The 72,089-nt window shown below is 39.3% G+C and overlaps 1 protein-coding gene across 2 annotated transcripts; it reads left to right on the top strand.

Moving 5' to 3' along the window:
• The first annotated feature begins 28,015 nt into the window (after positions 1-28,015).
• Positions 28,016-64,943, top strand: SLC25A36 (solute carrier family 25 member 36). 2 transcript variants are annotated; one of them, XM_074911706.1, is made up of 8 exons: positions 28,016-28,160; positions 37,876-38,046; positions 46,752-46,829; positions 49,544-49,644; positions 56,249-56,299; positions 57,125-57,191; positions 59,644-59,933; positions 60,643-64,943. In XM_074911706.1, exons 1-8 carry the CDS (start codon positions 28,120-28,122, stop codon positions 60,834-60,836), a joined length of 993 nt encoding a protein of 330 aa, XP_074767807.1. In that variant the 5' UTR covers positions 28,016-28,119; the 3' UTR covers positions 60,837-64,943. The 2 variants fall into 2 exon arrangements, with proteins under 2 accessions (XP_074767807.1, XP_074767809.1); XM_074911708.1 differs by lacking the exon at positions 56,249-56,299.
• Positions 64,944-72,089: the final 7,146 nt, after the last annotated feature.

Raw genomic sequence — 72,089 nt, 5'->3', positions numbered from 1 at the left:
TGTTAATGAAAGGTATGTTCTTGTGCACATCTTTCTTGGGTTTTTAAAGGGCCCATTCTGTCATGGAATTTCTACTGCTGTAAGAGGAAGAAAGGAACTGAAACCACTAAAATAACAGTTTAAAATAATATTGAAAATCAGAATTATAGAGTCTGGTGCTGATGATTAAAACCTAGATAAACTCATTCATGTTCCAAATCCAGTTTTCAGGAGACAAATTGCCTCCACTGTAATTAGCATTAATATGTGGTGTTTTAGCAGTATCCAAAGGTGGACAAATACTTGAGTAAGAGATGTGAGGTCACCTATATTTTCACCTCAAAAAGAGCTCTCCCCAGATGAAGATAGGTGAATAAATATTTATGGATAGAAGTAGTGAGAAATCAGTGATACAGTTGGTAATTCAATACATATCACCTGTCCTGGAAATATTTCCTCCAGTGCTATGTGAAAATATTTTTCATGATCTTAAGGTTTGAGTCCTCACTGAGTAGTTTCTTCATTCCTTTCCCATAACAAATGTAAAAAAAAAAAAATACAGGTATTTCAGTCATTAGTCTGAATTTCCATTCTTAAACTTTTAGTTTCTCTGTGTCTATACGTAAAGTTCTACACAGACCTTGAACATACAAAAGTAAATCCTGAGCTGCAGATAAACTGCAATCTTTCCTCTTCATCTTAAAAACTGGAAAAAAGACAGCAGGAAGTATTTTAACATAAATAAATGTATAGCATCTGAAAAAATAATAGAAGAATTGTAAATACATAACAGTAAAAAAACCTGTGTATAGTAGTCATTGGAATGACCAATGGAGGAACTTAGAGCCAAAGATAAAGAAGTATCTATCAATTTTTACTTAAAGTGTACCATCAGTTTTTGAAGCAAAACTTCCAATACCCTTTCAGAGGAAACATTGCTGCAGAAAACTCTCTCTCAGTACTGGTCTGTAAATGTGGAATCCTTATCAGAATCTGTATTAGGCAGAGTGGAGTTGTAGCTCAAACCCTGAAAGATTAAGTTAGCCATGATTTATGTCATTATATGGAACAAGTATCTTTGCAAAGTAGGAAGGGAAGCAATGATTGATCTTCCAGATTTGCATCAAGCGTTAGGACACGAAGCAAGACTTTATTTATCACTGCTTAATGGAAAGTGGCCTGGAACTGATATAGATGCTCCCTCATGTCTTCACTGGGCAGTCAGCTTGTGTAAAAAAGTAAGTTAGAACGATGAGTTAGGGTGAAATTTTAGGTGTGGGCAATATAGGTAGGAGGAGGACTGGACTGAGATGAAGTCTTATTTAGTCCAACAGTAAAGTTTTCCATTTAAATTGTTTTCCTGTGGTAATGGTAAAGGAAAAATAAAACACACCTGTGACAGTAGGATAGATACATGTTACTCCCATGAATGCGTCAGTTTTCAGAAGTTGCTAAACAACAGGCCCTGCTTTGATAAGAACAAATGGGATTTCTTTCTCTTTACAAAACTGTTGCTAGAATAATTCCCCTACTAATGCTTTTGTGAGTGGTGCTCTGAACAAACTGGTCTTAACGGGTTCTTGCTCGTACAGATGGCCTACTCTGAGCTTCTCTGGTCATGAGATTGAATGAATCTTTTAATTAAACACTTGTTTTTATAATTCACTGGCAGATTTCTCAGGAACTGCTGGTACTAAGCTCCTTCCTAGTGTATTATTTATACCTAGATCAGAGAGATAATTGATCCACAACTCCATTAAGACAGTCTGTGCAAACAGAGATGACTTGCAGCTTTAGTTGTCCAGGGTCCAGTTCTTTACACTAAGAGTGCTGGATGCTACTTCAACATCACAAAACAGCCATAAACTTAGACACAACAATGCAGCCACTTCATCTCCTCCTACCAAATACTGATGTAAGGACCTGCAATACATGAGGCATAACTGCTGCCTAGTTCAATCTGAGAAAATCTTTAGGTGGTTTTTTGCTTCCTGTATCTGAATCAGAGGAAAAAAAGCTTTGTAAAGAATCACTTTTCTAGGACACTGATTTCTGAGCGGTATATAGACAAATAAGGTGCAAAATATTTTGTTTTTAAAAAAACCCCACAACATTTAGGAATTATCATTTTGCTGCGGTATAAATCCTTGCTTTGCCCACACCTTAAGCATAGCATGCAGTTATCATCTCTGCATCCCAAAGACACAGATGAATTAAGAGAAGGTAAATAAAAGGGAAACTAAACATATGAGAAGGATGTGCAGTACTGTTTCCTAGATGTGCATAATTTCCCAGAGCTACATTGTTCATGTACAGGTTTTACAACCAGTACCAGAGCCCTCTGTTCTTTAACAAGGCAGGGAGGGTTTTTACTAATTTACTTGATAAAAGGAAAGTATTCCCATGAACATGATTGACTTCATATTTTAAATTCAGTAATTCCTTCCTTTTCTCTGTCCCATGTGTTTTTATGTGGTTTTCCTAATATAGCACATCTCCAAGAAAGGTGACTGAAAAATGTCTGCCTATGAGCAACTCAAACGTGTATGGTTGCTTCATGAAAATTACATCTTATTATCTTAAATCAATTTAAAAGAGCAGGGTGTTCTAGAACTCTTACCATTCAGTCTCCCTGAGGGTGTTTTCTCTTCTGGAGAAGTTGAGGAGCACATGCCTCAAACTTTACTCCCTCCATGTTTCTTTGTGGAGAGAAATCTAAGCAAAATGAATGGAAGTTGTCTATACACAATTCTTTGAAACATGAAAAATAAACAGAAATCTTTGATTGATTGTTCTAATCCATATAATCTACTCTACCTTCGTAGAGGGGTAACAAAAATGTCAAGGTGATTTTTTTTTCCCCCCGAACTAACACTGTCCCTTCTCTTTCTATTTCCAAATAAATTACAGTATTTAATAGTAATGACTGAGATCAAAAAAGGACAGAGGAATACAACTGGTTGGACTGAGAGCGACTCCCATGGAAGTGACACTGAATGTCACTGATTTTGAATAGACTTGCTCTCACTTTCTCTAGAACATGCATTTTGTATGTTTCCTCATATTTGAGGAAATATGACTCTGATTTCAAGAAGCCAGATATAAGAAATCAAAGATTCACCTGCACAGAAGTGAATACTCTCTAAATAAGCTTGAGATCCAGTTCCAAGTCTTTCTCAAAGCCCTGCACTTGCAGCACTACCAGCTGCAGTTTCCATTCTTCCACACTGCACCCAAGTGTATGACTTTCCACAGAGCTGGAATGAACCCTTCACTGATTAATGCTTTTCATAGAAGGAACTGTTTTGCCAAAGTTATAACCTTTCTTAAAGACACATCTATTTTACTTTAAGAAAAAAAAAAAAAAACAACCAGAAAGTTTCTGAGATCCAAGATAGGCCTGATTACTTCTGAAGGTCACGTAACTAATTTTCTTGAGCCAAAAGTGGTGGCTACAATAAATTAAAATACCCGTAAAGTTTTAGGGTCTGTATCAATGAAGCAGGAAAACAAAATGCTGGAAAGCTGTCAAGTGAATTGTGCATAGATTCTTCAGCCAGGACTGGATTTATGAACACTAGAGGAAATTCTGCTGTCCCTTAGGCAATAGCTCAGGTGCAAGAAGTGAAGCATGAAATCTAATTACCCTGAGCTTGCAGGGCCCATAGTATCAGTCATAAAATTATCCTGCCTTTTTGAATATTCATCCTCCTAACTGGATTGACTAATTCCAGTGACTTCATTTTTAAGCCACCCTTCAACAGTGCCCAAATTCATATGCACAACTATGTGTTATACAAGTAGGTCAAATTCGCCACTGCAAACTGGGCATAATGTCCAACGCTAGTAGAGATCTGCAAAAGGTGAAAATGTGGATCACTATCTGTCCTCCATTAATTTCAAGTAGTGTTAAAAAACACATATAACAATATTGGAAAAGGAACTTCATTTTGGTGGTTTGCTTGGTTTGTGGGTTTTTTTCCTAATGTATTAGCTTTCTCTGCCTCATAGGAAGAAGATCAACACCAGTCCTACTCTGAGATGAAAGTGTTTGACACAAAGAGCTGGGCATCACACCTGAATCAAGCAAGTCACTTAAATAAGCATCACTGCACAGAGTGCAAAAGGCACAGTGTTTACTGTGCTGTGTATTGCAACTGCGGGGTCTATTAAACAGTAGCTGAACATCACAACCTCAGCATCTGGGGACACTGGAAACTATTGCAAAGGAAGTTAGGAAGGTTCAGGAGTTGCACAGACACCTTGATTATTTCAAAGTCCAAAGTTTGGTAGTTGTTTTTATTAGTACCATTTATGCCACTGTATATATTCTGGAATGAAACTTGTTGATCAGAGCAAGTTAAAAGAGAACCTGTCTCAAAATTAAACATACTTCCTGATTTTTAGCAGAACATAGCAGGGAATTAGAGTAGCAAAAATGTAACTGACATTATACCATTCCTCCCGTATCTACTTTCTATCAAGTATTGCTTTCTTCCCCAATCTGGAGGGCAGGTAATGCCACCACAGCAACACATTTTGTGCGAAAAGTACCTTTGTGATGTAAATAAAACCAGGTATCAGTGAGTAGATTATACCAGAAAGCAGAACTGCTGTTGTCAGAGCAACTTCAGTGTGCCCTTGGGATCAGTGAAGCATGGATCTTATTTTGTTAACACTTTGAGAACCAGCTACACTATTACATTTCCTTCCCTTCTTGGTCAGCAAACACCGCCACCACATACACTGCCTACATATGCCATTACCAACCTATTCCTCTATGCCTATTCCCCAGAGAACTGAAGGGAAATAGCACAAATCTTTGAATCACCAAAATGAATCTTTTTCCTTTCCTTGGTATTAACTCATTCCAAGAACTGAACAAGTCAGGCAGATCACAGGCTGAGTCAAGAGAAAGTTTTCAATAAGCAGTTGCATCTACCTTAGTTTATAAGCCTCTGGTTAGACACCTGCAACAACACCTGTCTTGTAAATGCTGGTGTTAATCCAGTGAAGGCAAACAATTTATGTCATTTTGCTTTATGTTTTTAGACATGTGAAGACCCATGCTGTGAGGCATGTTTTGAGTCACAAATTGGTCAGTGTAAGCTCTGTGAATATGGATGCTGCATTTCAAATGTTTCTCTAGACCATCCTGTTTTGCAGAAAGGGGAGGGTCAAAGCTAAATTGTGAGCAGCTGAAAGCAATTCCATTTATACACTTGCAAATATTTATTCATCCTCCATGACAGGATAAATAAATAGGTTGAGCCTACTTAGTCTTACCAATTACATTTGTTCTAAGGTATTCTTGGTCCATTTAACTGTGACCATGGCTGATCTGCTTAGATATAGTATCGAATAAAGTAGCGTAAAGCTGCACCATGAGATTGCCCAGAATATGGGCACACATATTTCTCACATACACAGTGTATGCAGCACTCTCTGGTGATGGAGCCTCATAAGCTTCAATCCTATCTCCTGCTGAGGTGCAGCAAACATTTACATTAATGTCAGCATTCTCTTAAATGCTGGCAGAGTGATTTTTGCTCAGTCTACTCTGTCCAGAGACTAGAGACTTTTCTGAATCCCAATTTCTATTGTGAAATGATTCTGTTCTCCATGACCAGTGTAATCCTCTTTTAAAACAGTTCATGAACTTCCATCTCTGATGCAAATGTTTCATGTTTGATGTTGACAACCCTTGAACAGCACTTTTAGATGCACTTTTAACTATTGCAGCTAACTGGAAGGCTCTCGTGGCCAACTGTGCACTACTGCATTGGGATCTGAATGCAAGACCTAGCCCATCCCAGCTGTTTTACATTCAGACAGGTTTGTTCATTTGTCCCATCTCTCTGAGGAAGTAGAATCCTTCCCTGTCTGCAGAGTTATCCTACAGACTTTTCAGACAGGATGAGGTGGTAAAGGAAGTGATCAGAATAGCCACTGAACTTACCCCCAGCATTACCAATCAACTTCTGCCTGCATGCCCCATGTAACCAGGGGATACCTGAGACATTTCACCTGTGGAGGAAAAGAACCAGGCAAACAGGAAGCCTTGTACACACCTAGCATAAAAATCTTTATTTGTCTGAAGTGTTGCTAGCTTATGAATTGTCTTTGTGTTTTCCTTCCTAATGACTCAAATAAGCTTGGTCAGCAGAAATGATATGGTCCTTTTTTCCTGTGCTGTCATGCACATTTTTAACTCTTCCATTTGAGAAGCACTTGAGAAATCGAGCTCTGGGGTTTAATTAAACAGAATGTGAGTGACTACAAGTGCTTGGGTGTGTGTAGACTTGGCACCCTGGCAGACAGTGTTACAGACATCTACCCCAGACATCTGTGCCAACACACCTCAATATGAGAATGCAGTAATGCTGCTGCTGTTGTCCTGCTCACTGCTGTGATGGGGCAAAGACAAGCCAAAGAGTGCAATAGTTGGTTGGGACTAGAGTAGGTGAAGCGCTTCAACCCCTGGGAATACAAACCAGGCCTAGGCTTCAGAAAACCATCCATAAAGCTGCACATCAGACCTTTTATTTTTTCTTGTTAAAAGATAAGTTTAATCTCATCCGAGCTACTACTAAATCTATTTGATGTTTGAAGCTCTATGTGACATCTGATTATTCTGATATTAAGTTTACATTGTTTGAGCCAAAAACTGCAGAAAAAAACATGGGTTGCATATGAATGGAAGCTTTCTAAGTAGCCATTATTTGGAAAATTACAACTCTGATCCAGATTTCTTTATGACTCCCACAAGAGGGGTTACTAATACTAGAAATGAACTGTGGGATTATTTTTTTTTAAATGCCTGTTTCCATCTTTACATAAACAATAATCTGTCAGACTAACAGAGGGAGTATATTTTTTCCAATTCCTCATAGAGTTAATTCTGTGCCTAATGCTTATGAAATATTCAAATTCTATTTCATATATACTGTTATATCAAAGCTCCATGAAGTTAGCAGAAACAATCCTGTTGACTACATGGGCTCCAGAGGGACTTGAGACCACAGCTTTCAAGCCCTTTCAAAGGGATTTTTGCTGGAGCAAAGAAGAAATATAGATGAAACTAGTGTTTTTCCACATTATAATGTGCATTATGTCTCAGATTTCATAAAATATGCTGTCAATTAGCTTACACCTATCCAGATATTTAGTCATCAGCAGAAACAAGTAGCAACTTTCCAAAAGCTACACTTTTGTTAGGCCCTCAAGATTTTCTTAGTGGTGGTCATGGTAGCAATAGTATAATAGTAGTAAATTTTTAGTTACCCGATACATATTTAGTAGCTAGAAGGCACTTTTACAATGCTTTTGTAGCTATCTGTCCAATATGTGCCTTACCAGTCTCAGGGGTGGTGATGTTTCTGGTTGTTTTACTCATGCCAGTGTTGAGGAGCCTTGAAACGTACCATCTTGTGATTCCACAGTGCCTTCCCCAGCTCTGCTGCTAATAACAGAACTGGCTGTTTAAAGCATTTATAAAAAACCATAATTGTATTACTGCTTTTAAAAGGGCTACAGTTTTCAGCTCTGCCTTGCTGGAAGGCAGCATGAAAGCCTAACGCTTAATAAAGCATGTCCTTGTTTGCTTCTAGTCAAACACATCTCTGCTACAACAAATTAGTTTTAGGCCCTTTCTACCACAGGTTGGGCCTGCTTCCAGCTGAAGGTGGGTTCAAAGGGAGTTGGTAAGCACAATTCAAAGCTTGGCAGATAGTAACTTGAAAGCAAGATGGAAGACAAGGAAGTGAAACAGGTGGAAGGGGGGAAATGCACATTACAATGAAATAACAGCTATCATCAGCCAAAGTGATTATGTGGGTGTCTCTATGCTGGTTGTTTTTTAAACATTCAGGATCAACTACCATGTCCAATACTTGTTGTTGTGGATTTGCTTGTTTTGACGGGAAGCTGCAAGGACTTTGATAACTGACTGAGAATGTTTCCAGTACAAGTTCTGCTTTCCCTTATCATGAGTTGTCGACACAGAGCTGTTGCATGTCGGATAGAAGGCAGAACACAAAGGCCAAATCCAAATCCGGCCATGTGTTATAAGTAAGGGAAGCCTACATCATGGCTTTAATATTATTTCTGGCCTAAATGCAGACTTCTGGATTTCCATTTTACAATTTTTGAAGAACTGATTATTCCCCATAACCTCTATGTGCTTCTCCTAGATAAGCTCAAAGATCTATCTCCTGATGAGAAACGTACAATCCAACTTCAGAATGAAATACAAACTTTACATAAAGATGCAGTCAAACTCCTGAGGGAACCCATCACACCACAGGACAATCAAATTTAAGTGCTCAATTTTGATCTTAACTTCATCCATATCAGATTCAGAACACTGCGTCCTTCATCTCTGTTATTTTTCTATGCAGACCATACAACAACTCTTTCTCTCTCCTCTTTTATTCACCCCAGTCATATTTTCAGCAGAGCTTTTGCCAATGCAAATGAAAGCACTGGGCTTGTTTTGCACTGCTACCAAGGATTTTCCTCTCAAGGATATCAGCAGGCTGCTAGTATTAGCAAATCCAAAACTCAGACAACTATCTCCATAGCATTATAGTTCTCCATAAATTCCTTTTTATTCTTGAAAATCAAACAGCTAACCAAAGCAAGGCCTCTAGCCACTCATTGCATTGAAGGGTTCTCCATATTCTCTGAGTTTCTCTTGTTTTCAGCATTTTCAGCTAAGCGAAACACTTCAATATATAATCTCTCATATTGGCCACCGCTCCATAAAACAAGTCTTTGTTTTAAAATTTTTAAGTTCTTCCACTGTTTTCCATTTTTTAAAAAATCTCACATAAAAAGCAAACAATTCAAGAATCACTTGCCAACAAAAAATAAACCACTGAAAGAAAGTGAAAGTACTCAATGCTCATGAAAAAAGAACCTAATCAATAACACAGTGTTTTGGGATTCAAGATATCTGACTTTCTGTCCCTCCACTACTTGATATTTTCTCTCTCCCTGCTTATGTTATAAAGGTTATAACCAGAGGCTACCGAAATTTAGCCAGGCTAGCCTCTTCATTGTCACAGGGTCTGGCAATTCTGTCACTTAGAAATGATTACAGACTATAAAGGCTTAGGGTTCTCAGCAGAGGTAGCACTTGCAGAGAAAAACTAACTTTTAGAAAAGTGTTGCAGCACAGACAGTACATAACAAATACTCTGTGACATCATGGCAATGACTGTGAGGTTAGGAAAAAGGGTGGGGAAAAAAATCTGGAAGAGCAAAGCAATCTTTTATCAATGTCCTGCTGAAAAACCTAACAAGTTTGGTACCTTCTTTACCTGAATTATTACAGGACTGAAATGTAACTACTCCACCTGTCCAGCAGAACCCCGCAGTGACTGTTCCCATGTTGCTGTGCACTCTTACCCCAAAGCAAGGAAGAAATGGACTGGCGAGTGTAGGCACAGAGTCTCCAGCCACCCACCTTCCTCTTCTCACTTCCAGGACAGATGCTCCCCATGCGGAATGGCTGGTGAGTCATACCACAGCCAGGCAGGAGCCAAGGAGGAGAACAAAAAGACAGGGAGGGGAGAAGTCTTAGCTCATCTGTCTTATCTTCTTGGAAGTACAACCTGGGTCCCTGTGTTTAATAGTGTTTTAAATATTCCTTGGGAAAGCAGAACATTTTAACTGAACTTAAACCTTATGGATTTTGCTGATAAAAATAGTTTTTCACATTCTTAATTCTTCAAAGTATATCTCAACATAACTAATGGTACAGCACTAATCCTCCTCTCCCTACCCATCAGAGACTTGTTGACAGTGTATTTACATTCAGTACTGCACAACAACTTAGCCAAACTCGAACTTAACGCTTTATATTCCTTACTATTCTGTAAAAACTATAATAAGAATATCTGCTTTTAGATTTAAATTTCCAAATATCAGACTGGCAGTTTTAATAGCACAAATACAGATCACTAAGGCTTTGTTAAGCTAGATTTATATATATCATAAATTCAGGCGTACCAGATGCAAATGCAAGCCTGCAAAAATAAAAGTTTAGCTTTTCAACTAGGTTGTGATAATCTTGGATATGTTGACAAAAGTTTGGAGACATACCTTTATGATCAGTGTGCAAGTCTAATTGTGTAAGTGCTCATAGTATGTCCCATTCAAAATGCATGTTTTATAGAACTTCATAAAAAGGGCATCACGCGATAGAAGCAAAGGTAGAAACTGGCTGCCTTTGCTCTGAACCTTCTGGAATAACTCACCAAGCCTTCTCCAAAAGCATCTGCATAGTTACGGCTTTGGTGACAGCAGGTGTGTTTGAACCACTTTCTTAACACTCACCAGTAGGAAAATTTTAAAAAGGAAAATGGGAAAAATATCCTACACACTGAGCTAATCTCTTCCAATATAGTCACACATTGATACTGCTTTTGCAATACACAGGTATCTACTTCCACTACAGGCAATAACTTCAGTAAATTAATATTACAGTAAAAACAAAAGTTCATGCAGTTATTGAACTGTAACTGCAGAGAACAGCCACTTCACAGTTTCACTGCAGTTTTCTCCATGGTCTGGAGTGTCCTTAGCATAGAGTTAAAATAAGGAGTAGGGACAGAGCTCCAGGCACTAGAAATCCAGTTTATATTGCTAATTCATTTGGAGACTCCACAGGAACAGTTCTATCTTCTGCTATAATATGTTAATGTAAATGAATATGTCAGACATTAAACATAATCTGTGCACTTGCTATAGGCAGTTCCACTTGTGGGGCTCTAACAGAAATGTTATTACAACAGGATTCCATTTGCTCCAAACTTTGCCTCCATCACTGACTAGATACAGGAACAAGAAGCTTTCTTGCTTTGCATACTTGTGAGTTTAGAGGAAGGGACAGACAGGAAGAGAAGAAACATCAGTGCAGATGTAGGAAGGCTTTTATCGGCTTAGCATTTACGAAAAAGCAGTCTGTCTCTCTGCTCATGTCAGGAGGCTGGAACAAGCACTCCTGCCAATCTCTGTACAATCAGTAAGTTTCCACTCTCTAGCAGCATGAACATGCATTTTTGCCTCCAGGAAGAACGTGAGAGCATCATATGAATAGGAGTGGTGCAGAGTCCAAAGGGCTCCAGCAGACAGCCACTGATATTGATGAGAGAAACACACCTAGATAAGTTGAAAACATCATTGAAAGGAAAAGGATTTTGCTTACCAAGGCAAATATGAGAAAGCGAACCATTGTCAATTATAACTGTTCCAGTTCCAGGTCATGAAAGCACTCAGCACTGAACGATTTTTTTTTTACTCCAGCTGGTTTTATCTGAGAGTAAATGCCAAGCAAGGAGGACACGGCAGCGTGTCAGGCCTGAGCTTAGCTGTCCCACTTCTCTTTGAATTTTCTATAAATTTAGAAGTTCTTAAAAGACCTAGTAACTTCTTTGCTCTTTGTATGGCAAAACCACAAGTTAACTGGTTAACATCTGCATAACATCTAATTCTCAGTATCATGTTCTCATCTTTTTTATGTTACAGCTTCTGAAAATGATAGGATATGGTTATGGCAGCCACTGCAGTCTGTCTGTCTTTGACCAGCTATAGATTTTTAGTTTCCTGCACTGTCATTCCAGCAGAAGCAAGAAGTTTTCAGCAGTACCAGACACAAAGTCTTGTCCAGCAGAATTGGTCTTAGGGTGGATGGCTCAGCTAAACTACACTATGGCATCGTTAGTATTTCACATGCTTTGCCAAATGTATATTTTATATACAAATGCTTTTTTGGGTGTTTTAATTATTCTAAAGTTTATCACTTGTTTTCTTCTGATGTTCATCTTAAATATTTGACAGGATTAGCAATATCCTTTCAACCTGCTAATCTGAAGCACTGCTAGTGGAAGGAAGCTTTACCTCTATAGGCATTCCCTGATGCCCACAATGAGCTGCTACCATAGTATTGTACAGAGGTTGCTTTGGCCTTGTTTCTTGAATAACCCCTCAGTAACTAAAGATTAATAACTGGGAATTCTGATGGTGATTTGAGAGCCTTTCATCAGCCTTGAATACTTCACCCCTAATGGTATAACTGACTTGACTAATTGTGGTGAATGTCATCACACTTGACCGCAGACACTCCTGCTTTTAAAGATCCTGGGGTTAAGCTGCTGAGCAAGACTTTTATGGCAATGCCAACAGTTTCATGTAGGTCCCTCTAACTCAGTAAGATGGTTTAGCATCTCACCAGCACATTAGGAACAGGCAGAAAAGTAGCTAAGGTTCAGCTCAATTGAGAAGCAGCAGCATTTTTCGGTATAATGAAAGCTCTAACATGAATCACAGCGGTGTTCCCTCAGCTACCAGAGTTTACTAACTATCCACAGTACATCTTTCCATCTGTACATAACATGAAGACTGCGTAGGCTTGTTTCTGTTCTGGGCCTTGCCCTAGTTAGCTGTGATTAAAAACTGAAGAGCTACCTCACACTTTATGTGGGGTGATAGTGCATATATTGGAAACTGGGTGGCAACAAACTAAGCAGCCAGTCTATGGAGAAGTGTTATGCAGGAGTATGCTACACTGGTGTTACTGGAGTTCTCTGCTGTCAACATCTGCACACTCACAAAAGGACGGAGTAATTTCCGAAGTAAAGAGTTAGTTTCTCCCACTGCCTCTACAAAGTTTGATCACTTAATTAGCCTTCAGAGTATAGTTCTGTCGAACATATTTCTGTTAAGCATTCAGAGAGTACTGCAGATGACATAGCTGTTGACTGCGAGTCTCCAAGCTGCTTGAATTCAACTACATGCTTAAGCACAATTAAAAACTCCCATTACATTGTGGCAAATCTGTTGCAATACATTTAGGCTGAAATATATTGCTCAGTATTTTGAAGATGTTTCTTACTCTGCATCTAGTAGCTCTGCTTTTCTTCTTCTGGGGAGGCTCCAAGCAGGGGGACTTGCTGCTAGTGCAACAGCTACTCACCTTGGCTACCAGGAAGGCCAGGTGGGAACAAATATGACAGCTCTTCTAGCCCCTACTGTTACCGCAGGACCACAGAAGTAACAAAAAGGCAGCCAAAACATTAGAAAGCAAGAATAGAGATAGGTGCCAAAATATCAGGTGTTCAAATCCCTATTTTTCTGTTACAGGCTGGAGTAAAGGGAATCATATCTTTTGGGTAAGTACCTTTCTACGAGCTCTTCCTGAAGTAGGCAGTACTTCGTGTATCTAGAAAACTTAAAGTGTCTCTCTAATATTAGGCAATTTAAACAGTGCTCAACACATACTGATAAAAGTCAGGTGAGCTAATCTACCACAGGGGTAATGCCGCATTATATATGGTCATTTATTCTCAGAAGTACTTAATAAATTATGTTACAAGGATACAGTGAAAAAAATCTAGCTGGCTGGTTCTTTAGGACAACACTGCAATAGAAGTCTAATCATCTAACACACCCAGTGTGTAATGTCTCATAGCAGAATCTGTATTCACATATTTGTTCATTGGTTGTTATTTCTAGTAGGGCTGTGGCTGGAAAGAAGTACACAGCTAAACTGGAACACCATTACCTAGTTCATCTTCCCGAATTGTGCCTCTACTTTTCAACAGCTCACTAGAAGGCTAGGTATGCTAATATTTGCAGCCCGTCTCAAATCATTTTCAACCTCTTATCTGGCCAGTAAATTTTCTTGAAGATCTTTCACAATACAAGCAGAATCCCTCATCCTATAGGATCCCTACTTTCAAGAATTACTTTTGTTGATGGCATTAATATCTTTCCCTTGCAGAGTAGTCTTAGCCAAGACAATAGGGCCTGCTTTTTAGCAGTGCTAGTTATCTGTAGTTTTTCAATTTCAGATTGAAGATATTTTAGTATTTCTAAAAATGAACATCTATTCAAGGAAATGCATGTGATACATAATAGAAAAATAAAACCAAGTCATAGATCATATACATGTCAGCTGTTCTAAGATGAAGTAGAACAGATATAAAACATCTGTCCTCAGATGTTACATTCTTTTCAAAAGTAACTCTGGAAATAAATAAATAGCCTAGGAATGGAAGTTTTACAATTATGATTACTGACAACATTTGGCTTTCTAAACTTTACTGTCTTCTCCCTCATCTGAAATTTTCTGTGCTTGCTTTAATCCCAGCAGTGATTTTTCTTAGTTACAATAGGAAGATACAGTAGTCTGGTACCTTAGGCTGGCTGTAACAGGGGAGGGGGATTTGTTAGGAAGATTCAGGTACCTATCTGCAAATTACCTTTGGTGCATTCACTCAGCCCTTGACAGTCCCTAGCTGTATGCACTCTGGGAAAACTGTTCCAATTTTATGTTGGCTTAAGAGGCTGTTAATAAGGCTGAAACATGGAAAAATCTTTTTAGTCCCATTGTCTCCAAAAGGCAAAAGATTCAAGGAGGAAGTTATAAACAGAATAATGATCTGAATACTTACTTTTAAAAAAAAAATCTCCTTTAACTCACACTGAAGACAGCACTCCTTTCACACATGTTAGTTATGAGACGGCATGTACTCTAACTGTCCTGGGTAATAGGCATCCCCTGATCTCCCTGTTTATAGCCCTGACCAGTGCCCAGGGATACTGCTGGCTGGAATCAGATCACTGTTGAATAAAACGTATTCCCTCTACTTGAGGCTACAGCAAGCAAACAGGAGCCTGTCTGGTGACTGTTCTCTGCTTTCCTGCCTCTGCAACTCTTCTCTGCTCTCTCAAGGGGAGAAGAGGAGGCCTCACAAATAAACAATGAATTCATCCTCACATTCAGCCAATCCTGAAGGCTCAGCACAGCACCAGGTCTCATTTTACAGTGCTTCTCAGTGCTGCAGCAAGAGGAAAAGAACACGGCACCTCTTCACACTAGACTTTTCTAGGTGGTGGTGGCGGCGGCGGCAAGGTGCTATTGGTTTGGGGGAGAAGGACCCCAGTGTACGAAAGAGACCACATGCACAAGTCATACAATATTCTTGAATTCAGACTGCTGGCCAGAAAAATCTCCAAGTACTTCTTCACTATTTACTACTTCATAGATTTCAATACAAGAAAACCTCTATTATAGCCAGAAAGCTAACACAAATCCAACCAATCACCCATACAATCCAAGTGAATTTATCTACAAATCCAGACATCGCTGTATGAATAACCTTTGGTATCATTCACTCAGCCTTATTCCTGACTGTAGGTCTGTACACAAACCTCTCTCTTGGGTGTGGAAACATATGTGGTTCCATCTGTCTCACAGCTGGCCATGCCCTCCTGCATAATAATTGAGCAGTATCAAAAACAATGTCAGAAATCATCATCAACTACCAGAGAGTGTTGCACTGGGCTCACTTTTCTAATGAGATGCCTGTAATTTTTCTTAGCTATGGACAAATGACTGCATCTGTCATGGAGCAAACACAACCCCATAAAGTCCCTCCTATACTTCTCTCCCCTCCACAAGCCCAAAACTACAGACTGTTAGAATCAGAGCAGCCAACCTACTTTCTAGATTTGAGGACAAACTCACTGCCAAACCACTTCTCAATGGACATTCTGATTCAGCATACATTTCATCTGTTCAACAACAGCCTCAGTGATAGCACCTCTGACTACCGGAGGCATCATTGTTTGGGGCCTAGAAAACAAGGCTGTGAACCAAAATATCCCCTTTCCTCTGAAAAAACCCGATACATACAACAAAACCACATCCAAGGAAGATGAAACCATGGTATTTACCAAATCTGTTGGATTACAAAGCAGTAGAGGAGAAAAAGGATATTTACATGAAACAGCCTGGATAATAAAGTTCAATGGATAAATATTGTCACTTCACCCCATAGAAGAAATTATCATTGCTGAAAAAGACATTTAGGAGATAGCACACTTTGGTTCCATTTAGAGCCTGAGGAACTGGAAGTGGCATATTGTTTGTGGTTTGCTCAGTTTTAATCACATTGAAGCGTTTCCTTCACACATACATGCATCACAAACAACTTTCATTCTAAATGTTGAAGTCATGCTGATATAATTGGAACAAATGCTGGAAAGTGAATGAGGTTAAAAAACCCACTGCTTTCTCTACAACAGGTTTGAACATTGATGCTTTAACTCAAAATGTACACTCTGCTTTCTAAAAAACAAGTCTGAACACTTAAGTTTTCACTGGCCATGTCTGATATATTGTATATAAACATAACTAATGATTTGGCAGCTTGCTCTAAAGCTAAATTCACACTCCCATTTAAGAAAGGAAAAGACTATTGCACTGGAAGAAACCTGATGTTTATCTTGCCTTTAATTGATGTCTCCATTATCTGACCTCTCAAAAAGACTACAAAAACAAACATCACAGTACATGTTTCTGACTTGCCTAATCTCTCCCTGTCCAGGCTGATTTATTGATTTCAGTTGAAGATTAGCCAGCACTGAACTGTAACTGATTACTTGCAGTGTGAATTAGGTCCTATGCAGAGTCTGAGGAATTGGAAGTGTCACGTTGTTTGAGGACTACTCAGTTTTATTCAAACTGAAGTATTTCCCTCACATACGCATGCATCACCTCTAATGCAGTGTGAGAAGTCATCTAGCATAGCCAAAATCTGTGATGTTTAGTGCTTGCCCAAAGATTATAAAGTCAATTAAGTCAAGCCTCTATTAAGACTGCAACTTAAATTCCATCTATTGAAGTTCTTGGAAGTCATAGTCAAAACAGTGGATATGCTTATCTGACATGGTGAAACATAAGCCTGTCTTCTGATCACCTAAAAGCTTTTTTTACAGATTGCTGCCTAATTGTATATTGTTGACATCATAGTACATGCTCCTTAGCAGCATTATACACTGGTATTGTTTAAAGATATATGAGCAACATACTGATCAAGCAATAATTTTGTTTCTTCTAAGCAGTGACAAAAATGAAGAGAAAATTTGATCTAAGTAATTCTTCTATTTATCTCCAGAACTAGGCTGAGATTGAAAATAAACTTCCACAGCAACCCATTCTGATATCACAAGTAAAACTAAGTATGTTTCTAAAATGACATCAGTAGCTGGCAGTGCTGGAAAATTCTTTGTATATAAAGGTTTCAGGATATATTTGTCATCGATTTTGAAAACACAGTTCCTCCTTTTAGAAAATCTCACTAATAACTACAAGCAGGAGCATGCAAAAAGTGCAGAATAGAAGAGTTTTCAATGAGTATATGTTAATATTTGCCATGATGTACCAACAACCCTTTGTTAATTCTTCTATATGCCATCTTTTAAAAGAAATAGAAAAATCATGTTTATCATCTTCATACACTGGCATTCCAGCAGTTTTCATCAGTTATTTTCTATGGTTTTTCATTATGTTTATAGAAGAAAGTTGCCCATGCATAGCACAAATTATTTGCTGTTCTGTAAAATTCTTAAAGGAAAATTATTAGTATATCCTCAAATCTCTAGTCCTTTCTAATATGTGACTAAGTCACAGAAAAAAAAAATAAAGTGTCTTAGACTTGCTCTAGGATGGAATTCTTAAAGGCAACTCACAGAATTAGGAAACAAAAATCCCATCTGTTCACACTAAATATAAGTTAGATGAAATTGAAAGTTTCACTTTAACATTTAACATATGTTCAGCTCTCAGGATTCCCACCCTCCACCCCCCCAAACAATTTAAATTTATCACTGCAATTAGTTTCAGTAAGTCTCTTGCATAATATGGAATGACTGTTTCCTGTATGCCGCACACATTTTTTCTTGTAATGCTCACGGGTATATTTTGAATTGCTTTTCACACATATATTTCGAAGGCGATTTGAACCTACACTTTATAAGGGTTACATCAGTAGCTTTTTATAGGGTCTGAGTCTGATAATTGTAGGGGAGTTGGATTATAACCTAGAGGGTTTGTTTCTATGGGTTTTTTTAAAGAACAGGTAATTAGTGTTATTGTGATAAATTCCTTGTTACTTGCCAGGCTCTGAGAACAATACATTCTTAAAGTGTATGTTTACCTTAAGGAAGCCAACATAATCTTAGATCCAATTCACCATTAGCTTACTGTTCTGGGAATAATTGTTGCAGAATGGACAATAACTTTTCATCTAAACACTATGAATTCAGTTTTGAAAGAAGAAAATCAACTACCTGGGTATTGTCATTCAGTGATTGTTCCTTAAAAAAACTAACTAGAAGATCAAGCCGTTCAAAAAAGATCTTTACACACTGTTAAAATACAAACTGTCATTTTATTATTAACATTTATCTCAGAGTGTCAAAATGAGAATTCACTGTTAAAGTCTCCAGCACCATCCAGCAGATACAGGGTCTACACACAAATTTGACAGCTACCTGAACAAAGTTGTATGCTTCCCCCCTCCATCCTCTACACATCAGAACAGGCCATATCCATTTCTGAAGATGATCCTAACATCCAGAACGATGACTTTCATGGAGTATTCTTATTATTGACACCATAAAAATCAGTAAAAGACTGTGAAGGACAGCAGGATGGAGCAGTAGGAGCTGGGCTGCTCCCTAAGGGGAGGCTAGGCAGAGCCAAGGATGGCTACAACACCAGCTGGGCAGTGACCTCGCCCACAGGGCACAGTCCCACAGCACCCAGGGTGGATGATGACAACAGGTCCTGTCAACAATCCAGTGATCATCAGGCAAAAGCAAGGTAACAAGTCAGATCCAAGGTCAAACTGGGAAATACAAACAATAATTCTTGAACAGGACCAGGTACATCTGTGATATAGCTCAGGCCAGGATTGAAGGCCCAGATCTAAGCTTAGATAAGGCTTTTGGACCCATGGGTGGGTGGTGGGTATTTCCTACAGCTGGATCCATGCCATCTCTTCTATGACCTACTGCTGAAAACTCAAACTCATACTAGCTTCTCCAAACTTCAGTCTTTTCTCTCTGACATTCTTTCCCACCTCTAAAGGAAGCTCATCTCACCCACTCTCTTCATTAAGTCTGTGCCATTATTACAGCGGGGCTGTCCCTTCCTTTCTTTGCAGGTGGTGGCTAGTAATTAGAGCTTGATTTATAGTAACTGTTAGTAACTTATAAAAAAAAATTCAAAACATCTACTCTAACGGAAGAAAGACATAAGCCTCAAGTTACACAGCAACCCCCCCATCAAACTCCATTTCATATAAAAATGTGGCCCAGCATCTCAGAATTTCGACCTTGTCTGTTACTTGTTTTATCCAGACTAGAGCACAAGTAAACCAGCTTCTACTGATCTGTACTCAGAACTTGAAGGACAACAAGAAACAAAGTCAGTACTGTACTACACAGCTGGATTTAGGAACTTTTAAATTCTGTTTAGAGATACTTGAAGCACATGTGTATTACATAATCACACACAGACTTGGCTTTGTGAACATGTAATAGATGGCTGCTTTCCTCACATGGCAAACTAAGATTAGATAAGACTCAAATATAACTGGAAGAACATTGTGAGAAAGAATAAGGAGTACATTCTTAGCCAGAAATTCTTGTCTTTTGAGAGATGGAAATTTAAAAGATTATTTTTAAAAACAGAGAGATGGAAAATTTCATAGTATGATTAAAAACAGGGGGTTTGGAATGTAGATCACCAATCACACTAGGTTATACAGAATTTCTACTTCATTTATGGGGAGAAATACATCCTGTTAGACATATGTTTTATCATGAAATCAAGATAAGCACTGAAATTTCCTCATCACTTTATGTCATAAATAAAAAATAAATATCGTTCTTCCAACCAGTCACTAACAACCTAACTCTAAATCAGCCAAGACCTGAAAGATGAATTTGTCAAAACCATCTTCATCAGGTCTCACTGGTATCACATCACAAAAACCACTTTTGTTTCCACCAGGCTGATAAGACCAAATTCATCCAAGCTGCAATTTCACCAAATCTAAGGGCCATACAACATAATAGGAGTGAAACTACTTGAGGCTCATTGTGTCTAAACATACAAAAAGTGTGCAAAAGATTTTTCAGAATGTTTTTAAGGAACTAGGGGAAGATCATTCATTTTATTAGATTGTGTTTGATTAGAGAACAGGTTAAAAAAAAAAAAAAAGTGGGTTTGTGCTCCACAGGAGAGGAAGTAGCAGCTCTGAGAAAGGAAGAGTTATTTGGGCTTTGTGTCTGGGGCTGTGCTGTATCCCCAAAACTTGCATGAGCCTATGTGCGCTACATAAACTCCAGAAAAAGTGAAGATTTAATCTGTTTGACCCTATGCCTTATCCCAAAGCTACCATTAATTGCTCATCATAATCGTGTTAAGATGTTCTCAAAAGTCAAGAAAATCAGTATTCCACGAAGTCTTGAATAAAATAGATCAACTTGTAAATTTCCTTTTCTGCACTGTTAAACATCTTTTAAACTGCCATTGCTTACACTGCAGGTAGATCCTCTTCATTTTGTGTGTCTTTTCTAGGCAAAGGAATCACTCCCACAGGTTGTTCATGGGCAGAAAATCAATTACAACCTGATAACCTATCAACCTTAAAAAAAAAAAAAATAATCAGGAAATAAATTAAGACACTGTCAGAAGAATCTGGAACATGACAGTTTCCATAACCTACAGAAAATAATGAAGACTTCATATATTGAAAATAAAATTTGAAACAGTATTTGCCTCATGAAGATAAACAAGCTATTAAAAATGCTCAACATCATTTGCAGCAGCAGCTAATCTAACAGTTTTCATTTTAGTTATGGCTGCTACACTTCAAAATTGAAGCTCTAACAGAGCTTTGTGTCACATGCATAATATCCAGGGTACAACCCAGGAAACAAAAACTATACTGTGCAGTTACGTACCAAAACTCCAAATGTATTATCTCTTGAAAAAAGCAAAGTCTCCTTACAATACTTCCTTAATTGGTTCATTAGCAATAATGAAGCTTAGCTCCCTAATGTACACCTGAGTCAGCAAATTCCTTTTCCACGCTCAGACAAGCTAGAGAAGTAACATCTCCAGATGGAAATTAATTATTAAGCCACATTTGTCAAGTGAGAGCAGCAAGGTGGCCGAGTCCCTAGGCAACTGCTAGTGGCCTAAAAACACTTCTATAGCCTTCATGCACATCTAAGATGGTTGGATTTGCTCAGTCATCCAGATCAGGCTGCTTACATTAAACCCACAGAAGTCAGCACACCACAGAGACCAACATGTGCTGCTGTGATTCTCCTCTCCACTTACACCCAGCCTCTTCCAACAAACACAACAGTGAGCTGCAGTTACTAATCACACTATTACTAAGCTCCCTGGTTTTGCCTACTCCAACTATGTGAAACCTATGCGGTCACACATCCACCTTTTCTAAATGAGTTGTTCTTCCTCCTGCCTTTCAACGAAAACTGCAGAGGTTCTGCATCATCCTATTTAAGAGTTAGTACATTTCTCAAATCTCTGAAAATTTTCACATCAGGAAACTAATTTCCAATCCATGGGACATTGTTTACACACTGCTCTCAAATTAGGCTAAGGACAGAAGTCCATGCTTTAGAAATGGGCTGAAACAGAACTGCATGATGAATTCACATCTTTCAAAAGAGGGATGCCTTAACAGGGTAACCTACCCATCTTCTCACAACTTGAGAATAGGGTGCATACAGTACTTCAGATCTTCCATGCTAGGCTTCAGGTGCTGCAGAAAACCACATCACTGACTCTCACTACTTCTCAACCTGAATTTACTCATGACCTCTGGTAGCCCTGCTAATATTTACTTTTATTTATGTAGTATTTTCCTTTTCTGGTCCCTGTACTTTATTCCCTTGATGTATTTATAGGCAGCAATCATATCTTGTCTTAGATTTTATTTACCCAGTCTAAACAAACCAAGTCTTTTAAGTGTTCTCTGATATGATAAGCCATCCATTTTCCAGATAACCTGAATAGCTCTTCTGTACACCTGATTCAGTTTGAATACACCTGTCTTAAAACCCTATGGCCTAAGTCATGCAAAGTGTTCTCCACAGGTCTTACAAGGGCCAAGTACAATAGAATGAACTACTTCCTTGTATCTCCAGTAAGTATCTAGATGGCCCAATTCTAGAATCCTATTTTCAACACAGGGCTTATACCCTCCCTAAGAAGTACCTCCAGCTATTGATATGACCTATCCTGTCTTCACTCTTTGTTTGTACATCATCCTGCTTTCTCTTCTCAGCCTTACATATACCACTCTCCCAGTCCTCATTTTCATATTATTGATATCCCCACCCCTTTTTTAAAGATCAGCTGCTCCTCTCTTCTTTCCCTATTTATTTTTCTTTTTCCCTGTCCCCTCCTGCTTTATCTTCTGGATATTTCCAAAGAGATTCTGTAAGCTACAAACTTCAGATAAACAAGCCACTGAGCAATAGACATACAAATGTAGGTGTCGAAGGAACAAAGGTTGCTCCATTCTCAAGAAAAAGAAGGCCTACACAAAGTATAGAGAAATTTGTTTATCACAGTCTCCCTGCTGGCTTTCTTGATCAAAAGGTTATTTCTAAATCCATCGGTGATCTATCCAATGGTTTCAGTTAAACATCTGACTTGTCTCATTCTGCTTATTTGTGAAATAGAGTTAAAAATATATTCATATACAGATTGATTGAAGAGTATTAATAAAATCACAACACTTTAATTTCTCAGCATTAAGTGATCAGTTTTCGCTAGTATGGAGTATACATCCTCCAGCTATTGTACGTTACACCATTACACAAACTCACTTCTACTTCAAAAAAGAGAGGCACAAACACATGCATTGCGTACACTTTCAGAATCAATACACCCTATGAGCTAAAAAACATTCCTTTGAATGCCTTGCCATGATTCCAGATTGACAACTTAAAATATGCCCAACTTCTGGCAACAAGAAACATAACCTCATCATTTATGCTGATGGTATTTATCACTCCAGTCTAAGTCTCACAAGTCAGAAAATGAGTTATTTATAGGACAAACTTAAGATTTTGTGGTTTATATGTTTAAAGTTCTTTTCCCTTCATTGAAAAGCTCTCTGAACACATTAGCAGAGAGAAAAAGAACACTGTATGTGAAAGCACAACCATCACATCCCCCCATTTTGAACAGTTTATGGAAACACACTGGATGAAACATCAGGAAAACGGTATGTAAAAGAGAAAGACAAACTCTCAATTTCACATACCACATACTAAAGAAACCCATACAGTTTCTGCCCAGAGGCTTACTTTACATCTAAATCTAACCCTTCTATCCATGTCTTCATTATCTGTAATGAAGCGGTTCAATTTCTTAGCGTCATTAATAAATACCAGGTCAAGCCTCATTTCTCAGCCAGACATATATGGAAACTAATGCTGGCTGTTTAATGAGCTCTACTTCGTTCACAAGTGTTAAATCAAATAACTTTTAAAAACACACTTCATAGAACACAGAAAAGGATACGAAAACAGGAAGCCTTAGTTGCCCACTGCTCCTTTTCCAAACACAAAAGTTGTAATCTAAAAATCACATTTCTGACTTCCTTGTGTCACCTGTTAATAGAGACCAGCCCACTACTCTCCCCCTTAGAATAACACCCCACTCACACTTTGCCGCTGCCAAGTCCTCAGGCTTAGTGTACTTGTAAGAAGGCCTCATCTGAGCTGCACCTGACCTTGCAGTACCAGGTACCTTTAGCCGTTCCCACTTTTGTTTCCCCTACCAGCTTCCTCATTAGGGTCTTAACTAACTTCTGCTGTTTAGTATTTTACCACACAGAACCATCTATAGTCTGAAACCTTACTTGCTAAACAGTCTCCTGCAACTCTCTCTTCTCTTTGATCACACTCTAAAGGCTCCAAGTTTACACTTAGCTTAGGGTGGACCCTTCTTCCACAAAGGAATTAGTCAAAATTTAAGTTCTGATACAAAACTGATAAATCCTTTGTGGTTGACGAAAACATGCCTACTGCTCAAAAAAAACTCAGTGGAAAACTCTTGAAACAATTCTTGTCTTTCATTTTCGTGTAATTAATCTATTTTGCAATCCTTACCTTGTGCTTTGCAATCTTCACAGCTGACTACTATTCACTGGAAATGAATTGACACTAAAACAGAAAGGTAGCTGTCAAACATGCAGGTGATAAACATGAAGAGACCCCATCTGCTCAAGGGACCACTGGAAACTCATCTGGTTGAAAAATCCATTCCTAACTTGCACAAACGCTGTCCAAGATGACAAATTCTCTGTTATTTTCACCAACGAGGCAGTGAAAATAGACTTGAACAGGTATGACCCTTCAAGCCCATCTTAGTTCTCACTCATACATACTCTCATTCTACAAGATGCATTTTGCTTTGCCTAGCTGATTTAAAGAGTAGTTGGAGGAGGCAAGTAGCTAAGAAAGGTGCTGGGGAATACCTTTGGACGTGCCTGCTATGTATGTTATAGTGAAAAGAAGGAGAATAACTCTGGGCCCAGAAATGCTATACATGACTGACTGAAATTTAAATCTGTTATATTCAGATGAAGAATAAATACATCAGAAATAACATTCCTAATAATATTACTGCTGAAAGCAGTGGACACTTCAGTCACAGCCTCCTTCTCTAATGTCGTCCGTGAGAGGAGGACATTACAAAAGTTCAGATGGGAGGGTTCCCTAATGGGAAGTTGGTTTATTCCAGCTCACTACTCAGCACCTCAGGGCCAGCAAGTTGATAACAGCAAGTTGTGCTTCATGAGGCCTTCAAAGTGTCGCTGGCCTCTGGCTCTCAGGAGCAGCAGAGCCCATACACAGCATGCTTTATTCACATGGTATTCCCTGAGCCAGGGCCTTAGGTGAGCTATGTGTCACTCTCTTCTGTTCCTCAACCTCAGTTCTCCACTCATCAACATGAAAGGGTTTTTTTGGGGTTTTTTCCCATTCACACCAACTTGAGGAATTTGTCAGAAACTGAAGGATCCTACCTACTTTTTGAGCCCTCCTGGGATACAAATTTCCCTCTCTCCACATAAGCATGTAATACATATATCCATTACAACATAATATCAATAAATAATTTTATTCCACAGCAGAAGAATTTAATAAAAAGTGAATTAAAATGGCTAAGAATCAAAATTCCCAACCAAATAAACCTTGTTTTCACATTTCTTGAAGGGAGAAAATATATTTCTGTGAGTTTGGTCAGGAAAGGGAATAATGTATCAGATAAACAGATCATCGAAGAATGTTAAGTATCTTAAAACAGATTGCTTAGTGCAAATATTTCACAGGGGAATTGTTTTCAATTGTTTTATGAGGGTTAACCTTGGCACTGGCAAAAGATAGCAAGTGCCTGTTTAAAGAACACTAAAGGGTAAACAAGGCCATGACTACACTAAATCTGTGTTTCAAATGTGGAGTTAGTATCTCATTTCCTGCGTATTTTAAACTTAAGTAATGCAATCATAAAAATATTAGAAAAATAGAGAGTCATTATAGCTCTAATAGTAAGAGCAATAATCCAACATGGTAGTTCCAAATAGAAAGGCAAATACAATTTTTAGAAACCTAATTGAAAAATAGCAGCAGAAATTCTGCTGCATGGGCAAAATACATTATCCCACTTTAAGCTCCAATAAAAGAGCTGGGAAAAAAAAAAAAAAAAAAAAAAGCTGTATCAGGAAAGGTAGGGTAGCATTTCTATTGTTCTTTTCTACACAGAAAGCCATTGACAAAATTTAAGAAAGGATGTTTTCTGTTCAAAGACTACAAGAGAAAAAGTGCCGCACATGCTATGTGGTTGGTATCCTAAGAAAAATTCAGAACTAGAAAACATAGAAATGAGGGCTTAATTTGTCACACTTTTTCTCCTTATTTCAACTTTGTTGAGTCCTATTACACACCTTAGTTGCACTGAGCAGACAAAAAAAGTAAGTCCAAAATCCAGTAGAACGTTTTAAAAAAATTTTATTTCTAAACAATCAAGAAGTAAAAATGACAGAGTATTCAGTAGAAGAGTTACTCAGGTTTTGCAATAAAATTATGGAAGAATCTTACAAAGACTCAGATAAGTAAGATCTTTTGAAAATGGGACCTCATGCAATTTGGATGCTTTAATTTATGCTCTGGGCTCTCAAGTGTGATCCCAGGTGGCATTTCCTCTCCGCACTTACCTCTCACTGATGGATAAAAGGGGAAATGCACTGTAGCATTCCATATCCATCAAACATTATGGGATATGCAGTCCAGCCTAGCAAGGAGAATAGAAGAAAAAGTAGTGTTAGAGACAGGTCTCAAGAAAGGATGCAAAATCAGAGTGCTTCAGACACCAAGTAAAAATGAAAAATATTTCAGTTCAGGCCTTTTAAATGTTTCAATGGAACATCTAGAGTTTCTTTAAAAATGTATCTTTTTTTTTAAAATGACAAAGTACCTAAAAATGTAAATAAAATGTTTCAATAGCTCTACTTATTCTTACTATTCAATTAGTGTTCATAAAAATCATCACATTACAGTTTTTCATTTGCCACAGTGCAAGCCATAAGTGCCCGTTAATAGCTCCCAGATTTGGAGTTCACCTATACAGAGACAGAATAAAGCAGAGTCTTTGTCTGGTATTTAATCTTCTTTTGAGTTTACTGGGACATGCGCTCACTGGATGGCATCACATGGCCTGCAGAAAACCCATCTTCTGTTCCCTCGTAAGCTACTAAGGGAATTGGAAAAAATTTGGACTCATGACCTCAAACTAAGTATTTGGCATATGAACTTTCATCTTTCATGCAGTATTTAATTAAATCACCAGTAGGGTTTTGCAGTACTCTCAAAATAATTTATCTGTTTTAACTAATCTGAATATATTTACTCTTTCCTGTCTGACATCTTGTGGCAAGCTACACAATTCTTTCTCACTTTTTGAATGTTAAGTTTAACATGCCTCATGTAACATGTCTTATCTATGTATACTACAGGCTTCTGCAGCACTGCTCACTCATTTGTTCACTAGTTTCAACTACATGCTGTGTAGAGCAGCAATGCAAAACACCAGCTGCAAAACCATTCTCCTAATTTTACTTGTTTTAGTTCAATGTAACCACTTTTTCCTCCAGCATATCCACACCTCGCATTTCCCTAAGCCTTCTCCCACCCAACATCCTCCTCAACTCTTAACCACTCTTGAAAAATTTCACATTACTTTTCTAGCTTATTTGTGTCTTCCGCATCAGCTCGCCTTCTCAGAGGAGGTGGTTTTGTTTTAAGAAATGACTGCTTCAAAACGCATGCTTGCTTTGTTAAAGATATTAGAAATCATTGTGTTATTATAAAATGGCTCCTCCTCTTTTGGAAGAATTTTGCATTTATTATGTGGACGTTCACAAAGAGCTTAGCTAGTAATTTACTTGCCTTTAGGTGCTTGGATTTTCAAAGTGATAACTTAGACAACAGTTTTATACCTGGAATTGAGAATTTTATTGGATAATATTATTTACTGTCCCTTACCCATGTATTTTGGAAGAAAATGAAGAGTGATCCAATGAGTCATAATACTTCAGAAACACTCCCGAGGAACCAGCATTTGGGTGCCTCTTCTGGGAGATGCATTGCTTCAGTAGCTGACGGTATGACTGCTAACACACGGCCAAGCGGAAACCAAAGCCAAGGCCACTACCCGCCTTGCTAACGCCGCCGCTTTGGGGCGCCGAGAGCACGGGGTCCTTTTTCACCTCCCTCTTCCCCTATTTTCGGAGGCCGTGGGGTGTCACCTTCCCTCGGGTGCGGCCAGGCGCTGCGAGGCTGAGGGAGCCGCGCACCCAGCCCGCTAGAAGGGGGATCGCGCCTCCTCGGAGGCGCTGACGGCTCGGGCGCGCCCGCAAGGCGGCCAGCAGCGGCCCCCCCGCACAGCTTATGAGGCGGAGCGCGGCGGTGACGTCGCCCCCCAGCCAATGGCGGCCTCTGTTTACTTGGGGGCTCGTTAATATTCATGAGGAGGGCCCGGCGCTCGCCGCAGCGGCTCCGAGCGGGAGGCGGGGCGAAGCTGGGCCCGCCCCGCCCCGGCCCGCCCCCCGCCGCAGGACGCCGCGCGGCCGCGGTGCGTATTTATGCGGAGCGCTGGGAGCAGCGGCCCGGCCGAGCGCGGGGCGGCGGCGCCCGGCAGCCTCTCCTCCCGCCCCCCGGCTGCAGGCGGCGAGAATGAGCCAGAGAGACACCCTGGTGCACCTCTTCGCCGGCGGGTAGGTGAAGCCGCCGTCCGGCGGGGGAGCGGCCCCGGCCGCTCCGTGCGGGCTGTCAGGTGGGGCCGCCCTCCCGCCCTTCCTTGCCCGCAGGCCCCGCCGGCCTGGCGCGGCGGGACGCGCTGCGGGTGCCGCCCTGCAGCTGCCCCCGCCCTTGTCGCTGTAGCCCCGGAAATGGCTCCCTGGGGCTCTCCCGCCCCCCTCCTCGGCGCTGCGGGGGTCCTGCCCCGCTGCTGAGCCCCCCGCGGCCGGGCCGAGCCGGGGAGGGGGCGGTCGCGCGTGGTGCGGGAGCTGGGGGCCGGGCCGCGGCCTGGAGCGGCTGCCTGGGGCGGTCGCGGGGGCCCCGCCGGGGCGGGAAGGGCCGCACGGGGGCCCCCGCAGCGTTGCGGGGCGCTGCCGCCCCCGCTTCGTGCCTGAGCGGGTCCCCGCGAGGGGCCGCTTCCCGCCCGGCGCCCTGAGGCCCATCCGGGCCCGCCCCGGGCCGGGTGCGCGCGTTTGGGCCCAGCCCGGGGGGGCTCTGGCCGGCTGGGCAGGGCGCCCGGGCCCTCGCCGGCAGCCTGGGCACGCCACGGGCGTGCGGGGCCAGTCAGGCCCGGCTCCCGGTGTTGCGCTTTGGCACGGGCAAGGTGCGGGTAGTACGGGGGCCTTGGGGGAAGCGGGGGTGGAAGTTTCCGTTAAAAATAGCCTATTCCCTCTGATCGCTGTTCCAGGAGTTTGTCCTTTATCTGGCATTTCCGTGGAGAAACACGCGGAGCTCTCTGTGCATGGGCTCCCCCACCGCATCGGAGAGGCTGCCCAAGCATGTCAGTCCGCTCAGCAGCCTGGAAGTGACCACCTGGTAACGCTAGTGTCAAAGGGCCACTGTGCTACTTGAATGCATTTCATCACCTTGGTGTGTACTGCTTTTAGGTGTGGGCTTACCGTGGTCACGCAGCTTTCCTTCCACCCATGAAGACAGAAGAAACTGGAGGGAAGATTATAGGTAGAAGTAAATGTGTGGCCCTTGGTACCCTTTGTTAGGTTTGAGGTAACTTTGTACTTGGCAGGTATTAGTCTCTCTTCATCTTTTTAAGCTTTGTAATGCTCGAGACATATGTGATTACATAGCCTGTGGCCCCTCCAGGGATAGAGTGGGAAGAGCACCTAGCTTAAAAGAGAAAGCTGAGGATCCTGTTTGGCTTAACTATAAAAGTGTACTTGGGTAGTGAGCATGACCCTGTGGAAGTAGTGACAGATTGAGAACATGCTTTGCCTCCCATGAGAGAGCCTCATGTTTGGATTTCCATTTGTGCTCCTCCTTGACAAAATGAACTTGCTGTCTCTGGACTGGGGTGTCTGAGGTGGAAGAATGTTTAGTGTTTACTCTGAGCAGGTCTGGGTGAGTTGGATACACGTGAGCATTTTCTCTGCTTCCGACACACTTTGCGTTTCCAGTGTTATGCACTTGATTTAGTGCTTATGTGGGTGCTTTTTCACCCCGCTAATTTCTAGCACAGTGTTTAAGAGGAGGGTGATTATGCAGCAGGAGGCTCAAGATGTAGTAGTGTGTACTTTTTTCTTCAGGCTTCACATCCTGTGAACATTCAGAAAAACAGTAGGAGTGCTGCTTTATTGTAGCAGTTTAACTTGATAGCTCTGTACGGAGGTGATTACTAGGCAGAATTGTGCATAATGATAGAGACAGGTTTATAAACCTGAAATTTAAGTCTGGATGAAGATTGCTCGGGTCAATTTGTTCGCTCGTATTTTTTGTGGAGTCTGGTCTATGGATAGCTGCTGGCCAGTTGGGTCAAGGGTTATACTGTCAGGGAAAGGCTGAATGCCATTTCCTCATGTGCCAGCCACGTGTTTCCTGTAACCTTGGTGCAGCAAAGCTAACCGTATATTTGGTCACGTTTAGCAGTAGGAAAGTTGTTTGAGTTCATCTCATGACTTCTTTGTGAGCATGGTGGACTATAGATCACCTTAGTGATCTTTAGTTTTTAGTGAAACTTAAAAAGGAAGGAAGCTTTGTTTTCCTTTAGGTTTCACTGGAGACTGTATGGAAACACATCTCAATCTGCTGGCTTTGTTTTTTGTAATGTCTAAGTTCAGTTTTCAATTCCTGCTTTTGGTAATGAAACTGTAACTGATGACATTGCTGGTTTAGTAATGTAGGTGGGGCCATCCTGGGATTTTTCTGTAACTGCCTCGGTTGTTTCATGACCTATTCAACAACTGTCAAAACTGCAGTACTTGTGGGCCATTTCAGAATGTTTACGTTGGGAGCTAGTTTCATATTCTAATATTCCTTTTTTCCTACCTCTGCATCCTTATTCCTTTCCAACAGGTTTTCTAGGCTCTTTTAGCAATGCTGGCCACTGGGACAGTGGTAGTGAGGGAATTACTCAGCAATTACTACTTGCTTTGTTTTGCTAAAGTAATTCTTACTCAAGTAGTTCCATTTTTAAGAATCCCCTCTCTGTTTCATAACTGCATACTAATTGTAAATACAGCCAATATTTTGTGATACAAATACTAAGTCTAGAAAGAAATAATTTCAGAATGGCTTTAATGTACTTCCTACCACTATCACTGAAGTGCATTTTTTTCTAGAAAAGAAAGCATCTAAATGATTTTGCTGGCCCAGTTCATGCATTAGCCAGTGCAGCGATGAAGTACTACTTCATTTACTTGCAGTCTCCCCCCCACATACTACTTAAACATTCTTGACTTTTTAATGGTGTACTTTGTTATGTAAAAATAACAGCCATCACATTTAGAAGTAGAAACACATAGCATAAGAGCATCACACTTACAGTAAAATGGTCCTAGCTTTTAAGAACACATCCCTTAAAGAAAAGCTGTTTTAACTGATAGAATTTGTAAGCAATTGGTTCCATGCAGTAACTCTGCTGTCACCTAAAGATACTTAAGCATACTTTTCTAGGCTATATTCAAAACTGCTGTTGTGCACTCTATACTGAAGAGAAATTGCAGGGAGCACACCTCAATGGATTGAGGGTGTACCTGGAGTTCAGGTTCATGCTGTGACACACCTGAGATCACTTAGCTTATGTTTTGTCATGATGCCCCTATTTGTCAGGTTCTGTTTCCACAAACCAGGTAGTTACCACAGCTCTGTTTGCTAATGGTATCTTGTTCTTGTGAGACCAGAAACTAGCAGGATGTTTCTAGTGTTGCACTGTGATACAGAAATGTGCTTCAGATTAAACTCTTGATTTTTATTTTTTTTTCTTCTGAGCTACTTAGTTGCATTGCTTGGAAATCTTCTGTTTCAGGAATCAAACTGTAGTTTTTTTGCATACCTTCTATTTTTTTCCATCTCCTGGTCAAACAGCAACTGCTGTCACTATAGACAGTGTGTTGATAGTATAAACTCAGGTGCTTTTATACCAAACCAAAAAGAAATCAAGTGATCATTCTGTATCCTTGAATTACAAAGTCTTGTGATTAAAATGTAGCCTTTAGATGAGCATTTTAGTTCAAGTACGTAAGTTAGTTACATGCTTTTTCTAATTCTTAGACTACTTAACATTAAAAGTAGTAGAAAGACAATGTTTTGCTTTGTAGGAAAGATTAATATGTTTAAGATGTACCTGCTTGCAATCATAATTGGTACACGGAATGCAAATTCAGGTGTTCACTACAGCAAATCCATGCAGTAGCTGAAATAGTTGACTCTGCAAATACATATAAGAGAAATGTTTGAGTTCTTCAGAAAGATGAGATGCTGTTGAAATGTATGAAGTAGAGGTGAAAGAGCCTTGGTGGTTTTTGATTTTAAGAAGATATTAGTTAATAATATAGCAGGTAGTGTGATGATAGGGGCTTTTTCACTCTCTTTCAGAAATGGTCACTTGAACCATAACTGAGTTGCCAGCCACTTGGGCTCCCCTCTAACCCAAAATACATTCCTGACATAACCCTGGATGTCTTTTGGAACAAGTTTTTCCTGTTGCAAGGCATAGGAAAAGGTTAGCACCTTCCTGTCCAGACTTCAGGTTGTTTTTGTGTTCAGATACTCTTCAGTGCTGAATACAACTGTGCTTGTTTAAAGCACAGAGTAGCTGGGGTTTTGTTCCATGAGGTTACCACATTGCATGAAAATTGCTGCCAGTACTTGAGAAACTGTGAAGCTGGTGTGTTTCTCGTATTTCCTTCTAGATGAGTGATGTTTTCAGCTGTTTTTACTTAATACAAATGTCGTTGTAAATATTTATTTATGCTGGTTTCTAATGGAAGCTACACTGTACATATTGATGTTTGTTTTGGATAATGGAACCCAGTGATGCTTGTTCCCCTTGTGGTGTTTTTCCTGTTTTCACCTGTAGATTTGTATATGTCAGTACATCAGGGAAATTTTGTTTTTATGCTGTTGATTAGAAATAGCAAGTTAGATTAGTATTTTTAGTTTAAGGATGTTACCTTAATGTCAACTTTCTAAGTTTCAGCAAAGAAACATAGTCAATAAGGGGGTTAAGGGTTTCTGGCTGCCAGTACTCCTAGTTGTCATATTAATGCTAAAAATGGAAAGGTGTGTAATAATAGAAGTTGAGCAGTATGTTAACAGGAAAACCCTGGTTATTCAGGATTAATGAGATACATTCTTGCTGTTTGTGCAAGTTGTACTTGCTACAAATAAAAGCCCTTAAATACTCTTGAAAAAAGTGATACTGTAAACTTAATAGCCAAACCTGGAACTTTATCTGTTGATGAGAAAGTCACTCGTGTTTTAAGATAGCTCTATGAAATTGCTGGTAGATTTGAGACCTGAATTTGCTGTAAGTGGTGAAGAGATTAGGAGTTCTGTTTGCAAGTAGCTTGGGGTTTCTTTTGAGAGTTTTCAGCTCAGTTTTTCTTGCTGCTTCTCTTTGGTATTTGCATGGAACTTTCTTTTTTTGTGCAGGAAGGAGAAACAGCTGGTAAAATACATGAATGACTGTAGACCCAAGATAACAAGGTCAAGGGTTATCTTTGAGGCTGTGGGTACCAATACTGTGAAAGGTGAATCTGAGACTAGCACTATGCATCCTTGTCTTTTATTTTTATGAAATATGTAGTTACCTGAAGGAATAAAAAATTTCTTGCACTGACAGTTTCAATTCTAGGTCAGCTGACACTCCCACTGGGAATATTAATCTGCTTTGGAGCATTTAGAAACAGTCCAGTGGCTGAAATTGAGCCCCTCATCCATGCTGGAGCTGCCTCTACTTTTGCTTGCAGGGGTGTAAGGTATCAGTAGAAGATACTCAACTACTCCAGACAAAGGCAGATACCTTCAACTTGCAATAATAAGAGAAGGTTTTCTTGTGCAGCCATTTCTGGAAATGGAACCTAGGATTTGAATGCCAAACAGGATTAGTTTTTGAAGCATGTGCATATTTCTTTCCTTGCAGTGTCTCACAAAAAAAATAAAGGTTTAACTGCAGGGAAGTGGTTGTCAGTGTTCTATATATGTTGAATTGCTAGCAGAGTTTAAAGCTCAAATAATTCCAGGTTTCTGTTAATCTGGTGAGGTGATGGACTTCTAAATGCATGATAGGGATCAAATTAATTATTTTCTTGAATGCTCTGTGGAATAAGATGCAATTTAGGATAGTAATGCTATCTTCCTCAGTCCTTCTGTCCAAGAGATGTCAAGTATACAGCTGCTCTTAGTTTTACTGTTGTTTTATCACAATCCTGCAGGTTAGATGATAACTACATGTCTCTCTCTGTATTTGTTTCACTGAGCACAATGTTTCTTGTGCCTTCTTGCACAGTTTAAGCTGCAGATTTAATTCTCTAACTTGACTGTGTTAATAGTAGTGGGATTTTAATCTTTTGGTTTTACCTCTGTTGTTTATTTTTGTGGATTCATCTGCTGCTCTTTTCTCTTCTGCCCTTCAAATTACTTGGGACCTACAGGTGGATTCTTATGCCCTTGTATGATCAGGTGTTTTGCAAGTTTTTCTTATACTCACTTGGCAAAGCTAAAAAAGGCTTGCAGTGGACCTTGATTAGAGCAAATGTCAAATTTAGAATAGATTAGATGAGCAAGTGGTCTTCTGAACAGCATTCATTAGAAACTGCTGTAAACTTTCAGACACAGGAAGGTCTCAGGTTTTGCCCTTCCTCAATTCCAGTTTATACTCTGTCAGATGGACTGTACTTGCTTACCTGCTCACTCTGCCAGGTAAAACTCATCTAATCGTGGAGAAGTTCCACCTTACTAAGTGTTCTCACAGGTCACCTTTGTTGGGGCCTAGTACATGACTGAAGGTGCTGAAGTGCACAGTAGTTTTAGGTAGTAGAAAATTCTTATGTAGTTTACAAAATCCTACCTGTGCAATAATTTTCTAACTCTTACAAAATCTTTTTCCCAACTGTTCTACTCCCTAATTTGTGTTAAGACACAAACTAAAAAAAATCCCCTTAATTTGAGCTGGTGAGGAGGGTAGCAGGAATGGTGGTTGCAGTCTGCTGACAATTTATAGAACACTTTTGCTAAGCTGGAGCTGGTGGCTGGCTGTTAATGGCCTGCCAGGACTTGAAGCACAAAGAAGTAGCTGTCTTTCACAGTATTTCACGTAGTGTGTTAAATAAGCAAGGCTGGAAATATATTTATAGATAAAATACACTGTCACTGATTCTGGTGACAGAATGGCTGGCATGCTTCTTAGAAGTTGCTTATTTGTACAGGGTTCATAATTATTGAATTATTTCTCTGTTTCCCTACGAGCTATGTTTATGGACAGTTTCTCAAACAGATTTTTGTCAAGCATTGCAGTGTTTATCTTAAAGTTCAAGTGAACTAGATAAATCAGTGTAGTTCCTGGATTATGCTTTCGTTTAGTGGTTCAGTTGAAACTCAGTGCATCTTGTAACTGCTGATCAAGGTCTGATTCCTCAACATTTGGGGACTTTTTCTTTCAGTTCTTCAGTTCCGGATGCTTTCTGTATTACATGGGGCTTTTTGAGGGCTGGGAGAGTGAGGTAGGGCATTTTGACAGAAGTAGGAACTAGTGATTTTTGCAAAGATTTGTTTGTGAGCAATACAGAATCATATAGCACTATGAAACTTTGTTTCCTTATGATGCATGTAAAAATAGTGCTAGCTGTTGTTACATCAGCTGGTTATCACTCAACACTTGCTCTAGGCAGACTTAAAAAGAACAAGCATTGAGTAGCTGTCTGCCCTCTTCCCTAGTAATCTAGTAATCCACTGCTGAATGGAGTATTTCTAACCCATCCACAGTGAATGTCTAACAAGTGCTGTTGCAGTCAGTCATCCCTTGTGGTGATTTGGATGTGATGCAGGGAAGCATGCAGGATACAAGTACCAGGTCAGCATTAATATTAAACTTTGGAAATTTTTTCCAGTGCAACATAGCTGTGGAGCCAGTAACATTAAAGGCCCCAATTTCCAAGCCCTGCTGAAGAATGCAGGCCAGGTTTTTTCCTCCTTTCTTCCCCCTTCCATAGTATTTATCTCATTAATATAAACCATACCGTGTGCTTTCTCTTGCCATTACTGTTGCTTGAAAACAAGTCCTCATGTAACCTGTCCCAGATCAAATGCAGAAAGATATTAAAGGGAGTAGGCTTGAGGCGATCAGAAATGGAGGGGTTGCAAGGAAGGAAGTAAGGTCTAAAGGCAAGTTCCTACATCACCTGTACAGGCACATTACCATACAGCACTGTCTGCTGTTGAACTGCAGGAAACACAGTCACTTGCTGTCTGTCTTGAAGAGGCTCCAGCTCTAAAGCTCCCTGTCAAGTTCTTTTCAGGGCTGGCCTACCTGTGATTCCCATGTCGTATTCATGCCATGAACCTTAACATGTTACAGGCTGCTACTGCTTCCAACACTGGCTAAAAATATTAGTACATCGAGTCTGTCTCTTTCTGTAACTCTTATTTTAAAGTCTTTTTTGTAGCTTACCATTAGAAGAGTAAGCGAGTGAATTGTTCTGTGACGTTTTGAGCATGGTACTCTGAAAGCTCTATCAGTCTGTTACTGCATGTGTACAGCACACACTTAAAGACTGTTTTCCATCTTCCTGTGGGAACACTTTTTTCCATACTGACAAAGAAACCCGATTTCTTTCCTCAGTTAAAACTTGGAAGAGAGTAGACTCCTGTCTAATGTTGGAGCTAGGGGTGGCACAAGAAGATTTTAGACTTAGTAATAGGATACCTCTAAGTCAGTAGGTTTAAATGGAGCATTAAGTGAATATCACGAACATCCTACTTTGCAGCTGTTTGGTATTGTCAGTTCAATTCATACAAACAGATTATTATTTTGGGATGCAATGCTGTGTTAACATCTACCATTATTTATAATACTCTCTGCAGCAAAAGAGAGTCAAAGCTAGCTAGACTAAAAGCTACCTTTCCTGTGAAAGTTTTTAGGAAATTTTGAGTCTTAGTGATTACTTCTAATTTGTACTGAATTCTCCTTTGCATTTTGGAAGACATTTTAAAATACTGTTGAACAAGTCTTGCAGCTTTTTAAAGGTTTTGGGAGTATTTGAGCCTCTCATGTTAAAACAAAATAGCTGATAACTGTCTTTTCAGAATCAAACACCACCTTTAGTTACTGCATCAGAGAAGTGAATGTTGGGCCTTTTGAATTGAGTACAAATTGTACTTGTGTGTTAGTGGATTTCAGACTGAGTTGTTAGTACCATTAATTAATACCCAAATTAAATCTGGGTTTGTTTTGTTTTTCTAAAGTGTGTGTATAGTGTACTGTCATAGTTTTAAGCAGGATATTTTACAAAGTTAAGATTACTGATCTCAGAAAAGGTTCAAGGGTAGCACTTTGTAATGGTAATGTCAAGGAATGTGGAGTTGTCTTTGGAATCAGAATTTGTGGATTTGATTATTTTTCTCTCAGATGCTGTATGAGATCATAGTTAAACAGATAGGAGTGTAGATATTAATAAATTATTATGAAAAAGCACCAGAAGAATCATCTGAGCAGAGCTGCTAAAAGACAGTATGTTCTTGTCTGTGTTCTACTCTGACAGAATAGGAGTAGCTGCAGCACAAGTCATGCATGGCTTGCCTTGGCTTGCTTGCAGGAATGAGTGGCAGACTGAAGCAAAATCTGCAAGTCTGGTTAGCCACTTAAAGCTCTTTTGTCTTTCCAGGTTCTACTCTACAGTATCTAGTCTGTTTTGCTGTAATGGGCAGAACTTAGGAAACACTCGGAGAATCATTGCTTTCATGGTACAATGGCCAAAATACAAATGGGGTTTTGAAGATGTCTTCATAAGTATTTTAAATTGCCACACCACCGTTTTTACCTGTAGCCCTTTGCATAGTGCATAAATCTTTTCTACCCTTAAGGATTTTTGGCACCTTGTTTGTGGTCAGGAGCGCACTAAACATTCAAAAAAAGTTAAAATTTACCATAAGAAGTTAAACATTTCAGATACTGAGCTACTTTCCAGAACTGATTTGAACAGCATGTACTGAAGACTTCACCTTCACTACTTCGGGAAACTTTATTTTTGCCTGTTTAAATTTTCACTCCAAGCTGTGGGGTTAACAAACTGACTTAACAGTTTGTTTGCCTTCAAGGGCAAATAAGTGCAGCATTGTCATGCATGTTTGACTTGTTTCTTCACCTTTTGCAGTTTGACTGTGAGTATAATGTTAATTACATGTGAATATATCCTTCAGTTTCTTTGTGGTTAAGAATGATGATCCTGTTTATTTTTGCAGATGTGGAGGTACTGTTGGTGCGATTCTGACATGTCCACTGGAAGTTGTGAAAACACGATTGCAGTCCTCCTCTGTAACTCTCTACATCTCTGAAGTCCATCTCAACACTGTGAATGGTGCTAGTGTCAATCGAGTAACTAGAGTTTCTCCTGGACCTCTCCATTGTTTGAAGTGAGTGTACATGTTAGTAGGCTTTTGGGTCATTTTGAGGAGGGAGGAGGAGAGTGGTGTATTGGACAAATTCATATGAAAGATTCAGACTTATGTGTATCATGATGCTACTGTGAGATGGCATTCTGTATTTTACCTTTTAACTGTAATTAAGTTTCACATTCCACTTTCCTGAACCTCCTTCATTCTTGAGTTTGTACCTTGAATTAGCCAGAGCATGTACACCTTATACAATTCACAGCTCTAAACTACATCCCCAAAACTCACTGGGAGCGCTGTAACACTTGAGTTCTATACTCTATTTTCATCCTGAAAAAGTGTTAGTATAAGACTTTTTCAACTGTTTTGTGGCCAAATCATAGATGTTGCCAAATACAGAGGCAAGAAGTCCTATGAAAATTAACTTAGTTTCTTAGTCTCTCTCAACTTTCTTCACTTCATACCCTTCCTGCCTTATAGTATCTTCTGGTGAATGGGTGACTAGTAACACTTTTAGAGCTAGTAAGAGACAGGTAAAGCCACTTTTTGCTGTGATCTGGGATGTTTTGTTTGTATAGCACCTCACTGAATGGGCACTGCCTTTCCTCTTCTTGCCACCAGTGCTTGTGATATTCAGTATTGTTATGGGTGCTCTCAATTAAACAGCCACCCACCAAAAATAATTAAAAAATTAACACAGTTAACTAGCTCTCCGTAAATTACAGGTTCGAATGTCTGTGAGAACAGAACAGCTTTCTAGGGTTTAATGGCAACCCAGAATGCAGACAAAGCCCTGCTCCCTGGGGTTTAACGACATCCCCAAATGCCTTACAGAGCCCTGCTACCTAGGTTTAATGACAACTCAAAGTGTTTTATCACTCACCTAACAAGTGAGGGCTCTCAACCTCAAGGACCTGCTCAGGGCAGTGTCCCAACCCAAGGCCCTTTGAGGAGTTTCCTTGGGCAGTGTCCTGACCCAAGGGGAGAGTCCTTGACCCAGCTGCTGCTCCAGGGGATGAGCTCCAAGTAGCCCCCCCAGGGCTCCATTTATACCCAGGCTGAATCTGACCTCAATAACAGCACTCATTGGCTGAAGGCCCCAATTACCATGCCCTGAGAACAAAGGCAGCCTAAAGCTGCTACACCTCAGCAGCCAAGAAGCTCTGCTTTCACTGGGTGGATGCACCTGTCACAATCCACCCTGTGACTCCAGTCATGATTTGGCTGGTTTCCTTGAAGTGGTGGTGCAGTCACCCCTTGCCTCCAAGGTTAAAAGGGAATGTGGTCCTGATGAATCTCTGTACTTGTTGTGGATTGTCATCCCTAGATGATTATACAGTCAAATCTTAAAAGAAACCATCCCTCCAACCATACAATGTATTATAATCAATGTTGAAGGAAGCTCATTAATCATTCTAACAAGGAAGATTTAAACATATCCAATGAATTAATGCTTAATATGGCAGCAATTGCCTCAAGTCTCTTGTTACTTTCTTCATTTTTTGACCTGAAGTGACATTAACACAATAGCACCAATTTCAATCACATTCTTCTGAATGCTGCCAATTTCACAAGATCTATTCACCACCACGTTGTCTTCTGAGTCTTCATTGTCCATATGGATCCCCATGGCCAAGCAGGATACCGAAGTCATCTGTTCCTTCAAGATCCTAACAAAAAAACAGAACTAGGGCTTAGATCAGAACCTGGGCATCAAGTTAGACATCAGGGGTTATCCATCAGGCACTGATTCAGTGAGGTTTTCCACCTTTATTTAAGGCCTCCCCAAGCATGTAAACCCCCTAGATTTTACTGGGGTCATAGGCACAATCCCAACTGAGGGCAACTTCACCGTGGTAGGTTGGCCCGCGTATATTTTCAGGGGGAACTGGCCCTTATGATTGTCAAATATAGTAGCATCATCACCTGATAATACCATAGGACTAAATGCTCATATTTTGGGGTTCACATAATGTCACTAGTGGTTATTAATAATAAAAACTGCTTGTGCCAACCTTATATCCTAGTTAGGTCATGAAACATTGGCATGTCTCTTGATCAAGCCACTAATTTGCTCATCCATGCCATTAGCTTGAGGGTAATGTGGTGTATGAAACACCCACTTGATGCCTTGTTGTGCCCACTCCTGGTCCACCCTGGCAGTAAAGTGGGTCCTGTTACCTGATTAAATTGATTTGGATGTTTCCTTCCCTGTCTGCTGTGATTTGCAATAATGATCTAACTGCACACAGCGCTTCCTCGCAGTTTCTCACTGGAGGGGGGCGGTGGTGGTGTTTCCAGAGATCTTAACCCCTTCTCTGGGCATGGTTTTAGCGAGCTTTTGAGCCAGTCTATACCAAGCAATTGTCAGTGAGACATACAAATGTAAATTGCCAGCTGTCCCATGTGGGAGCAAAGTCACCTCAGCTTCTGACAAAGGCAACACAAAGAGTCCATCCCAGACCTGGCTGCACCCAGCCCAGCCAGGCCCTGCAGCTGACAAAAGGCCCAGATGGGCATTCAGCTGCCCATAATCGGCTGTTAATTGCCACTTTTTATTTGGTTTGTGGACTGGCCACACCGGAGAACTGTGAGGGAAATGTGCACAATTTATAATATTTTTCAGTATCATTAATCACTTAAAAAATATCCTGTTTGGCAGCAGTTGGGAGTGGATATTAAGAGACAGGCAATTTTGGTCCCCCGAACTCCAAAACTCCACACTGCTGTCTGGTAAACATCACTGTTTACCTGCCAAAACATCAAACCCTAATATTTTTCCTTTGTTCTCGAGTTCTGCCTTCCAGCAATTGCACCTACTTCTAGATGTTACCAGTAGATTGTCCATGTAATATTGCTCGGGGTACCCCCAGTGCCAATGCCTTCTGCTGAAAATGATTCCTTCTTGAATCGTAAAATCGACCTGATTTATCCTGGGGCAGTTTAAAGTCTCTACAAGGAGGCTGCCTGGGAAGAAGTTTCTGACTGACTTGCTGAACCCTCCGGCTTCCATCTTTGCCCCCACCCGGGTCAGTACAGCCCATCTCTTGCCTATAAGCAACCAGATCATGTAACACTTCTGCCCACGTTAAGACGTGTACGTGAGGGTTGGGGAGGCTTTCGCTGGTTGCATTCAATAGCTCTTTGCGCCCTTTCTCTGAGGGACAGGACATGTATCTTTGAGGCAGCCGGGAGCCCTCTACTAAGAGCTCTAAGGTGGCTGGGATCCACTGGTGCTGCAAGCAGGATTCTGCACCGACCCCTCTCATACATTGCCTGAATGCAAGCAGCCTTTTGTACTGCCTCCACCAGCTCCGACGTCCCGTTTACTTTAATGGTAACAGGTTCTCTGCTCTCCTTAGGGTCCACACCCCCAGCCCAGTAAGCCACTCAAGATGTTATCGGCTGGTTACCCACTGGTCCATCACTTAAAAACACTCCAGGACCCCAGAAACCTCCTGTCTTGTCATCAGTCAACATAATTGGATACCCTGTCCCCGTTAAAGAAACTCTCCACAAATACTCAGTTTCAGTTTCACCTGGCTTACGTGAATATTTAACCTGAAGCTCACCGAGCTCGGATCCCATCCAGAGGGTTGTACGGACCGTGGTTTGGTGTTTCCCACCTTGTGGACCTGTGTGCCTTTCTGTTTTAATGACAGGTTGCACCTGTCTTTCCTCCAGTTCCTCTGTTTCCTCCAGGCCACTTTCATCAGACTCTTCCCAAGTATCTCTGTCCCACTCTTCAAGATCTACACCTGTAATTATCTTCTGAATCTGAACAACACTAGGAGGTTTTTTTGCTTGTGCCAGTATAATTTCAATTTTTCTTTCTAATAACCGCCTTCTCTCTCTTTCTCGTCATAATTCTGTCTTTAAATGATTGATTTCCAACTGCTCCTGTAAGGCATCTTTCTCCACCATTACAAAGTAATCCTGCGCCTGAATCAAACAGGCACCTAATATTGCGCACATTTTTCCTTCACTTCCGCTTATCCACCAGCTTCCCTGGCTTTGTTCCAATTTTCTTGCAACTTCTACCGGATCGAACCACCTCTCCTTCGCCCATTGCACATTTGGGGGAGAAGGGGCACAACTGTATTTCTGTAACATCTCCTCTATTGACATCCTGCTGACTACGCCAATTGTTACGGATGCTCTCGATTAAACAGCCAACCATCAAAAATAATAAAAAATTAACACAGGTAACTAGCTCTCCGTAAATTACAGGTTCGAATGTCTGTGAGAGGAGAACAGAACAGCTTTCTAGGGTTTAATGGCAACCCAGAACACATAACAAATAATTCTAGAGGGTTTAACAGGCAACCCAAAACACAGACAAAGCCCTGCTCCCTGGGGTTTAACCACATCCCCAAATGCCTTACAAAGCCCTGCTACCTAGGGTTTAAGGACAATCCAGACCCAAGGCCCCTCGAGGAGTTTCCTTTGGCAGCGTCCTGACCCAAGGGGAGAGTCCTTGACTGCAGCTGCTGCTCCAGGGCACGAGCTCCAAGTAGCCCCCCCAGGGGACTCCATTTATACATAGGCTGAATCTGACCTGTAGTCAATAAGGCTCTCATTGGCCAAAGGCCCCAATTATCATGCCCTGAGAACAAAGGCAGCCTAAAGCTGCTACACCTCAGCAGCCAAGAAGCTCTGCTTTCATTGGGTAGATGCACCTGCCACAGTATCCAGCAGGAAAGCGTGTGTGGCTGCAGTTAAACTTGGTACAGACCACAGGCAGCGTTTACTTTGGGGGAGTCAAGCTAGCCAGTTTTGGGGAGGTGCTTTCAGTATTTGTGAATGAGGGGAGTTTTCCTCCAGAAAGGACCTGCTACTATTTCTGGCATTAGAAAGAATTGGATAAGACTTGGACCAGTTATCTTCTACCCCCAATTAATCAGTGAGAAGTAGTTTGTAGAGAGCCCCTTCTGGCAGTTGCAGTGTAGGATTTATGATAAATCTGGTTAGAGGATAGGATTTGCTTAAATGGAGATTATACCCAAATAGGTCCTTGAATGGAAGGTAGTTCTTATCATGGGAGCTATGATTTGGGGCCTTTTTACATATACGAGTCTGATCAATGAACGTGTTGTGAACAGGCCTGTGGGAAGGAAGGGCTCAGATTGTGGCAAGGAAGGAGAACTCCATCCAAAGCACTTTTTTTATTGGCTTGTCTTGATAGAAGTTGAGCCCTTTAGCTTCTTCCCCGAATGTTTGGTTATGAATTTATCTTCTGTTTAGAAATGTATCTGAAGGAATCGCAGCATGAACAGATGTTTGTTTTGTATGCCCCTCTGCTAGAAGCCTGCTATCCTTTAAACCCCTTTGCTAAAACCTAAAATAACTGGGTCTTTCCAGGAAGCAAATTCAGACTGAGGTAGAGGTAGTCCATGATGAACTTCATTGGTGGTCTGTATTTGTTCTGGAGGGTTTTTTTGGTAAATCGGCTCCTTAGACATGTTGTTTATATCTGTGATTCAAGAATGTGTATCTTCTGCTGCTTTTGTTCTTTGCTTAGATGTGTTTTCTTCCAGGTCAGTATCAAACAACGGAGATGCCAAGTAACTTTTCTGGGTTTTAATTTAAATACGGTAAATATGGAAAAGTCCCAAACGGCATGGTGGTGGACTATGACAAGGAAAACATGTAGGTGTGGGACATAATTATTCTTAGTTAAGGGACTAGGGCTGTTAGTGGGAAAACCAAACTGAATCCTTCTGTTACTCTCATGCCTTTACTGTCACTTGATACTTTGACTTAGAGTGTCAGGGTTTGGTTGTCTCCTTTCATAGCAAATTCAGTGCAGTGCTCCAAGCCTCATGATACTCGGTCTATAAGCAGGGTGAATCAGGCAAATGATGTCAGAATTTCAGTTAACTGACTGCTATGGAAACACTTCTGCATCTTAAGCATCAACAGAAGTGACTTCAACAGAGGTCACCTGTCAGGAAACAAACTCAGAAGAACTGGTACAGGTGACTGCATTCTCTGGCAAAGAAGTGAATTCCCATGTTAGATATTTGTGGTGTATATCATGCTGCAGATGCCTCTCATAACTAACCTTGCTGATTTTAAATCTGAGGTCTTGATAATGGAAATCTGACCGGCCTCCCAGTGCAGGCTTCCCAATGTGACATAAGCGGGTCAGCTGAGGCCATATGGAGCATTTGTGCTGCTCTTCCAACCATGGATTTGCCATTCACTGCTTTCAGTAAACAGTGCAGGCTGGCTATAGGATCTACTCTTTATTGCAAAAAGTTTGTGTTTTATTTTCAGGGTATGCTCTGGAACTCCTGCAGCTAGTGTCTGTGAATGCAGAAGAGTGTCAATAATTTCCACCATTATAATCCTGTCTGCTGCAACCTCTGTAACTCTTTGTTACTCTGTCAAGTCTTGGGACACTGTAGGTGCAGAAGAAACAAATGGACCTGGTACACTTCACTCCAAAGTTTCTCTTAAGATACTCAGATTCCTGCTGCTTTGTATACATGCATGTGTTCTATGTGCATATATACATGTGTAACGTGGTGGTAGTGATTTTTAAGTAGTGTTTTAAGTGGACATAGATGATGTTAAATGGGTTCAGCTTTGCTGTAATCTGATGCTGTGCTCATGCTGAACTCTGGGATATGATAAGATTTTTTTGAATAATTCTTTCCATAGGGTTAGAAATGCTTTGAGGATGACAGACATGTCAGTAATTTGTGTTTCCAAACAGCTTTTGTGTATGTGTTCCATAGTCCTAATTATTGCTGTGGAGCAATGCTACCCACATAGTGAAATCGTATCTAATTGTTATGAACATGAAGCTAAGATGCTGCTGGACACATTATATGCCAGCATTCCTAAATAGTGGTGGTAGCGGTGCAGAACCACCATTTTGGTTTTGCTTACTGAAAGCACATGTAAACTTTCAGTTTGATTTAGCAGCGGAACTGTGATGAAACAGTTGCTGGAAATCAGAATAGATTTGGAATCTCCTACAGTGCTATAGATGGCTTTCACCTGTTCTGATAGTAAATTCCAAACAAAATAGCCATTTATATAAAGGTAGTTTGCTTTATAGAGTAATTGACTTGTCATTAACCTGCAAGTCTCTTTGAAGAAGAAATATACAGGAGAACTATTTGTGTGTATTGGCCAGTGTTTCTAAATCAATAAGCACAGAGTTCTGTTGTACAACATCTAGTGAAGTAGTTAAGAATTAACTTTAAATCTGGTTCTAAAGCAATTGCTAGAGCAATTTGCAGTAATGGGATGCAGATAGTCCTTGTTTCTTCTCCCATGTCCTACCATACTTCTTAAAATACTATATCTGATTAGCATCTAGATTGTTGGACAGATTGATTTCACGAGAAGTGGATATTAATGGATATCCTCTTCCTGTGCCAGGGAACCTTGCTGCATAATGGTTTTCAACTCTTTCTAAAGACCACGGTTACATGGGATAGGCATCCCAAGTGTTTACTTCTAATAAATACTAGTAATGCCTCATTTGAGGTCTCGATTCACTGGTCATATCCCTATATTTCTCTGTAACTCCCACAAAGATGGAAGGTGACACCACTCTGCCACCCAAGCAGTCTTTCCAGAGCTCTGTTTGTAGTGGCACTTATACTACGAGATGTTAGGGCTGTACTGTGGTTGTGACTCTCTGCATGGGTCTCACTCCTTTTTCAGTTAATCTCAAACTTGAGTTCCGTTGCATGATGAGATAAGGATTGTCTTTTCTGGAATGAGTCGAAAAGAAAAACACTGGCTCTGCAGCCCAGCAGGAGTGCTAGGGTAGGAGCACACAGGCAGCTGTTCAGAACTGATAGGAAGGAATCCCTGCCAGCCTCAAGGATGGACCACTTCTCTGATGGGAGCTTTCTGTTTCCTTTTACTGTAGTCAAAATAATCACTGTATTTTACAGACAGAATAAATCTAAGAATGGGTTCCTAGTTGAATACTGAATGGATTTAAATCATTTGTGAGGATGGAGAAGGCAGGACTTTTTATCTGAAAGGCTGCTTTCCTCTAATTTCTGACATGTAATTTAGTGTACTGTTAGGAGTCATGTAGTACCAATCCAGGACAGTATGTGCAAAGCCATGTTGAGGTTTCTGTCTTTGAGAAGGGTAGGTAATAGACTGCAAAAGATGTCCCTGGCTGGGCAGTGGAGCTAACATCTTACTGAGCTGCTCTCAGAAGGTGTATGACTTGCTGTAACTGAACCTTCGTAAGTCTCTCTTCTCCTCTCTCGCCCTTCACCCCCTGTCCCTCCCACCCCAAAAAAATTCCCAAACATTGGCAGCTAAAGGGTGATAAAAGGAATGTAAAATAGAATCAAATATTTTTGTCTCCTGAACAATCCAACCTACAGGAATGTGAACATACCCATCCTTAGTAGCTTCTCCCTGATAAAAGGACACTTTCTTTAACTTTCTAATGACAGATAACTCGGTGTATGTATATGTTCCTATCTTTGAGGTAAGTCTGCATTGACATCATATTGTTTCTGCACTTAGTTCCTAAATTTCTGTGGCAATAGTGGAGTTGTAATGAATGTTATTTTATGCTGATTGTAGGAAATCATTACATTTTCGTGGTCAGCACTGCATTGCCAGTTATTATGGAAATTTTACACAGAGTAAAGCTTAAAATGATGTAGTTATGGTGGTCAGTGCATTCCTTAATTTTGATGTGAGTGTTACAGTACTGTCACTTTTTTGTTTTCTAGGATGATCTTGCAAAAGGAAGGTCCTCGTTCTCTGTTTAGAGGGCTGGGTCCTAATTTAGTAGGCGTTGCTCCTTCCAGGTAAATACAAACGTGTACAGTAAATGAAATAATTTTGAGGAAATGTATGTTGCTATACATAATTTAAAGGATATAAGGTTTATTTGAAGTGAGTTTTGCATCTGCATTTGTAAATGCTTAATAGCAAATAATCTTTGGTTCCTGGGATAACTTCGTGGTCTGAGAAACTGGGCCACTCGTACTCCACAGCTCCAGTCCCACATCCCTGCACCAACTGTCTCGTCATTTACTGTCCTATATGCTACTGTAATAGTATTCACTGTTGTGTACTATCCTTCACGTAGTGTTTTGTCCAGTTATGAAGGAAAATGCTTAAGGAGTTACTCATATAAACAAGAAGTCTGTACCTTTGGAAGTACAAAGGTAGATTTAGCTTTCATTTAATCTGTCATCTTCAAGAAGCAGTTGTGTGACTGTAGCCTCAAAACACTGGGTCTTTCCTCCTGAATTCTGGTGACACACAGACCACTGTCCTCCTGCAGTAGGAAGCCTGTTCTGAAGCTTCAAAAAGAGGCAAGACTGGGTAGGATGACACACTTAACAGCTGTTCCAGAGAAAGCAGATCCAGTGGTGGGCTGGACTGCAAAGGATGCTGGGGCAGTGTCAGTGCAGCAGACAAGGAGTAAATCTGATGTAACTGGCAGTGGTATTGCTGCGGTCAGTTTCAGCACAAATACTCTAGCTACTTGGCTGGTGCTGGCAGTCAGTGAGGTGCAGATTATGCCAGAGTTCAAACTGATCCTTACATACAAATGTTAGCCTAAGTTCAGTACAAAAATAGGAGAAAACCTGCAGAAGAGTATGTTAACAAAGTTGTGTAAAACTAATATAACTACTGATACAACTAATATAACTACTGTATATAATCCTGGATGAGGCTATAGTCACTTTCTGGCCTATTCTATTCTGTTTAAGAGAAGAGTGTTTATGTAGAGAGAATATATTCCACAAAGGTTTTATTTTTCCCTTGACTTAGTGCCCTGCTTTTGGTTTTGGTTCTTGTTTTTGGTCTGAAGAGAAGACATTCCTGTCTCCTGCACACCCATTTGGAGAGTATCTTAGCTTTCCTGCTTTAAGATGTTTTGATGCTTCTGGAAAAGTGTATTAAACTGGATTGCATTCTTCATTGATATGTCTTTTGCTTAGATCTGACAAATGAGGTGGTGTTCTATAGATCTTCTGCATAAGAGGAAAATGTCATTCATTAATTGGAGTACTTTTAGCAGATTTTTTAAAAGGAATTAGGAACACCTGAGGTATTTTCTGGTCACTAATTTAGCATTGCTATTTGAAGAAGCTGAAGTAATTCCAGTAGCTTTCTTGGTTCTGGACACCTATGGGGTATCAGCACTTCCTAATCTGAAGAGCCTGTACTTTTGATAGTCCAGTCTGGTCTGAATGTTTAACGTTGATAGTACTTTAAGAGTAATTTTTATACAGCAATGGATTCCATTTTATAAGTGACTATCCTCAATGAAAAATATCCTCAATTGCCCCAAAAATCTATTTCATTTTAGTACATTTTGTGTTAAATCTTCTAATTTGCTTCCCTTCTTGCCCCAGGTGAAATACTTAGCTTGTTCTTTCTCCCTTCCCACCCCCCCACCCTCTCCCCCACAAAATGTCAACCTGATAAAATGTGTGAGGTCTTATAAATAAGGACATCCTCATTTCCTTCTGGCTGACTCTGTATTCATCCAGTACTTCATTTCAATTAAGCATTAGCTAAGTGGATTTAACAGCAGCTTTTTGTTTAAATAAGCTGTAGAGAATCATGTTTCATGACACATCCAGTATACTTAACTGAGTTCTGATTCCATTTTAGAAATTACACCCATGAAGCAAGCACTTTATCTTTTTTATAATAAAGAAAAACATGTTTGCACAGCTAATGAGGTTAATGTTCTGTTCATGAAAACTTGCATGTTCATTTTTGTCTTGTATAGGGGTGTCTAAGTTTAAAAAACCTGAGTTGTAACCTTAAATGTGAAGTTTAATGTGCTTAAAATAAGTTTTTTAGCTTTAATGAGTGAAAACAAGCATTTTTCTTAATATATTGCATGCACATTCTGACTTTTATGTCCAGCTTTATTTTGATACCAGCTCACAGACTTTGCAAATTTTTTGTAGTGTATTCAGAGAAAAAAAAAATCTGTGTCTATTCTAAATACAGAACTAAGGAAACAATTTGCAGATCCCAGCCTCACAGATGTTCTAGCATTTAAAATAAAAATATTTATAATTACAACTTATAAAGTATAACCACAAGTTATCAATATTTACATCTTAAATGCCAGAGTAATAAGTGTGCTATTTGGTTAAAAAGAAAAGCTACTTACTTGCTAGTTCTCTTGAAATAGTGATGCTGTTGAAGTAAGTGTGTAGGTCCATTAGAACAAACTTGATCTGCTATTAAAGAAATACAGAATCATTGCCATGTTTCTAATTAACTTTCCTTCCCCTCACTAATTGTCGGTTGGAGTTGTTGTGGAAGAAAATTGTAAGGTATGATTTTTTTTTTAATTAATTTTTTTTTTTCTTTTCCATTCCTAGAATGGTCCCACTAGTTAGCAAGAGTTATTCCTAAGTAGTTTTTTACTGAGGAACTAAGAGTTTGAACCCAGATTGTCTTGATTTAGAGTACTTAATGGCACTGCTCTTCAGGGTATCAACACATAAAGTGTAACCTAACTTGGATTTTCTTCTAATTTTAGAGCGATATATTTTGCTGCTTACTCGAACTGCAAGGAGAAGTTGAACAATATTTTCAATCCAGATTCTACCCAGGTACACATGATTTCAGCTGGTGTGGCAGGTAAGGATTTGTAACTTTTTAGCTTCGTTCTAGAGTCATGTGTACAAATGAGAGGCAGCAATAAATGTGGAAAAAACAAACCAGGAAACTTTCAGTGATTGAATGCTTTTTGTAGCAGTTTTACCTTCTTTGGCCTCTCATTAAACAAGCTATCTGGAGAACATGTGCATGAAACCTTACACTCAATGTTAATGAAGATCTTTAACTGTGTGTGTGAATAGTTTTTTCTAGGAAAGCTTGCATGCCTACTTTTCCAACTGTAAATTTGTGAAATGTAAAATGAAAGCTTTCAAAACAGTAACTTTTTGCTTTGTGAGTTATAAACATTGCACTGAATTCTAGTTTAATGCTTCTTAATCTAGTTTTTATACTATTGCTTTCTGTTACAGCTTGGTGTATCTGACTTAATTTTAGTTATTCTGGAAAATGCCTGCAGATATTTGTATAAATTATATGTAACGCTTCTCCTCCTTTGTTCAAACACCTGTCTGTGAAGTTTGCTCTATCACTAAAATGGGCCAGAAGAGCAGATTTTCATAGTTTTCATGTATTTTCATCTCTGGAAATAATTTCCTATTTTATATCTTCAGTGTAACTTTGTTATATGTCAGCAGCTACCAATATGTGTTGCTTGATTTGTATGTTCTCTGCTTTGGGATCATTAACAAGGGGAGTTAGAGGCAACTGAGCTGAGTTATGGTCATGGACTTGTGCTGGGGAGACCAAAACTTGGGCTGGCAACACTTTACCTATTGTTGTCTGTGTCTTCCCTACACAAAAAAAAATTTTCAGAAGTTTTTTACTGTACAGGCCTTTGACACTTCACAGATGAATTGTGGCAATTTTATGGTAGCCTGTTTAAGTTTCTAATTCCTGTCAAATTTTATAACCAGTGTATACAATGTGAGTACTAGCAATCTGGAATGGACTGCCCAAGGTGATATCAGAATAATGAATAGGGTTAGTTTTTCTATTTAATACTTGCTAATAATCTGACACAAATAAATTGTTATATAGCATAGAAAACTTAAGTGACATTAGCTTTATACTTACATAACACACTAACGCTCAGAAATGCGATAGCAGGTTTTTTAATCTTAAGTGATGTAAGTAGAGCTGTTTTGTCTTAAATCTGAGCACTTAAATAGTGCTCAGATGATGCAGTATTTTTTATCACCTGGAAACGTGCTTTTTGTTTGTAGGTGAACAGCATGGGGAATGGGATGGAAGGGAATTTCATGGGAAGTTCGTCCTAATCAGTTAATTGCTTCAAGGAAAATGAATTGTCTTTAACTCTTCATCAAGGGGATAAAACATGTCTTGAAATTTAGGGTGGAGGAAAGTATGGGTAATAGAAACAGGTCTGTCTTCAGTTGAAGACAACTTGTGTAACTCATGCAGTGCTGCAGACAAAGGTTAAGTGTTCCTTACCTTTGGAAGTTACTGCCTTCGTTCTGTAATGAAAACATCCAAGTGCTTACAGACACACTGTAGTTAGTTAGGCAAGGAGTTCTGTGTCTGCTTATCAACTTGCTTCCCTTCCAGAAGGTTAGTATTATGCATTTGTACCTATGACTGCAGGAGACTGGGGTAAATGTATTTGAGCCTTAATTCCCGTTTGCCTTTTTTTACATTTGTATACAAGTTTTAATATTGAACAACTTTTGTAGCTGTTACCTTTCTCAGATTTAATTATTTCTGCAGTTGTATTTCTGAACCATGTAGCCAATGAAACTGACTGCCCAGTGCGGGTTCACCCTACAGGTCACAACTTTCTTGGCACTGTTTATTATAGACATTCTCTGGAAGACCTTTAGGAGAAGGGTCTTTGACAAACAGTTTCTCAATACTCAGTAATGGCAATATTCTGTTTTATATGAAAAGGACTGCAGTTAAAATTAAGAGTGTTTTCTTGGGAACATGCTAACCTTGTTTTTGTAATTCTAATATATTTCAGAAAATGCACTTAAACCAACTATTAACAGTTTTACCTGCAAGGTTTGTATTGTTATATGATGCAAATCAGCTTAAGGAAATGGCAAAACAGGGCCAAGATCGAATGTGAGCTCTTAATTGGTTGACTGAAACAGGTTAACACAGAAGATCACCATAATATTTGCTTTGGAACACAAGATTTCAAAATTGGCAAGGTGGATAAACAGTTCTAATAATTAGCAAAAAATAATCAGTATTGGTTTTTTCTTTTGCAGCTGCCATTGGTTTCAGTAAGGAATTGAGTAACTCAGTCTTAAATGAAGTTTTTTTGTTTGGATATGACCTTTCTGTTATGTAAAGGCTTCTAGTACCTAACAAACATGAGGTGGTGTTTGCACTTAAAGCTTTTCCTGTAGGTTGCTAAATACAACATTGATGCAAAAATACAATTTTAAAAAAATCTGTAACTTACTGTTTTATGGAAGTACTGTAAGTAGTGAACTTCAGTCAGCTTTAAATACTGTTTACTTGTGTCATATGTTAATACATAAATATCTTAGGCTAGACCAATGCCACTGTTAAATAAGGATTATTTTATGCATATGGCATTTTTGGGAGTGAGAAGCTGACGTATGGTATTTTAAGCACTTCTGTTTGTTTTGAGGCCTGATTCTTCCTTCTCAAGGTAAAACATATTTTTGGTTTTATTAAGATTCTTTTAGTAAGTTTGTTTTATCCCAAGGAGGATGAATTATGCATATATTAGTAACTGATGCCTTATGCAATTAGAAATTAATATTTTTCTCTTGCTGTGTGCTAGCTTCCAGCATAAAATTCATGTCACCTCATACCTAAAATACCTGTGTATTGACAGGCAGAAATACTTAGCAATCTTTTTTGCTTACTACTTGGCATACCGCATTTCTCTTTTTGCAGACTTGGACAGTGAATATATATGAAGCATACTACAAGAATGAGAGTGTTTGCTTGTGTGAAGATAGTTTATATCTGTACACTTTGAAGTTAGGCTAAATTCTCAGATTCACTATAAAATCTGCCTTCTCGTTGCACTTAATCACCTTTTTTGCCACAGAATAAAAACTGTAGAGAACTGAATGAGATACTTGGTTCATCTGTGGCTTTGTGATTTGCCTTTTTAATAATTCATAGCCTCATTCAGACAGCATGGTTGCAAATCTGCTGCAAAACTACTTTGCCTTGTATGCTATTGCTGTTCTTGCTAGAACTCTACTGGCAAACCAACCTAAATGTATTTTCTTTTTAATTATTTTTTTTAAATGGGACCACTTACAGAGATACCATACTTCTCAAGCTTTTTAGTAGTATGTGCACAGTTACTTAATACCAAATAAAAGGCATATTTAGTTCATTACTGAAATTAGAAAGATTGATTTTATAAGGTATCTATCTTGCTTTTTCAGTCCTAAGGCAAGGTTAGCGTTTTTGAATGATATTTGGGAGGGAGTGGGGAAGGAGGAGGTATATAGGTAAGTATTTGGAAAAATAAAATTGAACTGCTGCAAATGAGCAGAAATTTCAGTACTCAGTGCATTTTACACAATTATTTTAATATCTGTGGCCTGTTCTGATTATTTTTCTTTCTTTTTTTCCTAAACTTTTACCTGAAAACAGTTAGATCTCACAGTAACTAATACACAAATCCTTCCAATGGGATTCGATTTGTACACATGTGTCTGATGAGGTCACTGCTTGTTGTTATGATACAGAAAAGCCTGTGTCTATTTTAGGCATTTACTGTACATTTCTCCCGTGAAAAGAGTGAGATCGTGTCATCTCATGCTCCCCATCCGCAGGTCACTTCCTGCAGAAATATGGACTAACTTAAACCTCGTGAGTACTGAACTGAGCGTCTCTTGCAGCCTCTAGTGTAAGAACCACACATTGGGTTTGTAATATCTATTAAATAAACAAAATAAGGGGAATTAACTTTCATTATCTTGAACTCAGATGATGTGCATTGTGCAAAGACATCACTCTCCTTGACTCTGTTAAGAGTTACTTTTTTCTGTGCACTTCAGGGAAAGGTGGAACATACCTTTCACTGATAGCTGCTACTTTACTTAGCTCTTGCTAATTAAAAGTCCCTACTGGGTTAAACAAGGCCTTTTGGGTTTTTTCAGTGTCCCAGAGCTGCCTTTAAAATGCTGCAGCTGATACTCTGTGTTGTCACTGTTATTTCAAAGACCTCTTTTTCTTTTTTAATATGTGTATAACCTCCTTTCTGTCTCTTTCTGTTTTCTGTTTCGGTTTGGTTTTATTTTATTACTTTGGATTTTTGATTCAGCATTCCATATTCACATGCGTCTGTATCAATTACATTGGCTTATAGATTAAAAAAAAACCCTAACCTTTAAAATATGATGCATAATAGGAATACCTGGGATCTTACCTGTCAGTAGCTGGTATAGCTGAAAAAGTAGATTGAGATAATTCTGTCTGAAACTGGGAAACAATTTCATAGAAGAAAATAAAACAGAAAAATACAGGACTTTCTGGTATTGCCAAATTGATCTATACTTCCACTGAATCTGGAATCTTTCCTGAGGTTACAGCATATTTGATAAGCATTGTAAAGCATTATAAAATTCACTGAGACAACTAAAAAGAAAAAAAGAAAACAATCAATAGAGCTTCATAACAGTTGTTGAAAGCCCCCCACCTTTATTTTTTAATAAGTGCTTTTGCTACAGATTTTCTGTATTTAAAAAGAAAAGCTTATCTTATCAAAGATACCAAATGGTATGTTTCATGTTTTGGAGTGCTTTCCTTGGTGTCAGCATCACTCAACTCTTAAATTATTTTCCTTCTTCCACTAACTTTATTTACTACATTACCTGTAAGATCTGAGCTGTAGTTGTTTAATCTTGAAACCTGAATTATTGAAGGCTCTTTGTTTTGAAAGCTTTTGTTCGAACTGTCATGCAATTTAGGCTTATGGCAGCCTTAGGGAAAAAAATTGGCTATGTTGCCAAGTGTCTGATCCTACTGTTAGGGGTGTGTTGTGCTTAAATAATGTTTAGAGCAACCCAGGGAGTGCAAGTTTGGACAGAATAGTCTGCGTCCTGTGCCAACCACCATTCCCTGGCAATTTCCAAGATGCTCTTCCCAGCCTGCCTAGAAGTATCAGGCTCCTGCTGTGGGTGAATATAGTCACTGCTGCCACTCAGACACCGCCTCTGATCTCACCTACATGTTTCCTGTTCCAGATTTAGGATCTACAGAGACTGTTTTTCTGGGTTGAATAGGAAGGAGAAAGGGCTGAACAGAGAATGCTCTAACATACAGTCTAGCAGTAACAAAATTCCAAAGCATGCAACTTAAATAGGAATGAAAAAGATATTTTTTGTCTTGTTCCCTTGTAATTAAGAACTAGGAGGGTCTTAAGAACTAATTTTGGTTTTTAGGAGAAGTCTTTCCTAGAAAATGTGTTCGTATGGGAAGTTAGTAATCTTTTCCCCACTTTATTTCAAAGCCTTTGTTGCAGTCCTGTGCATTCCTAGTGCCCCTCACTGCACTATAGATATGGAAAGATTCTGACTAGAAGTAAAAGAAAATTTAAAGCTTAGTGCTAGTATAAAGAAGTAAAAAATGCAAGAATGATGTTTCAGTTTAGTTCAACACAGAATCAAGTGCTGTTGGAATCTGTGGTGTTTGTGGCATTAAGTGACAGGTCAGAGGGCTCTGGCTAGTCAAACTACAGAACCTTTTTTGCAAGGTATAGTATGTTTTAAAAACATCCCTTGCCTGCTTATGGCAGAGTAGTTCCCTGATGCTTTGAGTTTTTATGTAATCTACCTACATGAAATACAGGTATAAAACACTTTTGGCTTCTTTGGATTTCACTCCATCATATGAAGGGCTATATATGTACATAGACATACAAAAAAAGAGTAGTGTATCAAAAAAAGTCAGCCCCAAACCTTATTTACTGCATTATTTAATGTCATTTATTTAATTATCTACTACAGGAAGTTATTTAACAGTCTTGAGTCAGTTTAAAAATCTATTTAATCAAAAGATTAAACTGAAATCTCTAACATGGTTTTGCTATTTTGGCACAGGAATATAGCTAAATCTTAGTAGCTGTGAAGTCTTGTAGTTTGTCTTTAGAACTGTAACTGAAAATCATAATGACCTGTTTAAGATTTGGGGATGGGGGTAGAACAAGCCTTAAAACAGTTAAGATCCTCTGGCATTTCTCTGAGTATTGCAGTCATTTATGTGTGCAATGTAAACCTAGATTGTGATTGAACAGAAGTAACATGTATGCCAGCAGTTCTGCTAAATATATATATGTAAGCTGTTAATGATCTCCATAAACAAGCTTATCAATAGCCTGTTCGTTGTACAAGTACTGTGCACCAGATATGCACTGAACAAGGTAACTCTTTGTTGCTTTCCCACAACCCCAGTCCATTCCCTTGCAGGAGGGCAGCATGTCTTTGTAGTGATATTCAAGTGTGTCACTTAGATAGCAAGTGTCTAAATTTATCATCTCTTGCCTGGCCATGTTCCAGCTCTTCCCTTTTCCTCTTCTTTCCCCCAGACATGACACCTCATTAATGGTGCATGTGTGGTATTACCACTTCTAGATGGTTTTTTATTTTACTTTTTTTTTTTTTTTCAGAGCTGCCTTTCACTCTGCTCTTTTTCTCTCCACGGTTGTGCAGAAGTAAGAGTGAGTCTTACTTCTTTTCTTGTTTCTTTTTTTTTTTTTTAATTTGTTTCTTCTTCTCTTTTTCTTCTTTTTCCTTTTCTTTAGTGAACTGAAAATCAAAACTTTAACCCTTAGCCCTTATGCAAGCCTGAATAGTTGCTGTCTGTCTGGATAGTTTGAAGTCGTATTATTTACTTATCAGTTTAAACACTCATATGCTTGTAAAAGTATTCCTAGGCCAACCAACAATCTCTGCTTTGAATACTAAAGAAAACATTAGCACTCAAATTTAACTGCTCTTTATAGTTCAGTATTAAAAGGTCTCTTAACTTACAGTAATACTGCCTTTTAACTGCACCAAAAGTAGTATTTACTCAGTCTGCATGCTTTTAAACTCGGATTGTATTTCAGGTAGCAAATTAAATTGACACAATGTTTTATACCATCTCAAATTGCTATAGCTGTATCTGCAATGTACTCTTATTGACATGTTTGCCAAATTGCCTAATATTAGCCTAGCTAGCTTTGCTGTTCTGTGGTGTCAAAACAGGGTTGGTATCAATAGATAGGCAGAGAAATGTACACAATTGGGCTTACTTTATATGGGATGTCTCTTGCTAAGAATCAAACCTGGTCAATATTAATGTAAAATTAAAAAATAAGCTAAATGTTTATTGGCTGTATGGATTCATAAAATATCAGTGAAGGGTTACAATGGGTACTTTCTAAAAATCAGTATAGTCCGAGTTTTTGCATCTACTGTACCTTACTGTGTGCGTTTCAAACTTAAGATGCAGTTGCTCTTGTGATACTATCACATCTAACTTTTCTTTTTAAATATTTTAGGTTTTACTGCGATCACAACAACTAATCCCATTTGGCTAGTAAAGACACGATTACAGCTTGATGCAAGGTATAGTGACAGTGGGAAATCTCACTGCTGTGATAAGAGTTTGCTTAAATATTATGAATCTGTTCTGCATCCCAAAATGGAATGATTCTTTAAATATCCAGCTTTTGAATTAGAAAGTTGATGCTGATGAAGTTACACTATTGTTTTTCTCTATTTTAATCTCTATGTTCTGAGGCATGCTTGAGAGACACTATAGTAGACTGGCCAGCAAATTTGGAATGAACTACAAGGTTAATGGTCTCATTAAAATAATGTTTTACCAACCACATGCTTATGTTTTCCTTCAGTAATACATTCTTTGTTTTCAGCTGTTGAGCTAAACATTTCTGAAATACGGATTTAAATATTTTAGCAAAAGTTTAGAAAAATGCCTGAAACATCTGGGGTTTAATTTTTTACATGCAATGAGCTCTAGCCTATAAAAAGGGGAAGACTGCTTTGATGGATTGAAACACAGGAATTGTCCTAATGTGGGCTAGTCGGTATTTGTTTAGACTTCCTACAGAATCAATTACAGAAACTGTTTGTTATTAGAAAACTTCTAGTGAAGTAGAATTTTATGGAAAAAGAGAGGAAGGACCTTTATATTCCCATCTGTTTAAAGCTGTAGGGAGAGACTGATACGATGCAAGTGTCTCAGTGCAGCTGTCTTGTTCATTTTATAGACTGTCTTACTGGAAACTTAGCATGCAATATAAAATTCTTTCTTCAGACATCCTAAATACATTAATGAGCCACGTATTCCTATTTTGGAGATCTGTTGGATTTTCCATGTTCAGTGCAAATTGCCAATTTTCCTCTTAGCAGGCAAATTTTCAGCTGCAAGGTGACTATAGTAAATATATCTCAGAACTAGTTTTACTGTGGATTTTTTTTGTGATGCCATTGTATGATTGGGGTGATGATTCCATGACTATTTCCAAGGGGGTTTTGGTGCTATGTGCAAACAGATAGCACCTTGTGCCTCTGCTCTTTTTTTACTGAGTAATTAGTTAAATTGCTTAAATTATAGGACATTAAGGAAATGAGGGAAAATTACAGATTTCTCGTGCACATTATTTTTTTACGTTAAAACAAGCACACTCTTCGTGTGGAAGACCTGAAGAAGGATCTTCTAACTTTGTGTAAGATACTCCAGTTATGTGGGCTAGTCTAGCACATACTACATTCTCCTCCCTTCTAATTGAGTTATTATTAGAGGCATAAAAACACTTGGCTTGTGGGATTATCCTGGCCTGATCTTGTTTCTGTTGAAATTCTTCTCAAAAATCTCTCTGATCCCAGTAAGAGCTGGAGGAGGCATGTGTTTTATTTCCAAAGTGAAATTTCTTTGGAATTCAAAACAATGTTGTGCATCAGAAGAACAAACTCTTACAGGAGTCTGTGTGTCAGTGTACCTGTCCAGGTGTGCCAGGGACATATGGAGACTGAGCTGTCCCTGGAGCTGCAGCTGCAGGTCCAACTGTTCTTGACAGTTGTTCTTTGACTCTTCCCTTGTCTGTTAGCAAATCAGTGCCATCCCCCAGCTCTCTGAGGGCTGGCAGCATCTGCCACCTAGCTTATTCAAGATTTGATTTGCAGCTGTATGTGCCTGCTCTTTCTCTTTGACGGTATCTGTATGAGTTCCCGCAATTCTTACAACGTTATTAGCTGTTTTGTTCTGTGACTCACTCGCTCAGGAGACCTCTGCTGGCAGAATCCATATGCTTCAAGTGCCTGCCCTTGCTGCTGCAGTGAAACATTTTATGCAGTGTTGTAATGATTATGCATAGCTGTGTACAGTATGCAAAGTGTTTCAGTTTGCACAACTGAATTCAGTAAGTAAACTAAAAATGGAATAAGATTTTATTTACCAAATATTGTCATGCAGTCATATCTAACGAGCTTTTTTGTTGACATCAGCAGTGGCATAGGTGAATCAAGTAATAGCTACTGGTGTGGTCAAATTGGTTGGTATGCTCTCTTTAGACACATTAGTTGTTTGCTGATAGCTGTGATGCTATGAGGCCTGCTGTTTGAACTCTTAACAGCTCTAATTACCATGCTGTGGAGCTCTTTGAGGCAAAATTTAGGGACATCCACTCTTACAATGCGGAAGAAAATGGTCTCTTTTTTTTTTTTCATGAGTCACAATTCATTTGGGAGTCTGTTTTCAAGCAATTCAGTCCTTTATTCAGTAAGACTTGGGGAGGCCTAGAGCTGTTCACCTTGTCTGTGATGCTTTTTGTCACCAAATGAAGTTTGGCTTGGATTCAGTGTATTACCTGTGTTTGGTGCTGAAGGCCTTTGAGACTTCAAGTTCTGTGTGTTCTTAAATGTGTCTGAATTGGAGCACCTCAGCACCAGTGTGAGATGTTTCTTAAGTCCTCTTGTCACTCAAGCAAAATTGCTTAATTATTTTCCAGTCTCCAGTTGCACCAGCTTGATATGTGTTTTGTTCTCTCCTTTTTAGGAATCGTGGAGAAAAGCGAATGAGTGCTTTTGAATGTGTTCAAAAAGTTTATCGATCAGATGGTATTAAAGGATTTTACAGAGGAATGTCAGCATCCTATGCAGGCATATCTGAGACTGTTATTCATTTTGTTATTTATGAGAGTATTAAGAGAAAACTGCTGGAGTGTAAGACTGCTTCTGCCATGGACAATGAGGATGAATCTGCAAAAGAAGCTTCAGACTTTGTTGGAATGATGATGGCTGCTGCTACTTCCAAAACTTGTGCAACATCAATAGCATATCCCCATGGTAAGTGGGGCATGTACAGCTGAGAGCCTGAATCAGATTGATCAAAGGGAGTCTTTTCAGTGATATTTGTGGCGGACTGCCTCACTTGCTTAGGAACTCTGTCTAAAGCTTTTCACGATTCAGCGAGTCAACATGAATATAGTAATCAGAAATGGAAGTATTTTTAAGTGGATATCTAGCATGACCTCTTCTTAGGCAAGGTTTATTTTTCCAAAGAATTTGCCAGGGTATGGCCCAAAGTACTTAAGGAAAAAGTCCTTTTTCACTTGGAATCTCTCTGTATACTCAGCAGTTTCACATAATTTGCCAGCAAGTTCTCATCCCCTTTCTAGGAGAACAGGCTGTCTAGTTTGGTTTTCAGTTGCACTTCATTTTCTTGTGAAGTATTTGTTGTATACCTTAAATTTGTTAATGGATTGAGTACTTCATTAGTGGCAACTTCCAAGATAAAATGTAAGCCCAAACAGTAGTCCTCTTCTGGATTTTAACTAAGCAGATGAACTTTCCTTGCTTAGTTAGATATCTAATACTGTCAAAAATTTAACTTGTTTGCCTCTTAGACATCTTCCTCCTTTTTTTAAATAGTACTTCTGAGATTGGTAACTTGGGGAGGGGGAAAGGTTGTGTTTTAAAGTAAAATCACTAATTGGTTTCTGGGAAAAATAATGAAAAGCGGTGAATATAACCACATGTGGTTTTCTTTGTACAGAGGTTGTACGAACAAGACTAAGAGAAGAGGGAACAAAATACAGATCTTTCTTCCAGACACTATCTTTGCTTGTGCGAGAAGAAGGGTATGGATCCCTCTACCGAGGTTTAACTACACATCTGGTCAGACAGATTCCAAACACGGCTATCATGATGTCAACCTATGAAGTGGTAGTGTACTTGCTTGATGGATAGCAGTGTGACAAGGCTTCCTAGAAGAAGATGGAAAATGGAAAGACTGGAGTGGACCATTGAATGTCAATGCCGATGTGGTGGGCAAAAGGAACGTTATATCAGGAACATGCAGCTATGGACAAAACAGGAGGTTGATTGTGGGCAACTGAATAATTTTGCTGCCTTATTGTATGGTCTTTTGGCAATGTGACAAACGGGAACTGCCCCTTAGGGAATGCCTTTTATACATCTCTTAATTCAATGTTGTTGCTTTCTTTTCATCTGTTAATCTAGACAAGGCCTTTCAGTCATCTTCAGAGACCTGATGGGTGAAGGAGAGTGTGTAAAATGTATTCTTGGGCAGCCTTATTCACTTTTCTTAGTGATTGCTCTAAACTACATAATTTTTGTTCTGTTTTACTGCACAGTAATCTGTTGGAAGAATGGGGAAGACAGTACTTTCATACCTTACCATACCTGAAACTTCCATTCAGTTGCTCTGAAGGTTCATGAAGAGACTGAGGTAGTAGTCAGTGTGTAAAGTTTTCCATATTACTACCTCAAGACAAAATACGGCACAGGGACCCAGAACAGAGTTATTTCTTTGTTCCAAAAGGTGATACTTTGTGTTTTGGGTTTATTTTTTTTCAGTTTGAGCAGTGTTGTAGGTTAGTGAGAGAGGATCTGATTTTTGAACTTTTCGGTTTATCAATCTGTTAATATTGGTGTACATGGATTTCTAGTTCTGCCAAATCATCATTTTTCTTTTCTGGAACTTTCTTTAAGTAAGAGACACCTGTGAAAAGTTCTGCTATATTATCAGTTTTCCTTGCCAACCTGTCAGGTCACACAGCTAAGGAAGAACTTGCTCAATGCTACTTCATAGGCTTTTTAAGGATTCTTAATGTGATGAGAAATCTCAATTAGTCCAGCCTGCCCTTTGTGAAGACAAGATTCACTCAAATAGTTTCATGCTACCTAAGAACAAGCTGCATTACCTTAAAATGTCTGGTAAATCCTGATTTAGATTACTAGTATCTATGTGGGAGTACAGAGGGAGAATGCATACCACCATGGCGAAGGTGACCAGAATGCAGAAAACAGTTGAAGTTGTGATAGATCTCTTTGGTGCAGCCAGCCTCCATGTAGAATGGTGGAGAAAGTTGTAACTGAGATTTTCTTGTAAGCATTCTTATTGGTAACTGCTGTATCACTTATTCTAACTTGAGCCTGTACACTAAACTGCAGCTGACAGTATAACCTTGTCCTCCAAATTGAATATTCAGGCATTGTTTTGGTTGTTCTATAAACCAATTGCAAAGCAGTGCATTACATTCAGCAGTGAGGCTTAGCTAGTTTATTCTGTCATAATTTACAGATTTTTTTCAAAACCATATACAGCTGGAGTGTCAAAATCAGAAACTTAATGTTACAAGAAATTGTGCAGCTTTCCAAACAGATACCTTTTATCTGCACCTTGAGTACTTCTCAGTCTGCATCCATGATCCTTATGAGGAAGATGATCGTTATAAATTGAGGGCAGTAACTTTCTACATATAAATGCTGCTACACTGGTGTGGACAGAACTGTGTTATCAACTCTTTTGGTGCGGTACTTCAGTACACTTTAAACTGTGCATTGTGTGCAATGGCTTTATGCACTTTGTGGCCTTCTTATGGCTTCTGATTTTTCTTCCTCTTACTGGTTATCTGTAGTCAAACTGTGTTCAAAACATGCAGTTTGGGTTTTAAAGCATGTGGTTTGTTTTCTGTGTGAGCTGTGCAGGATAAAACATTTTATGCTGTAGATCCACAGCATCTCTGCTGCAGTAGTTCTGTAGGCTGTACGTAAAAGCTTGAAGCTTACAGAACAACTAGTCTGGGTTTTTTTCTCATTTGCTTTCCTTTATTTTGACCCTTGTCATGTTTTCCATACCATGTCAAAGTATTTGAGTATTTCATGCAATTCTCTGTACTAATTACTCATACTTCTGAAAGCCACCTATAGTATATACAGCAGCCTTGAAGTGGAGGCTTAGCTGTACTGACTTCCTTCTCCTTGGAAAAATGTTACCTCACCTTTTTAAAGACAGCGTGGTCTGTGATGTAACCAAAGGTGAACTTGATTATTTTCAAGTGAGAGGGGAGTGCTAAAGTGTGTGTTCTAAAGTGTTTTTTTTTTTCTAGTGATCTCTCTAGGAAAGCTAGAGTATTCATGACTCTGACCTAAGTCTTGCTGCAATGCCATTGTTCAGATAACTAAGTGCTGGAATAGCTACTTACTGTAACTTTTGTTCTATAGAAAGTGGATTACTCCTTCAGGATATCCAGATTATTTAGTGATAGGCAAAATTTTAATCGGCAAAACCAATATTTGGCATTGGAGTTCATGAATACAATTAACACTTGGATTAGTCTAGGCTTTGAGAGCTACTCTCCTCTGTTGGATATGTTCTCCCTTGGTTACATATTCATCTCCCATTAATTCACTGGGTACCATGTGTGTGCCTTGCCTGGGTGAGAACCAAACCCCTGGAGTTGATAAGTAGAAAATATTGACAAGGACAATTGAACATGGGAGACAACAGCGAAAAAGAGACAATCAGCTTATTATTCTACCTTTTTAGTGGGTGTTTAAGCAATGTTTTAAACTTCAAACTTCAGGGGTGATCCTTTTTTTGGCTTGCTTTACATAAAACATAAACCTAATGTTTCTTGGGATTTGGGGGTTTTTTTAAACTACCAGGAAGTACAAAGTTACCTCTGAAATATTTTCCAAAGATCTTTAAATTATTTATATAGCTTTCTTTATTATAAAACCTTAAAGGAAATAAGAAGATGCTACATTCAGTAATATCTTTAACTACAAAACTGAAAGGAGTGCGTTTAAATTTTCTTGTAACTTAAAGGGTCACCTTGATTTATATTTGAATGTAATGTATTTGTCACCCCTTTCTGTGCTAGAGGCAGAGGTCTTGGATGTCTGAAAAACTGTCAGTAATTAATTTGTTTCCTTCCTAGATGAAACTTAAATGTTATTGCAAGCTGTGATTCGGCAACCAGTTAAATTGGGGACATGCTGCCAGACTGCAGTTTCCTGACCCAGTCAAAAGATGGCACTGGAGCATGCATTCATCAGAGGGAAAAGCGGCTCCTCTGCCAGGGCCTGGCTAGGACGCTCTGTTACAGTGAGCCGCTTGGCACTGAGTGGCTGTGGCATATTGGAGGGGGCATGGCAAGGTGGCCCGAGTTCGGAAAACCATTAAAAAATAAACAAACAAAAACAACCCAACCAAACAAAAAACCCACCCCACCACCCCAATCAGATTTCAGTGAATGCAGTCACATTTCTCAGCCTTTCTATTATCCACTCAGTCCCTGTAGAGCTGTGTGAAAACAGGCGAGTTGTGGTGTGTTGTAGAGGGTTCAGCCCAACCTTTAAACTTGATAGATCTGCTGTGTCTGTCTGGATTTCTGGTCTGCTAGTCTATGTTGTTTTAAGTGGGTTTACACTAGGGATTTATGGAGTTTTATGCTTATTTTAATTGTAACTGAAACATCAACCTGTCCACTTGTATATTGACATTGCACCTACCTAGTTCCCTGTTTACATAATGCACTCCATATATTTCCTTTCTGATTGAGATGTTTGTTCATGACCGTTTCTGCTGTTCTGCTTTTGTTCTTATCATGACATTTGTAACATTCCTCAGACTGTAGCTTTTTTAAAAGAATGCTTCCAGAGAGAGAAGATTGGAGAGCCTTTATAAATGTTGCTTCCTGTTTAAACTATTAAAATTTGGAAAACAAGCTGAACACTGAAGTGTGCCTAGGTAAATGTACTACTTTTTCAATTTTGTCTGTTAAGACTCAATTATGTAAGTTTTTTCAGTTCTATTTAAGAGTCTGCCTACCCTGCATATGTGAACATACTTTTATGCCCTTGGAGTCATAGCTAAACACTCACAAATGACAGTTTGAGAATACTTCAATGTTCATGTGAGGTTTGCTATTATTTTTGCATACATGTAGTTGGCTGTAAACTGTGTATTTGCTCTGTATTTATATAGTTAACTTTTTTGTTTGGATTGCTTTAAGCTTCAAAGCAAATTAAAACGATGTGCTTCTATTCAAACGTTGCCTTCTGTGCTAAACTGTACACTATTTTTAGCCTTTTAATTAATTTTTCTATTATTGATATATACCAGTGCCTGGACAGTTGTGATTAAAAAGTAGCAATTCATTAGGAGATTCCAGTGAATCATTTTATCTTGTGCTATTTTATAGTAGCTGAAAATGGTGTATCTATATTGTACCTATAATATGTTCTTTTTGGAGGAGTTCATGGGTGTTTTAAACTAGTTGGATGTGTTCTTGCAGTTGGATTTGAATACTGTTACCTTTGCAGAACTATTACTGTGTCAACTGAGATTCAGTAACTAGTGATCAGAAAACTAGTGTCCATTTAAAGTGCCATCTAGCACAAACCACTGCTGACAGAAATGGAGGGCAGTAATTCCTTAAAATGTTCAGACTTAATTGCATGTGCAGTTATAATCAAGTTCTTGAATCACAAACATTATTCGATATCTTTTCTCTTAACAGTAGGTGTTTCATCTGAAGTTTGTCCACAGAACGTCCTCAGAAATCATTCTGCAAATGTATATGTAGGTTTTGGTGATTGTATGCTATGTTTTTTTCCCCTTGGTGTGTGTCCTGGAACCGATTCCTTTGCAGCCTTTAATAAGGATCTAGGCTTGATGTCTGATTCGATTTTTTCAGCTATTCAAAAATATTTCAAAACTTGCATTAAAACAGTACGTCTGTAATTTTTTTTTTTTCTCTTTAGGGGTATTAATGTGCATTGACCTACCTTGCTCTGCTTCTGAGACTTTCTAGCTTCCAGGTCAGCCAGGCTTAGACTTAGGGTAAGTCTTCTAGAATCAGCATGGGCAACCAGTGTGCTTATCCCTGACACATCTGAAATTATGCCTCGAACTGGCATAATTGTATATACTTGATCTTTAACTCTCCAAAAGAGACACATTGGCAGGGCAGAGCTCAGGTTAAGTGTTTGGGGATCTTTTGACATTTGTGCTTCTTTAAAACCCCTTCTGCTGGAGGGGTTGTATTAAGCTTGCCTTGGACAAAAAGCATGTATAAAAAAATGAAAGTCCATTTAAAGTCCTAATTGAGTTGTGGCTTGGCATTAATGCAGTAGTGTAGCCTGAAGTAGGTGCAACCTAAAAGCATGTGAGGTTTAACAAAGATCTCTTTCACAAAAGAAAGCCCTTGAATTTGATAGTGCGCTTAACACTAAAATAAAAAGGTACTTTAAAAGACAAATGCTCCTCTCATCTTCTATGCATTGGCAGCCAGTGTGCTTTGTGCTGACTGGGAACATCATTATCTTCTTGCTGAGCTTCTGTCAAAGGCAGGAAATGCCAGGACAGGACTCTAGTTCTCATGAGCAAATTGATGCAAACAAAAAGGTGTATTGAACTGTGGAAGATGCATTGGGAAGGAGAAGCTTCTTTTTTTTGTTGATGGAATGTTTCTTAACTGGTTTCACTAATGCAGAGATACTTAATGATGGAATTGTGTGAAGTTAACTAGAAGCTTTCAAAGATGGTGAAACTTATTAATAATTCTAGGTAGATTACTACCAGGTAGTTATTAGTTATTGCTAATTCTGGGTAGATTACTACTTAAGGAAGGAGTGGTTTCTTCCTTAACTGTGGCTGTTTAGAAGTCAGTAGCTTTTCCTAATCCTGCTCCTGCAGCAGACACTTAGGATGTGATTTGCGGAAAAAAGACTACAACTCGAATAGAGTTATAAAGCAGGTATATTTACTCCAGCGCCGGGGTGCAAGGGGATCTCTCCACAAAGCTTGCACACCCACCGCACATTTTACCAAAAACTCATGGAGTGTGGATATCCATATCAATTGGGTTACATAACACAAACATACATATGCATGAGTAAGGCCGGGTTAGTTAGAAAGGCTGATGTCAGCAGTTTATGTCTCTTTGCACCTGCGCATTGCCTCCTGGTGGTCGTCTTCGGGGGTCTTTGGGAGGAAGGCTCGCAGTCTTTCTCACTTTGTTTTTTTCCCCGGAGCATGCGCAGATTCTCTTGGCCAATTTCTTCAATAACAAGAGTGTTTTTCGGGAGGTTTACTTTCTATCTTATCTAAGAGAGCCAATAGAACTTCTACCATTCGTATATGGTTATCTTTACTCATTAGCAAAATTCCAACTAGTTAGAGCCACCTGTTACTCAAGGACAAAAGTATAATATTTTGCTGAACATTGTAATCCTTGGTAGATTTTCACAGTGAACTGCTTTGTTTTGATGAACACAGTAGTCCTTGGTAAAATTCTACAGAATAGTCTGGGCAAGCAGGGTTCTTAGCAGTATTTTAAAAAATACTATAACTTGCTATAAGTAAATAAGTTGCTAAACAGTTTTCTATAAGTAAATAAATCTCAAAACAAGTAATCATTTCTCTGTATCAGATGGGACTGAGGATGTAAATGTTGAAATTGTCTGGAGTGTAAACAAAATTCAAAGCAAGTCTGTTCTGAGACTTAATCATCCATCTAAAATTCTGAAAACAGGTGTGCAATGTGCAAGTGTGGCAGAAAATGTTTTAAGGATTTTGTTAATTTAGGACTGTCACTAAAAAATTAGAGACTAGATAACGTAGAACTAGCATTTAAAAGAGAAAACAAATGAAGAAACTGCAGGCTCATGTGTCTGTAGCAAGCAGAGTTCTAAATACATCCCTCTTCTGCGAAGTATGTTATAGACATAAAGGTAACTGGACAGGAAGCAATAATGGATTACTTTAAGATGATGATTACTTGTGATAATCTGTATTTTAGAGGAAGTAAATGCAGCAGATCCAGTCCATACTTTTTTTGTGGATTGATGTGATGTGGAGCCACAAAGAAAATATCTAGATTATCCCAACATGGGTAAGATCTTGGCTAAAGAGAAAATGTTTTGTAGTGGGAACTGTTGTACTCATGGTGAATACTACAAGTACTTGATGACCTCTGAAGTATGTCTGTAAATGGGTTTGACAGTCTTGGGCTACATTAATGATTTGTTGATGATCAATTTGAAACAATATGCAGTACACTAAGTTTTGAATATTATTTTTTTAAAAAAAGATTGCTTTGACCAGCAAAGTAACATTAAATAACACTGTAAAATGTATTAATGAGAATTTTGGCTGTAGGTCAACAGTGTCACTTCTTCAGTTGGAAAGGAGAAAAGAAAATGACTCCAGGTATAGTCTGTTCAACAATGATCACTATTACTCACCTATTTAAACAAAATAATAAAAAAGCTAGGGTTCCAGGATGCTGAAGGAAGCATAAACTGCACTGTATGTACAGATCTTGGGCTGACCTAACTTGAGGTACATGCATAGCTCTGGTTCATCACAGCTATAAAAAAAGGAAGGCTATAAAAATGATCAGGGAAAGAAGTGTGTCCTGTCAGAGCCTAAAACTGTAGCTTAACCTGATAGAATCTGAAAAGGGATATGGTGGTTTTACATAAGAAAAAGCTCAGAAGGACTATGGGTGAAAGTATTATAAGACTTGATGCTGCAAAATGAAGAACTATATGTGGACTTTTATGTCTAGCCTGAGTGTGAGAAAGCTTTTAATGATCAATGCAATACAGTTTTAAATAGTAGTGAGAGCATGTGACAGGAGTGCCATATCTGGTGACCTGCAATAGCACAGAACTAAATGATCTCTGCTGTGTGTTTAATAGCTACTAGGCTCTCTGTTTATGATGGAGTTAATCATGCTGTGCTTTGTGGGGTGCACGTGGGTTGTTTCAGGAGGATTTATAGAAAATATGAACATGGGCTCTTTTTTTTTTCCCCCCTCTCTTCTCCCTTAGAATCAACCAATCCCAAGAAATTCTCTTTCCATCATCCCCCATGATACATCTATCTTTAAGTAGTTTATTGCTTTAACTGAACAGCATCATATATTTTGTTGATGATCGGAATTTTTCCTGATCTTATGTCACATGCTGATTTTCTGCAAGTGTTACATTTTTGTCAGTGTCTGAGGAATGAAACTGTTGTATGATGTTAGGAAAGAATACATTGCTTTCCCATGGAGCGTGCAAGGAGTCAAGGAGATTCCTGGTGTAGATCTACTTCATTTGACCTGAACTGGGATTGAAATTTGCCAGTTCTTATTTAGTTACTTTGTTTCTACTACATCTAGTTGTACTGGTACCTGATCCCTACTGCAGTTTGAGTTCATACAGTATGTTCCAAGCCAAATCACCTGTCAGTCTGCCCACTTTTCTGTTTCTCTTAATATTATTGATTACTGTTTTTACTTAAGATAAGTGTTCCAGGGAACGTCCTTTTGGGCTGGTTCAAACTTAGTGCATTCCTCTTCCATACAGTTGTTTTTCTCTAGTTTCCATGGGGATGGATTTTGTAGTTTTAAAATGGATTGTGACAATGAACATGCTGTGTCCTCTTCAGAAACAGCCATCCCACATCATAAGGTCCAGCAGGTCTCCCATGAAATCATTCTGTGCTCACTCAGGTTAGGCTTTGGCTAAAGGTAGAATGAGGGAGGTTTACAGCAATAGGCACGGAAGGAAAACCCAGCACTGCCACGGTGACCTCTAACTCAGCCTGTATGCAATCTCTGTATACAGTGACAGCAAGTTTCTGCATTAAGCAAGGATTTGGGAATATTGGATAGGGGATGAGGGGAGGTGTTCTAAAGGTTTCAACGGAACTTGTTGGTGAGAAGCTGTCCTTTCCAAGTTACAGGTTAATAATTTCTCTGGAAAGCAAAAAACCCTGAAAGTTACTTTGACACATCTGAGTTAAGGGAAGGAGTAAGCAGTGTCCTTGCCATAAAAAGAAACATGTAAAAATAGACTGGAAGGTATGAAAAAGCAATGTGATAGGCATTACTTTTATGATTGTTTTCATGATCTGAGTTTAGATGCATAACAGTATTTTTAAAATCATTTAAAAAGTCATCCTCTTTGCCAGCAATTCCCACCAAAGGGAAGAAAGCTCTCCAAGTTTGCAGAATTTTTATCCCAATTTAGCTCTGCCAGATTCTTCCATTGAGAAGGTAATAGTATGAATACTTTTCAGGGCCACATCTGGCTTTGTGCTGTTTCTAGCTCCTCAACATCTTCAGAAGAGTGTCCAACAGAAATGTTTCTGTGGACTCAGATTGCCCTCCCCTAAAGAGAGTAGACCAGTTCTCATAGGACTATTCAATATTCACTCAGGGTAGACTAGATAAATGAGTATCAGTGAGAGCCTTCGGGATACAGACATTGAAGGGAGAGTGCAGCTCTTGAGAGAAAATTCTCCCCAGTTTCTCTAGCTAGAAAAAGGAAGTGAGTGTTGAGAAAATAACTGTTCTTGCTAAGAAACCCCAGGAACTCTCCCTAGAGGTGGGACATCAGGCAAAATATTCTGTGGGAAGCCACTGGATTTCCCTAGGCATTCCCTGTCTTCAGCCATATCCAGGAGCAAGGTCTTCTGGGGAAGAAATGGGTATTTCCTTCCTCATCGTCTGGAAATAGCTCAAGATGTATCCTGTTGTTGCTCCTTTTACTGTCCACAAATACTGTTTCCTATAGAAAATTCTTACTGATGTGCAAATAACTTTTTTCCTCTGGCTGATAAAGGCAGGCAAGCAGAATTTGTTTTGAAGCTGGTAAAATTTCATGATAGTTCTCAGATGCTTTCATTCTTTTATTCCTTGAGATATTTCCCTTCTGTCTCTTCTGAGATGTAGCGATCAGTGGAAGTTTACAGAGTTTTATATTATCTTGCTCTGCCACTACAAATGTTTCCTAGACTTCTCAGTGATTGAATGACTTGCAAGTTGCTTTAGGGAGTGCCAGCTGGATTCGTGCTGAATGTGTTTAAAGACTTGGGAATATGGTTTGAATTACTTGAAACAGAAATGATCTATTATCATTCACACATTTTCCTAAGAGACTAGTTGAGGGAAAATACTGAAAAATGACAACCATCCAGCTATGCTTGTAGGGTGGTCCAATATTATTCTCTAATTCATTCAGGCAATAGAGATTTAAAGTGCTTTCTTTGCAATGCTAAAAGAAAAAAAAATCACAAAAGCCATATAAAAAATATTGACCTTCCCCATTAGAGAGAAGAATATCTGCTCTAGTCCCTGTGTTATAAACAGAGGGAACTATTGCCAAAACTTTATAGCTTGGATGTAAATGGAATATTACCTCTGGAGCAACAGCAGCTTAGAGCTGTTAAAACCACACACACTGAAATGCCTTAACCACACAGGGGTGAACCAGGTTGAGCCTGTACTTCCCCATAGCTCAGTTCAGCCAGAACTCTACTTCCTTCCCATCACCTTTCCCAGGGTAAAAAATTGTTTCCTTATGGCAGGGCAGGAACACTAGAGTGGTCCTCAGACACGATGGCATATTTCTGTGGAATTTCTAATAAATCTCAAGATCTGAGCTTTTTACTACTTGGGCTGTCACTTATCTCACCCTTCACCCCTCCCTGAAAAGGTGTGCAGAGTTAATGTGGGAGGGGTGGATTTTTTTTTTAGAGATGACAGACACTAAAAGGCACAGAAAGATAAGTAAAAGTATGAGGGTTTTGGCTTACTGGAAAAGACCAAAAGATATAACCAATCCTCCTTCCCAAATATCTCAAAACAGACAAATCTTTGAGAAACTTAGAGCTTTATTCCTCCCTAGCTACAAAAAGACACCCTCTCATTATTCAAATGGAGAGTTGGCAACATGTGGTGGCAGTATCTGCCAAGCTTCCTATTCCTTCCTGAAGATGAAATAACATTGGGATTCAGGGCTGTAAATACCTTCCTAACGAAAGATACAGGCAAAGAGACAGTATCTGTAGAAAATGGAGTTGCTGTGGTTTTGAACTGCTTATTTGTGTCTCTGGGATAATGATTCTCCGAACTGAAATATGTATTCAGTGTTACATACTATATGCATCTTACTCAAATATATCCAGCCTTTTTAGTTTGCATGTTTGGGGAATGAGTAGAGGAACTTTCCTAATATCTGGTGTCTTCTCAGCCTTGTGTCCAAATGCAGCTTGGAAGGGAGATGGAGTAAAGCTGCAGCAATTCCTAGGCCTGCTTGTGCACTCAGCATTGCTCCTCTTTGCTCAAGCCAGATATAAAAATAAGTTGGAGAAGAGTGGGTTTAAACTGTTAACCAGGAACAAGGAAACTG

Source organism: Athene noctua, chromosome 8, assembly GCF_965140245.1.
Source record: "Athene noctua chromosome 8, bAthNoc1.hap1.1, whole genome shotgun sequence".
In the NCBI taxonomy this organism is placed as follows: Eukaryota; Metazoa; Chordata; class Aves; order Strigiformes; family Strigidae; genus Athene; species Athene noctua.
The sequence above is the reverse complement of the archived record's forward strand: the minus strand, read 5'-3'. Positions and strand labels throughout refer to the sequence as shown.

What these genes read in the sequence shown, in the direction of transcription:
- SLC25A36 (XM_074911706.1), top strand. Translation starts at nt 28,120, where the DNA reads ATGAGCCAGAGAGACACCCTGGTGCACCTCTTCGCCGGCGG. An exon ending in ACGGTTGTGCAGAAGTAAGA is followed by an intron (nt 56,300 to 57,124) that starts GTGAGTCTTACT and finishes TAAATATTTTAG; the next exon opens with GTTTTACTGCGATCACAACA. An exon ending in ATCAATAGCATATCCCCATG is followed by an intron (nt 59,934 to 60,642) that starts GTAAGTGGGGCA and finishes TTCTTTGTACAG; the next exon opens with AGGTTGTACGAACAAGACTA.